General features: G+C 46.1%; 4 protein-coding genes across 7 annotated transcripts in view; 1 reads left to right on the top strand and 3 right to left on the bottom strand.

Annotated features, from left to right (window-relative positions):
• The window catches only part of LOC116822997 (uncharacterized protein C2orf72), a 13,023-nt gene extending 9,433 nt beyond the window's left edge, over nt 1-3,590 (bottom strand). Inside the window, exons 1-2 of the mRNA XM_075068965.1 lie at nt 3,480-3,590; nt 2,481-2,685 (exon numbers count right to left, since the gene is read on the bottom strand). Of these exons, the coding sequence (XP_074925066.1) occupies nt 2,481-2,685; nt 3,480-3,590 (316 nt within the window). The remainder of the gene's footprint in view (nt 1-2,480; nt 2,686-3,479) is intronic.
• Nucleotides 3,591-13,283: 9,693 nt separating this feature from the next.
• On the bottom strand, nt 13,284-22,872 carry LOC116822995 (uncharacterized protein C2orf72 homolog). Its single transcript, XM_032777258.2, has 3 exons — nt 18,256-22,872; nt 17,015-17,130; nt 13,284-13,582 (listed from the first exon to the last, which is right to left on the bottom strand). Exons 1-2 carry the CDS (start codon nt 18,836-18,838, stop codon nt 17,039-17,041), a joined length of 675 nt encoding a protein of 224 aa, XP_032633149.1. The 5' UTR covers nt 18,839-22,872; the 3' UTR covers nt 13,284-13,582; nt 17,015-17,038.
• An 89-nt stretch (nt 22,873-22,961) lies between these two features.
• Nucleotides 22,962-30,878, bottom strand: RPL35A (ribosomal protein L35a). Of its 2 annotated transcripts, none has more exons than XM_032777264.2 (5): nt 30,852-30,878; nt 30,343-30,385; nt 27,890-28,042; nt 25,222-25,366; nt 22,962-23,017 (listed from the first exon to the last, which is right to left on the bottom strand). In XM_032777264.2, the coding sequence occupies exons 2-5, from the start codon at nt 30,351-30,353 to the stop codon at nt 22,994-22,996; spliced, it is 333 nt and encodes a 110-aa protein (XP_032633155.1). In that variant the 5' UTR covers nt 30,354-30,385; nt 30,852-30,878; the 3' UTR covers nt 22,962-22,993. The 2 variants fall into 2 exon arrangements, with proteins under 2 accessions (XP_032633155.1, XP_032633156.1); XM_032777265.2 differs by lacking the exon at nt 30,852-30,878 and adding an exon at nt 30,783-30,850.
• Nucleotides 30,879-30,988: 110 nt separating this feature from the next.
• Nucleotides 30,989-67,456, top strand: DRC9 (dynein regulatory complex subunit 9). Of its 3 annotated transcripts, none has more exons than XM_032777261.1 (10): nt 30,989-31,159; nt 31,856-31,934; nt 48,247-48,494; nt 49,852-49,980; nt 50,544-50,625; nt 60,289-60,450; nt 60,813-60,887; nt 63,252-63,383; nt 65,440-65,541; nt 67,162-67,456. In XM_032777261.1, exons 2-10 carry the CDS (start codon nt 31,890-31,892, stop codon nt 67,297-67,299), a joined length of 1,113 nt encoding a protein of 370 aa, XP_032633152.1. In that variant the 5' UTR covers nt 30,989-31,159; nt 31,856-31,889; the 3' UTR covers nt 67,300-67,456. The 3 variants fall into 3 exon arrangements, with proteins under 3 accessions (XP_032633152.1, XP_032633150.1, XP_032633154.1); XM_032777259.1 differs by lacking the exon at nt 30,989-31,159 and adding an exon at nt 45,384-45,531; XM_032777263.1 differs by lacking the exons at nt 30,989-31,159; nt 49,852-49,980 and adding an exon at nt 45,384-45,531.
• The last annotated feature ends 2,852 nt before the right edge of the window (nt 67,457-70,308 follow it).

The raw sequence follows: 70,308 nt of genomic DNA, 5'->3' as shown, positions 1-70,308 counted from the left end.
GTATACTAATGTAAATGTGGCTACATGTACACTACAGACTTCGGCCAGCATAGCTACTTTGGTCAAGGGTGTGATAAGACATCATTTGTGACTGATGCAGCTGTGCAGGCAACAGTCCCTAGAGTAGATGCAATTATACTGGCAACACCATGCTTCTGGGCATGCTGCTTGTTCCACTCCGGGAGAACCAGTGTGTGAGCAGCGGGAATATGCTGTACCAGGAAAAGCACAGTTACGCCATGTGACATTATGAGTGTAATATAATATCTCACTGAAAGGTGACACAGGGCCAGAAAGAGTTAATTAACTCACAGACTGACATAACCCATGGCCCAACTTTAAAGATTTGTTAGGAAGATCTGTTAAAGACTAGAGCTTTGAAATGCAGCCAGCATTGTTAAAGAGAGAAGGGGGGCTGTTTGCTCAGGTCTTGTGATGTAAGCAAACAAGTCTTGTCTATTGCTATAGCTTTGATTCAAAGATCAAAAAAGGAATATTAACATTTAGGAAGACACTTGAGTGAAACAGTATTATTGTCTATGTGCCTCTTTGAAGGTTGTGGTAACAGTATCTGAACTGTTCAATGGATAAATTACCCTATTGTAATTCCCATGATGTTTGAGAGACAAGTTAATCCTATTGTTTTCTCAGGCCAAGAGGTTGCTTGAAATGTATAAACACCCTGGGTATGAAAAATCCTTCTTCATCTCAGATCTGCTTTGGGTTTCAAGAAGGGGAAACCCTAAGCCATAAGAATTGAGATCCCCAGTTACTGACTGGAGTCACCCTGGATATTGGACTTTTTCTAAAAGGACTTTTGGCAACTACCTGAACCTCAAGAACTGAATTCAAATCTGTCTGTATATTGATCTTTTAACCAACACACTTTCTCTTTTCTTTTTAAACACATTTTAGTTTAGTTAATAAGAATTGGTTATAAGCGTGTATTTTGGGTAAGATCTAAGTTGTCATTTGACCTGGGTCTGGGGCTAGATCCTTTGGGATCAGGAGAACCTTTTTTTCTTTTATTGGGGTATTGATTTTCATAACCAGTCATCCCCATAAGGAGCAATGCTGGTGGCAATACTGGGAAACTGGAGTGGCCAAGGCAGGAGTGGCCAACCTAAGCCTGACAAAGGATCCAGAATTTACCAACGTACATTGCCAAAGAGCCCCAGTAATATGTCAGCAGCCCCCCATCCCCTCCCCAGCGCCTCCCACCAGCCTCCAACAATCAGCACTTCCTCCTGCAACCCCCATCCAGCTATTTCATGAGCACAGGAAGCTATGGGGGGGAGGAACGAGGGCATGGCCGGCTCAGGGGAAGGGGCAGGGGCCTTGGGGGATGGGGTGGAGTGGAGGCAGGGCTTGGGGTAGAACAGGGGGTGGAGCAGTGAGCACCCCCCCCCCCGCACATTGGAAAGTTAGCATCTATAGCTCCAGCCCCAGAATCAGTGCCTAGTAAGGAGCCACATATTAACCTCTGAACGGCTCCGGAGCCACAGGTTGACCACCCCGATCTAAGGGAATTGCTTGTGAGACTTATGGTGAGCCAGTGGGGTAAAACCAAAGTCTCTCCGGCTGGATTGGTGCCTTAATAATAAAGGACCTCCAGCTTGGGGCTGTAACTGCCCTGGTCTAAGCAATTAGTCCTGAACTGATACTCTCTGTTGCGTCCTACCGAAGGCAGCATGGTTACATGCCAGTATAAACCACATCCAGACTAGGAGCGCCCTGCTGGCATAAGCTAGCAGCACACCTACCCTGGGAAGGTTCCCTTTGTAGACACGGCCGGCATCCACACTTCTACTGGCTTTAATGATACCAGTCTAAAAGCCAGTACGACTTGTGCCAAGCCCCAAGATAGTGCCGCTGAGACAGAAGTGGGGTCAAGACTATAGCACCAATCAGCTGTCACCAGCGGTGTTCCTCACAGCCGTGAATTATTATAGTACATTTATACCCACGGTCCTGTCTTGTGCTGTGATCCCATCACACCTAAGAACTGAGCAGTCAGGATGGGTCAGCACTGGGCTGAGAAACCCTCTGGGATACGGCAGAACAGGGACACCTGGGACTATGCAGGTGGCACCGTTTCTTCTGAAACGATGCCCCAGCAAGGAAAGCTGTGCTAGGGCCGGGACCGTTCCCAAGGCGTTTTCTGAAGGACCGTGGGGTTGGCTCTGGGGCGCTTGCCCAATTCCAACTCAGGGAGCCACGTTCCCCTTGCACGTCCTAGGGCCTTTTGCTTCCCTTACCCCACCCAAGTACTGTTGTGAGTCCAGGGAGACCCACCGCCTCCCAGCCATGGGTGGCTGCCTGCCCCACTGTGTCATCTGCAAGAGACTGGGGGGCCCAGGCAGGATCAGCGCTGCTGGATGCCCCCGGTGCTGACACAGACAGGGGAATGGGGCAGCGGGGAGGGGAAGCAAATGCACGAAAGACACCGAGGCCCCAGGCCTGCTCTCCCCGCCCCGTACCTGCTCGGTGCTGCAGGGCCGCTCGCAGGGCTCGGCAGGCGGCTCTCCGGACCTCCAGCGTCCCGTCCAGGCGGCCGGGACTGTAGGCGGCCGCTTGCACCGTGTCCTGCCGCCCGGCCCGCTGCCCCTGGAAGACCTCGCAGAGCAGCGTCTCCAGCAGCGCCGCCGCCGCCGCCTCCTGGCCGGGGCCGGGCTGCACGATCACCTGAAATCCCCCGACTCAGGGCGGGCGGCGGGCCCCTGGGCAGCCGGCTTCCGCAGAGGTTCCCGCGCGATCTCCCGCAGGCGGGGTCCGGGCCAGGCCCGCAGCGCTGCAGGGCACCAGCCCGCACACGCAGGAAGATGAGCGGGGAGCGGAGGGATTCTCCCCGGACCGGCCGCCGCCGGGGTCTAGAACACACCCCGGACCTGGGGAGGGGTGGCCTTCGCCTTCCCGTACCGCCCGCCTGGTCCCGGGCCAGCTCCTCGCCCACCGCTTAGTGGCGACTCGGCTCGATCACCGGGCTTCGCCCGGGACGCGGTCGAACATCAGCGTCCGTGAGTACGTTTGAGGCGCGCGTGTCGACGTGGTGTGCTCGAATCTGCGCCCCCGCCGGCTCGACCTCGCTCAGTCCCCCGGGTCCCGGCGCTCTCCCCCCCCCCCCTGCCACCCGCGTGGCCACCGCGGCCCACCCCCCCGGCTGCCCCTCGCGCCCCGCCTGGTACGGCCGGCCGCGCCCCTCGCCGCTTGCCCCTCGCCGCCCGCTGGTGCCCGGCGCCTCGCGTCCACCCCGCCGCCCGCCTGGTCCCCGGGCGCCCCCACAAGCGCGCCCCCTGCAGCCCCCTTCCCGCTGCCCCCGTCGCTGCCGTTCCGCGATCCGGACGCCTCGCCATCCCCCGCCTGGTCCGGGCCGCTCCGCCCGGCTGCCCCCTGCCGCTCCCCGCGGGCCGGGCTGCTCCCCGAAGAGCTCCTGGCAAAAGTCCCCAGGAGCGTCCGGGTCTCCCCGGCTTTCGACGCACCTCCCCGACCAGCAGCACTTCTGGCTTCCCTCCGACAGCTCCACCAGACCTGGAACTCCTGCAGCGCCTGCCTCCCGGGGCCCGGGGGTCCCCCTCATGCCTCCGGCGCATCCGCCCGTCTGCCTCTGCAGGCGCTGCCCCGCCCCTCGCCACCGCAGGTGTTCCCCTGGCTGCTTCTTCCCCCACGGCTCCTGCTCCTACTCCACGTGGGGTGCAGGGTGGGGAACAGGGGCCCAGAACGTTTAAGACCACCCCCTTTTGTGGGCAAATAATCCTCCACCAGCCAAGGCTTCTAGGATAGCTGGAACCAAGGGGTGCTCCGGGGGGCGGGGTCACCTGCCCTGTTGCAAGTCTCCAATCCGGAGCAAGAGCCTGGGTTAATAAGGCTTTTTAAGAAAATCCAGAGAACAAAAAAATAGAGGGGGGGGGTCAGAGTAATGGTCCATCTAGCCCCTCTGCTGTTCTCCAGCAGTGTCCAGTACCAAGAAGCTCACGGGGTAGTGGCACAACTGGTACTTGAAGGTTTCAGTGTAGCACCTCTAGTCTGTATCTGAAAAGAACAGGACTAGCTGCGTGCCTTCTAGAGACTAACATTTATTTAACATAGCTTTCATGGGCTACAGCCCACTTCGTGGGATGCATGCAGTGGAAACACAGTAGGAAAGTATATGTGTATAAACCACTCAGAGAAATGAACAAGGGGTGTTCCTACACACTCTCTAGTAGAGTGATGCAGTAAGGTGAGCTGTTACCAGCAGAAAGAAAAATCTTTTTAGCAGCCGTAATCATGGCTTGTTCAGCGTTGACAAGAAGGTGTGGGACGCGGTGGGGGTGGGAAACGTAATATGAGAAAATAGTTTTATTTTGTTAATGACCCATCCATTCCCAGTCTTTATTCAAAGCCTAATTTAATGGTGTCGCAGTTTGCAAATTAATTCCATTCATCAGTCTCCTACTGGAGTCTGTTTTTGAAGTTTTTTTGTTGTAATATTGCAACTTTTAGGTCTGTAATCAAGTGACCAGGGAGATTGAAGTGCTCTCCGACTGGTTTTTGAATGTTATAATTCTTGACATCTGATTTGTGTCCATTTATTCTTTTACGTAGAGACTGTCTGGTCTGGCCAATGTACATAGCAGAGGGGCATTGCTGGCACATGATGCGGTATATTACATTGGTAGATGTGCAGGTAAACAAGCTTCTGATAGTGTGGCTGATGTGATTAGGTCCTATGATGGTGTGCCCTGAATAGATATGAGGACAGAGTTGGCAACGGGCTTTGTTGCAAGGATAGGTTCCTGGGTTAGTGTTTTTGTTGTGTGGTCTGCACAGACACATCCCTAGAATCCCAAACAGGGGTATTCTATCTGCTCCCCAAGATCCATAAACCTTGAAATCCTGGACACCCCATCATCTCAGGCATTGGCTTTGCCCCCCTGAGTTAGGCCAGAAAGAGCTGGCTTAGCCCAGGTGAGTCATAGGCAAGTGACTGGTGAAAGTAACTTAGTAACTGACAAGCACCGATAAAGAGAGGAGAATCTTACCTAGGGATCACATTCTGCTGCCATAAGACCATATGTTGACCTACCTCACTGACAGCAAGGTCACCCACTTCTGAAAAGAATGGGACATGTACTAAAGCTATAAAATAAGATACAATCTAATAGACAGGAATGGCCTTTAGTTCGAGCTTGTATAAGGATTTGTTTTCATTTATTTCAAGTCTTGCCAATCATCCTTTATCTAATCTGGTGTAGATACATTCTGTCTCTAATACTACAGACTTTGAAAACAACAAGGAAGGGTCACAGGCAACAGCCACATAGCTGGGCCCCTGGCTTTCACTTCTCATTGCTAGATTCTAGGAACCCCATACCCAATACCTAATTTATTATAGTTTTCCTTTGGCTGAAGCACGTAATGGGTTGGGAAGGAGATTGACTCTATTTAGACATGGAGCTACGGGAAATTTATTCTTTCCGTACACCCCCCCCCCCCCCACACACACACTTCATAGCACCGAGGGAGGTGCTGTGGGAAGCTGGGAACTTATTCCAGCAGTGAGTCAGGAAGGAAAGCTCTCTAGAAAGAGTCTTGTTGCTGAGAAGAGAACCAGAGGGGAGGTCGTCTTCTTTGCTCCCCAGCCCTGGCAGGAGTGAGCCATGCTTTACAAGTTTGCTTTGGACTTTGACTGATGAAAGCCCTTCTCTATTTATGTTTGCGCCTTAAAGGGGCAGGACATTATTTATGCTTACTGATGACAAAGTCCCCCACCACACAAAGGTGTTTAAATTGTACCTTAGTGTGCAAAATAGTGTCCTGTGCCATTGGAGTCCTATCACCTGAAGCTAAAAGAATAATCCTTAACTGGAGTATGAGCAATATCTAGCTCCTATATAGCTTTTCAATGAGTAGCATCCAAACCCTGACCTGTTCTGGGACAATAGCCCCTCCAGTTGGAAGCCCTGTGGTTAATGTAGGTACATCCTAGACATAAAAGGCAAATGAATCCATACTTAAATTGGATGAGCATCATGGATTATTTTTGCTTGGCAGCAGATACCTGGCTTATTTGAATAAAAAAACAACCACTTTCCAAATGAAAGTGTCTGTAAAGATCCAGTTCTTTTTTTATGCTCAGCTTGTTTAGATGTTCCTTTGTCACTATGTTCATGGGGAATGTGAACATAATCCACCATATCCAAACAACGGTGTTTACATTTCTCTATCCATTAACGAAGGTAAGCTCTAATTGCCAATGCAGCTTTCTCTTCCTGCTCACTGTTTTTCAAGAGACAGAACTAGCACCTTACAAACAGAGTTTAAAACAGCTACCAGTTTAGTGGTACATTGCATCTGACTTTCACGTAGCCAAACTAAATCTCTTCAGTGGTAGGACCCAAGCAATTGTATCAAGGGTGCTTATGAGGCCTGGAAGTTGTAGACAATACTGGTCTTTTCCACACCGCACTGGTTGCAGGCCCAACTTGTTAGAAACTGGAAGTGAGGTCCTGACTAAAGCTAGTCACCGAACTAAAGAGAGATGATCTGCAGTGTTGCCAGTTATTCCCATCCTGGATCTCTCCTGAGCAGGGAAATTTAATCTGACCAAGAGGTCCTTGGTTCCAGTTCAGGTTTATGGACCATCTCTTAGCTCTCCTTCTAAGCCCTGCTATATTAAGTTAGATGGAATATATGGGCTAAATATTAAACTGTTAAAAAAGGCCCCACGGTTTGGTATGCAGAGCACTCAGCCTGCTTAGTGCCATGGCAAGTACATAATTCAATTCATGCCACAGAGCAGAAGTTTATTGATTGAAACACACAAAAGGAAAATAATCCACAGGAAGTAAAGAGCCCTGCCACTGAAATTGACTGTTTATGCACAACAAACAATCAAAACCCAGCAAAGTCCCTTTTTGGAGTCAGTGGAGATTGGCTGAAGTCTCTTATTCAGTCAGTCACACAGCGCTTCTCAGTAGGGAAGAAAGGGTTAGTGCGGTTGTTCAATTCCGAATAGGGAATAATCATCACTTTCCTGCTTTAGACAAATCGGGGACACACACAGGGAGAGGAGATAGAGTAAAGCTGAGGGAAATTCAGCTTTTGTTGATGTTCTTGGGATACAGAGTGGCTGGTCAGGCACAGATGGATGCTGGCAGGTTGGCCATGACAGCTGTTGCTGTGGACCTTGACTCACCTTCTGGGTCAGGGGCATCATCTGGTTGGTCTGCTCAGCCCCTCTCAATCAACTGGTCCTTCTCAGACTGGGAAATGCTGGATGGGCTGTCTCATCTCACCAGCCTGGTGCTGGGCAGTACACCTGATTTCAGGATCAGGTGAAAAGCTGAGAGAGATAACACAGGAGGAAGATAGGGGGGCAAAAAGAAGTACACACGGGAGGGTTAGACAAAGCAGGATCTCACATGTATCAGTTTGAGGTCCTCGCTTTTGCAGCATTTGATGGTCAAGCATCCCTGCTGGAGTATCAGTGTGTGGTATCAGGCAACAATCCTTCCCCTCCAGCTGCGGTGATGTCAGTAAGGTTTAGTCTCCCCTCTGAAATCTCGTTAATAGTCCCCAAAGAGGCGATGGGTGGAGTAATCCAGCCACTCATTATTTTGTCCACCAAGCAGGCTTAATTTCCAACACACCGATTTTGGTTCATTGATTTCCAAACCTCTGCTCCTCTTGTTCCCCAGTCATAACCTTAACGCAGTCCTTCCGTGGGATCAGACAACTATTTCTGTTTAAATTAAGTCAGTTGGTCTAGCTCCTTCTCATATCTTTTTTAAACAGACCTTTATATCACAGGTCATTGTAACAATTCACAAACCTTTACCTTTCATCAGTTAGGCTAACAATTAACAAAGGCATATTCTTAGCATATCTGGCTGTGGGCTTGATTCAAGCCCATTGATCTCAATGTACAGGCTTCCCACGAACATCACTGGACACAGAATCTGGTCCTAATGACTCTGCTATTATTCCTGCTCCTTCACAAACAAGCTAACACGCATGTTCAAAGAAAATCACAGCGATTGCATGACTCTCAATTTGTACAACAGGATTCTGAAAGCTGAACAGAGCCCATGTGTGACATCGCACTCCATTTGATTTTATGAAAATATGCTAAGTGTGACTATAATGTAACTGGAATATGCTTCATGCAAAAGGTCTCTTGTAAGGTATCATTATAAAGCTTATAGTATCATTACAAAGCTTATAATCTACTGAGTGTGGTCATCCTATTTATATTACTGTATCGTTCTTGTATCTGAAGCTAGAAATATGAAATATAACTCTGAGGTCCTATTGTAATTATGCAAAGTGTGAGCCATTAATGGTGGTTTGGAATCTTGATGGCTCCCATCAACTAGGACAATTGACTGTAGATGGCTCTGTTTACTTGCAAGCCTTCCTGTGAGTGAGGCTGGGAAGAATGAAGGCTTGGGGGTCTCACAGGACATGTGACCATGTCACCTGGTACTGGAATCCATCTTAAACCTGGTGCTTTTCCATTTAGGAGGGATGGGAACCCAGAGAGACAAAAGATTCTTACCTTGTGCCAAAGCTATAAAAGGGAGCGAAACAGAACAAAGGGGGCTAGTTACCACCTGAGCTGGAACTAATAAGGACTGTGCCAGGGGAAAGGATCAGGCCCAGACTAAGAAAGAGTCTAGTCTGTGAAAGAAGTTTATTGGAACATCTCTGAGGGTGAAATTTACCTGCATTTAGTTTCCTACTGTATTAGGTTTAGACTTGTGTGTTTTCATTTTATTTTGCTTGGTAATTTACTTTGTTCTGTCTGTTATTACCTGGAACCACTAAAATCCTACTTTTTATATTTAATAAAATCACTTTTTACTTATTAATTAACCCAGAGCAAGTAATTAATATCTGGAGGAGCAAACAGCTGTGCATCTCTCTCTATCAGTGTTATGGAGGGTGAACAATTTATGAGTTTACCCTGTATAAGCTTTATATAGAGTAAAATGGATTTATTTAGAGTTTGAATCCCATTCAGAACTGGGTATCTAGGTGCTCGAGACAGGAGCACTTTCTAAGCCATTTTCAGTTAAGTCTGCAGCTTTTGGGATACATGGTTCAGACCTGGGTCTGTGTTTGCAGCAGGCTAGTGTGTCTGGCTCAACAAGACAGGGTACTAAAGTCCCAAGCTGCCAGGGAAAATGGGCTCAGAGGTACTCTTAGCACATCAGGTGGCAGTTCACAAGGGGTCTCTGTGACCCAACCCATCACAGGTTCAAAGAAAATCACAGTGACTGTGTGACTTTCCATTTGTACAGTAGGATTCCAAAAGCTGAACAGAACCTGTGACATTCCACATGGAGCCGACTGAAAGTCTGATATTCCTTGTCACCTTTGTGTTGCTACTGAAGAGCAGTAAAGTCTTGATCAAGGTGAAAATTCGATCAAGAGGAATGAGCTGGGACCGTGCCCTATGTCTGCAAGCATAGAGAAAGAGGAGAACACGTAGTCACATAAATGGAACAAACAATTCTTAAAATAAAAAGGATCCTGTCATTAATCAGATCCTGGTGTTATGTTGTCAGATTCCACAGCTGTTTATTGTGTCCAAACTCACTTTGTATATCACTGCACACACAGTGCAAAATCCCCTAATCCACAGTCTCGTAGGCTGCAAAAACTCATTGAGTCGTGGAGTTTGTCCCCTTGGAGAACACAGGAAATTCATGTGGCTGTTGCAGGCATGCTGAGCATGAATGAGGAAATCTAACATCAAAATATGAACCAGAAAGAGAGAAACCCATGTGAGATCGAGGGAGGCACACGGGCTCAGATCCAGAAGGAGCCCACATGAAGAATCCCTACACTAGGCAGAGCATTATAAAGAGGACTTTGATGTCAGTTTTACTCCAGGGATGGAATTCTGCAAGGATCGATTTTATTTTATACTGCAGAGGTTCCTACTGTAAAATCTAAAAACACAACACCACAGATATCCCTCATCAGCTGGTGGCAGCAAGGGCCCATCACCCTGCTACAGAAATGGAAACCAACCCACTGTCACCAGCTTAGACTGTGCACCTTGTATGTAATTTAATGCAAACACAGCAGAAAGGATTCTGATGTTTTCTCCCTGTTTACCCAAGGACTGAATTGTTATAGAGCTCTCCATACCAGTCTGTACTCCCAGCTCATGTTGTACCTACCCAGCACAGAATGTCCTTCGGGGGCCACAGATGGGATCCAGACAGATTAGGGTTTGCCAGGGGTTAGCTATCAGAAACTAGTGGCTATTCTGAAAGTCACCAGGCATCAATGATTTTAGCCCCAATGAGCTCTTCTCCTTCCCACTAGATGTCAGCCACATAGCCCATACCATCTGCGCTCACTGGACGCAATCACACTCAACATAGGAAATCCATTTCAGATTGAGCATTACAAGGCCCTGGAAAAAATCATGCTAAACTCCTAGTCTTAGTCCATATCAGAGGTTCTGGACCAGCCAGGCTGCTTCCAAAAGGGCTGGTCATTTCTCCACAGCAGCCAGACCCCACAGCCTAGAGCTCTCCCCGTGAGGGGTTTATTTGTAACACAGCAACATGCTGTAGAACGGCTTCTCTTTTGTTGTGTTTGGGGCCATGATTCTTCACCCATGACCATATCTTCCCTCAGAATCCTGGTACTGCTGCTACTGCCCCAAAAAGCAGGCCACAACCCAAATTGTGAGGGAATTTATCTTATAGCTGCACAGTTGGGTAATAAAGTTGGGTGTCCTCAGAAGGCAAAGTCTTACCTTTATTAGGATCATGCAGTGGTTTCAGAATATGGGCTCCTTTCACTTAACACAGGCCTTTCACCTCATGGGTGCTGCTGACAGAGTTGTCAACACTTGATTTTATGGTGAGACTCATGATACTGTGAATTAAAGACTTTAACCAATATCCTTGACAGCAAGGTTTGAAGCCCAGCGTATCAGACCCCTAGCTTAGGCTTCGTGAGTTCAGCAACTAAGGGAGGACTTGACACACTCCTTCAGAGGGGGACACAACTGTGTTAGACATCAGGAATCCTGGGTTCCAGCCTCGGTCTGGGGAGAAGAGGGTAGCTGATTGGTTAGCGGCAGAATGTGCTTTTGTTATCCTACCTGAAAGGCAGTGCGATGGAGCAGCTAAGAATTGGCTCTCTTATGGTACCATGAGTCTGGGTTCTTATTCCCGTCTGTGCATGCAGTGACCTGGTGTAATCACCGTGTTAACTGTGAAATGGAACCGTAGCTCATACTTGGATGCCTGGCCTTGATCAATAAGTGTGGAAGAGAAACACAACCAGTCAGCAGAGGTGACATCTGAATTCATGGCTAGTGCCTCCCCAGTTCAGGGAACTTCCTCATAGCTTACCAGGGTATTGGATGGAAGAGACTAGTGTCTCTCTCCCTTTCCCTCCTCCAACAGAGGCTTTATACCAGTGGATGCGTTACATTGTCAGTGCTAAATGCAACTTCTCCCATCCCCCAAGCACCTACACAGAGCCTTCTGCTTTCTTCCTGGAGAGTCTGATTGGTCTGCAGTCTCCATCACTGCCTCTGTCCCTGGTGAAAGGGATAAGCTGAGATGGAGACAGCCAACCAGTGCCCGGCCCACTTGTATTTCATTGCCTCTGGCCTGTGGCGAAAGCTGGAACAGGAAGCTGTTCACCTTGAAGAATGCAGACTCCTTAGCCATACAGGACGAGGGAGCAGCCCAGAACTGGCCTGCGATAAGGAGCCGAAAACAGGACCAAGGCTGAGACAATTCCCTGGGAATGTTCTGGGCGCTGGATGAAAAGGCGAGGGGACAACTGGACCTTGCCGTGTTGTGTCAGTAAACAGTGCTGGATCGATGGGGGGAGGGATTTGGCAAGGTTTTGTCTGGAGGCAGATAAAGCTGGGGCTGCTTAGAGTCCTGGGCACGTGCCCCTTTTTGATCCAAGCCTGGAGGTTAACAGGGCAGCGAAAGGAAGGCTCCAGCCCTCTGGCAGTGCTCCCAGCCTGTGATTGTGCCTGAGCGGAGCAGCAAGCCCTCCTGTTCCCATGGGCCGGTGCAGCCTTCACCAGGGCACGTTGGAGAGGGTGGAGCAGCCTGATCCCAGCGTTCTGGAAACTGTGCTCTGCAGGATCCTAAAAGTTAGAGGGTAAAGCCCTACTAGCTCTCCTCTAGTCTATCACCAGCTGCACCCCCTTTCTCTCCAGCCTCCCAGCCATCCACATGCCTGCCCCCGGTCCACACAAAATGCTGCTGCTGAATTTACTGTTTGAACCCCTCTCCTTGCTCCCCCTTCTGCTACCACATCATACTCAAACTTCCCCTCAGTGCCTCTAAAGCTCAATAGAACTTCGCCCCACTCTGCTTACCCAGCCTGTCACCATTGCCACCTTTGCTCTGGTAGCGACGCCAGCGTCATCCGCCCACATGTCAGTTTTTCTCAAACATCTCCATGCCTTCTTCCACACTGCCCCCTCCGCATGGTCCAGCCTCTGTGACCTCTTCCTCTCTGGATTTAAATCCCTCTTGTAAAGCCACTTCTGCTGTGCTACTCAAGGGACTGAACTGAACTTACACCATGAAGCCCAAGACACTGCAAAGCATCACCTTTCTCTGCCACTGGCCTGCAGGGTGACCTTGGACAGCAGCTACTGTTTTTTAAAGACTTGAAAGTTTTAAGCCAATCTCATGATTTTTTGGAGCTTGACTTGTGAGTTATAAATGCTTGGAGTTGGTGATATTAGCGGGCACTCAACACCCTCCCATATCCACAGATGCTGATTCAATTCCTTTAAAATGCAAACCAACTATAGAAAAATGAAACCTGGGAAGCAAATTACAAGATATGCCACTTCAGGCCAGGCAGTTTCCTTCAGAATAATCAGGGTTGCTTTTGTGTGACTCCCAGAACTGTGCTAGGTGCATTACAAAACATACAAGGGTACGTCCACATTGAAAAAAAACTCCACAGCAGCATGTCTCAGAGCCTAGATCAGCTGACTCAGGCTTGTGCTTTGGGGCTAAAAATGACAGTGTGGATGCTCCGCTTGAGCTGGGATTTGCAACCCGGAAAGCGGGGACGGTCTCAGAGCCTGGGCTCCAGCCCGAGCAGAAACATCTACACTGCTATTCTTAGCTCTGTAGCTCAAACCTGAGTCAGCTGACCCAGGCTCTCAGACTTGCTGCCATTGCTTTGGTTTTGCTGTGTAGACGTAGATTACAGACTGAAGCGTTCATGAGCTTAAAAGAGAGAGAGAATGATACAACTAAACAAGAAATCATTTCTTTTGGCTGTGAAATATTTAAAAAAATATTTAATTTTTGATGTCAAGGGTTTAAAATAAATATTTAAGCAGCTATAAATATAAAGACGAGCCCAGTGTCATTACAGAATTCCTCACATGAAAACTGTCCCAGGGCGTTTTGTTTGTCCTGCTCTAAGTGATAAATGGTTTGAAGTTTATACATACACACAGGCATGCAAACAGAGAATAAACTCCAAATTTTAATGTGTGGAGTTTCTTTCTTGTGTAGGGTTTGTTTTGGTTTTGGTTTTTTATTTTGGTGGCAGTTCAGATCTTAGCTGGATACAGGACCTGTAAAAAAAAACAAAACAATACACAAACATTAAGTCTCTAATGCAAAAATGCATAAGTTGTAATAAAATTTGTATAACTGCAGCACCTAGGAACCCAGGGAATGGGCCCAGATCCCATTGTGCTAGGTGATGTACAAACACTGAACAAACAGACTCTCTCTGCCCCCAAAGGGATCACAATCTAAGTATAAAACAAGAGAGGACAGATAGATACAGACAGAAAGGGGGGGGGGACAAGGAAACAAGACACTATTAGTCAGCATGATAGGTGGTGGTATCAGCCCACCAGCAGTCCAACTGTTGTCAAGTTAATCAATTCATCAACATTAGAACTGGTTGGGAATTTTGTCAATACATTTTTTAAAAATTTTCACATAAAAACCCCACCCTAAGATCACGGAACAGCCAATAAGCTGGGGGTTGGGGGCACTCAGCAGAGATTGGGGAAGCCAAATACAGGTCCTTGTTCTATCTGATTCAGAGCAAAGACTGGAACATGAGTTCCCCTTCCCAGGTGAGTGCCCCAAACCTCAGACTACTGGATATTTTGAGATGGGGAGGGGTGTTTGTGTAGGTTTTTCCCTCCCTCTTTTTTTGGGTGAAAACTTTCAAAAGGTCTCAGTTTTGTCCCAGTGCAGAATGGAAAATTGTCTGGAATCTCAACATTTTCAGGGAAAAGTTTCCCAGCCAGCATTAATCATAACCTCTACACTATATCAGTGAGGATGCAGCTATTCAATGGAGTTATTTGATATTAGATTCAAATCACCTGCCTTCCACATTGCCTCTTCCCTCCCCCCACAAAAAAATCTCTAAATATCTCCCGGGGCCATTCTCCATCAGATTGTACCAAACTGTAGGCGGGTTGTGTCACTCCTACTGTCTATTTAACAAGGTCATTGTACACGTGGTGAAATCAGTTTATTTCTATGAAGATAAACTGCACAGAGGGGGTAGAGTAATCTTGAAAGTGCTAAACACCATTCATTTTACTTGGAACAGGGAGTTCATATGCCTGCACCATAGGTACTCTCTGTTACACAGGAACCTAGTGAAACTGATTGACACAAAGCCACATATCAAGATGCAAGATCTCTCTAGACCAGCTAGAACACCCAGTCACCATATATAGAGGCAAATACCAAATTCAGGTCCATTTTAGTCAATTTCACGGTCAGGGGATTTTTAAAATAGTAATTTTCATGGTTTCTGATATTTAAATCTGAAATTTCACTGTGTTGTAACCATGGGGCGGGGGGGACGGGGGACAAGGAGAGTGTCCTAAGGCTATTGTAGGAGGGCTGCAGTCTTGCCCCCCTTACTCCTGTGCTGCTGCCTGCAGAGCTGGGCGCCTGGCCAATATCCATGGAACTTCCTGAAGCCAGGGAAGGATCCTGGAGGTGGGTCTGACCTGGCCCTGGGAGCGGCCTGTGCAGAAGAGACAGTCCTGTCCCTCCCCCACCTGTCTGAGACTAACAGTTGGTGCTTAGCACACAGTCACAGCCCCGCCTCCAGGCCCAGTGCTCAGGAATTAAAGGGGCCTCAGGCAGGCTGGCTGGCTCCAGAGGGGGGTGGGTGTGAGTGTCTCTCTCTCTCCCCACCATGCCCCCTTAACCATGGGGCCCTGGGCGGTCACCCACTTGTAAGGCCAGCCCGCCCTCCTCTCCCCCATATCATGCCACCTTAACTTCCACGCTGCCGCTGGCAGTGATACTGCCTTCACAGGTGGGCTCCTGGCTGGCAGCCACTGCTGTCCGGCTGAGCAGCTCTGTGATATCTAGTCTCCTCTACAATAGCCAGATTTCATGGGGGAGATCATATTTCACGATCCCTACTGAGTTTTTCATGGCTGTGAATTTGGTAGGACCCTAACCATATATGCTTCTACTTTGCCATAGCTTTTCAGAGCTCTACTTCCCACATGACTCTTCTCACAGCAGCTGCACCATGCAAATCAAAATTCTGCTGATGCATAGGGACGGAGGGCACCTAGGAAGCTGATGCAAAGTCCTCTGAAGGACTAGCCATTGACTTCAGAGGGGTTCGAATCAGGCCCCTAGCATGCAGTGTAACAAACAGGGTGAGGCTTGTTGTCTACCAGCAGACTGAGCATTGGTGTGGAAGAGAGCTTGGCAAATGCCACCCTGCCAAGGGTTAATGGCCACAGAAATACTGTAAGGCAGTGGTTCCCAAACTGGAGTTCACGAAATGTTACAGGGGGTTCTCGGGGAAAAAATTCCCTAATGGCGGACAGAGCTGTCGCTAGGGACCCCAGGCAGCACGGGGCCAGCAGCCTGGAGCCCCTGGACTTCCAAGAGCTAAGCAGATCAAAGCAAGCCTATCTACTGAAGAGTTTTAAACTTCAAGACTCCTTATAAGAAATGGAAAGTGAGGGGGATATTTTTTGCTGTTTTTAAAATTAAATAGGCTGCTAGAATTGATTTTAAATTATCATGAAGAACAAGTTTAAGCTTTGTTGTAACGTGCATTGTTTGCCTGGACTGCTCAAGACCTGAATGCTTGTGTAGGAGGAGCTCTTTGAGTTGGCTTCTTAAATCCCTTCCTGCTGTTTCACATCTGATACTCCTTGATGAAACATAGGAGCCTTGTCTTATAACAGGCTTATTCAAAGTGATACAAGCTACAAAAGTGAGATCTTGGGAGAGTGTTGCCATTTTCATAACGTAATAAAAATACTGTAACGATAAATCCTTTATTAATAAATAGTGTGTAATAAGCACGCCATAAAACAAATTTTATATTTCCAAGATCACGGCTTTTATCATTTATACTCAGGTAAAGCAGAAAATCCCTGGAAATATTCATTTTTAAGATGGGGTTCGTGAGACTTGACTTGCTAGTGAAAGGGGTTCACAGGCTGTTAAAGTTTGGGACCCACTGCTGTTAGGTGACTAAAGGGAAGAAAGGGACTGTAGCTGAGTTGCTGTAGCAGTAGCTCTCCCTGCTGACGACAGGCGGTTCATGCATGCTCCAAAGCTAGCTCCCCTTGCGAGATCTGCTCTCCCATTGAGAGGAGCGTATATGGCACCACAAGGATTTGCGCAGCATTGCAGGAAGGTGTGCATGGTGGGGGGGAGGAAGGGGTATCCTATAAAGATCTGTCTGGTTTAGGGTTTTCTATAGCACCATTAGCACAGTATCTAAGCCCCCTCCCACTGCTCTCCCCCTCCTCCTTCCCCCAGCACAGCACAGCCTAGCCTGCTTCCAGTCCCAGGCAGGGAGGAAGGGGAATTGCCAAACTCCTGCCAGGGGAGAGAGTTAAGGAAGTGGGGAGGGCATCTCAGGCAGAGATATTTGCAGGGGTTGGCCTGCCTGGGAGCGCTTCTCCAACAAGCTGGCTAAACAGGTTTGCTAGCGCAGTAGCAGCGGGTGAATGTTGCTATGAAGGGACGGGATGAGATGCACCCACCTTCCAGGCACATTGCAATGCGTCCTAAGGGAGCCTGTCCTCATACCGTCTTTCGTATCCTGTGTTGCACACCCCCAAGCCGAGCCGGATGGTAACTGGATCCTGGGGAGTCATTTCTGTGGGGAGCGGAGGAACAGTGTAAATACACCCAGCTTGGGGAAGCATCAGCCGCACGGTGGAGGCTGTGCAGAGGCTGAACCACTGAGTGGAGGAGCCTGTGACATTCCTTGGCAAAAGAGCCACACCACAGCGCAGCCCCTCCCACCTGTTCTTCCTCCCAGAGCATGCTGAGTTCTGCCTTGCTCCTGTCCTCTAGCCTCGATCCAGATCCCTGCTGCTTCACCCCCCATCCCTTTGCTTGATTCTTGACTCTAGTTCTGACCCTTGGCTTGACTCCCCATTCTGTCTCTGACCTCAGCTTTCTCGCTCATGACTCCAGCTCTGACCGCCTACATCCCAGTTTATGTCAGCAACCAGCTCTCTCCGACCTGCTGGGCAATGACCGAATATCACCCCAAACCCTGCTCAAACAAACAGAGCCCAACCTACAATCCTCCTTGTGACTGATTTAAAGTGCCCCCTGCCCTTACACCAAGTAGGGTTGGTGGACTGAGGTGACTGGGGCAGGTTGCCCCTATGATAAAAGGCCCAAACATTTACTGACACCACCACATAATTCCCCAAAGACCCATACTGGATGGCCCCTGAACCAAGACTTTCTCCTCAGAGCTCTCACGCACATGCGAGATGCTTCCACTCCCATCTCTGGCTCAAACTCCAGGACATGAGCTCAGCTTCCCAGAGCTGCTTCCTCCTATCAGTTAGCAATAGGGAGCAGCAAATCTCTGGGGCTCTGAGCCACGCAGCTTGAAAGGTGGGTAAAGAGCAGCTCCTGAGGCCCTTTCTTGAAGGCCCTCCTCAGGCCCTGCAGTGCTATGGCTTGCTGAAAGGGACATGGCTGTTCCCCCTTCCCCATTCTAATTTCCACCTCATGTGCCCCCCATGCCCATCCCAGCCTCCCAAACACCCCTTTGCTCAGCTCCACCCTGTGTGCCCACATCCGATTTTCATGTCTCTCTGGTGTGTCCCACCCCTGACTCTGCTTTGAGCTCTGCACCTGCTCAGGCTTCCACATTTCCTTCCACCTACCTAGCTAGCTCTTCATCTCCCGTCCCATGAAAGATCAGCTCTCAAGTTCCCCTTCACATGTCTAGCCCTGTGACCTCTGACCCCTCCAGTACCTTCTTGGCCCTTCAGAACTTCTCTCAGGGCTCTGCAGGCAGCTCTCTTGACCTCCAGGGTCCCATCTGGCTGGCCTGGGCTGTAAACAGCTGCTTCTACCACCAGTTCCTGGAAGCCACCATCCAGCAAGCACTGCATTCTCCTTAGTGCCCCTGCTGCCGGTTCTGGTTCCACCTGCTGGTGCTGCAGGTCTGGCTGGATCATCACCAATACCAGAACAGCTGGCATGCAGGGAAAGAGATTCCGTAAGTTCCAGAGTGTTTCATCCAGGTGTTCCCACTGCATCAGCTGCCTCAGCGTGGCAGCTTGCCAGAGCATGAAGACCAGCTGTGGATGCACCTCCTGCTCTTCCTCCTTGATTTCCTTCTTCCGGTGGAGTTTGGTCTTTAGGTCGATGCCTCTGAAGAGCTCCTGGGCGAAGTCCATCTGCACAAGCGGGGCTGCCTCATGTACATCATCCATCTCCATCACTAGCACCTGTCCATTCCGCCTGCCCACAGTGTCCAGCAGAGTCAGGAACTGCCAGTGCACTGGCTCTGCCGGGGAGCACACAGGCATCTCCCCTAGCAGCTCCGACTCCATATCTTCCTACCAGATTACAGCGTCACTAGAATGGCAAGGGGCTTGATTACAGGGTGTGTAAGGGAAGCCTATGCCAATATTTCTGTGGGAGTGGAAAGGGTGTGCAGAGAACAGCTAAGAGTCTGTGAGTCCCAGCCCAGCTAAACAGACTCACACTAGTTCAGAGCGAGCACATAAAACCAGCAGTGTGAACATTACAGCATAGGTTAGCTACTCAAATCCAAGCCTCCCCAGCTAGCCTGAGCCTCCACCCATGCCACAACATCTACAGTGATTTTTAGCATGCTAGCTCTGTTTGAAGTAGCGAGTCTCTTTACCTGGCTTGGGAGGCTTGCTTTCAGCTGCAGTGTAAACATGAACTGCTTCTTTGTGAGTTCAAATATTGTGGGTTTATTCAACAAGGGATCAGAAATCTTGCAAAGCGAAGAGGAAAAATGAGGACAAACGGGACCTTTCACCACTGAAGGATCCAAACATCCGTGTCATTGGCCATTTTTGCTGTGAGCTACCCAAGCCATTGGAGGTGTGGTGCATGGATTTTCTATCGTCTACACCCCCTCTCTGGGAGGCAGAGCAATGAGGAATTGCCAGTCCAATTCAGACAGGAGCTCATCCAGCACAATATGTGATTACCAACAGCGTACAGGAACAAATGCTGCAGCAAAATGGGTTAGAATCCAGGTGATATGAAAATATGGAATAACTCAGCCACTGGGAAGTTTCTTACTAACTTCTTCACGTGGAGGTTGGCTTATGGCTGGAAGCATAACAATACCTCTCTGTCATCCCCCCCAGCCCCTCTTTAAAAAAATCCTATCTAATGGAGCCTGCTCATGTCAAATCCTGGTAAGCTCTTGGACTCGGATATCTTATGGGAGAGAATTGCACAGGTTTGTGTTTTGCTTAAAAGAAAAACTATTGGTTTTAAAATTGTTGTCTTTCAGCTTCCTCGAGTGTCCCCCTGTTCTCAGAGTAAGAAGCCCACCAAGGAAAGCAGATTTAATATTCTCTGCATCTCTCTATCCTCTCCTCTTTGTTGCCTCTATAAACAACTTAAACTTCTCACTCTCCCCTCACAGGCCACATATCTAATCATCTGATTTATCATCTCTGACCAGTGTTTAATTTCTCCTATATCTTTCAAAAGAGATGACATTTAAATAGCATGAGAGACAAGGAAGAGCCCAGAAGTTCTCGCTTCAGGATCTCAGACAAAGTGAAAATTGGCTATTGCATACACTCTGCTACCCTGCCTCCACAGGCAGAGGGGCAATAACATGAAAGACTCTCTCCTAACAAGGGAGGTTGGGAAACAAACTCATACTTCTCACACCAGAAAGACCAGAAGGTGAATTATACACATTTCACTACGTGTCTGACGAAGTGGGTATTCACCCATGAAAGCTTATGCTCCAATACATCTGTTAGTCTATAAGGTGCCACAGAACTCTGTCACTTTATACACATTGTGTCACTCACCAGGAAAAAGACAATAGATTAGCAGCAGTTCCACTGCCAGGTTAAAGTCTCTGATTCCACAAGCATGGACAGAGGGCTACATTTCACTAACACAATGTGACTGTCGATTTTCAGCATCTTAAACAGGGTTAGTGTACCTGCAACCTAAGGCCAGTTCTAAGGTAATTTACCTGTGTTACCATCTAGAGAAGAAAGCTGTTTCTAGTGGTCTCGCAATCAACCTGTTTGCGGTAGGCAAATTTGCTGGTCAACTGTATGTTGATTGGCCAGGTTATCTCTGATGTCACAATCCCACCCTTTCCCAAAATGACCTGTCTTGAAACCAAAACTTAACATTACTTAACATTTGTATTATGGTTAATGCCTAGTGGTCCTGACTCAGGGCCCTAGTGTGCTAGGTACCTTACAGCAACAGCTTCTACCCCAAAGAGCTTACAATCTGTTTTCTTCCCTGCATGTTTAACAAACCCAGTCTTGAACATACATGAAGAAATAAAGCAAATGCAGTATATTGATTTTAAGTCAGTTTTGAGAATGGAGAGAGATCACTAGTGGTGGTTTCAGTAAAGGGAAATCATGCCTCGCCAATCTATTAGAATTCTGAGGAGGTCAAGCAGCATGTGGACCAAGGGGATCTAGTGTTCTTAGATTTTCAGGAAGACTTTGACAAGGTCCCTCACCAAAGCCTCTTATACAAAAGTAAGCTGTCATGGGATAAGAGGGAAGGTTCTCTCATGGATTGGTAACTAGTTAAAAGATAGGAAGCAAAGAGTAGGTGAATGGTGTTTTCAGAATGGAGAGAGGTAAATAGTGGTGTCACCGAAGGGTCTGTTTGTACGGGGCCCAGTCCTATTCAACGTATTCATAAATGATCTGGAAAAAAGGGGTAAACAGTGAGGTAGCAAAATTTGCATTTGATATAAAACTACTCAAGATAGATAAGACCCAGGCAGACTGCAAAAAGCTACAAAAGAATCTCTCAAAATTGGGTGACTGGGCAACAAAATGGCAGATGAAATCTAATGTTGATGAATGCCAAGTAATGCACATTGGAAAGTATAATCCCAACTATACATATAAAATGAGGGGTCTAAATTAGCTGTTACCACTCAAGAGAGAGATCTTGGAGTCATTGTGGATAGTTCTCTGAAAACATCCACTCAATGTGCAGCGGCAGGCAAAAAAGCAGAATGCTGGGAATAATTAAGAAAGGGATAGATAATAGGACAGAAAATATGTTGCCTCTATATAAATCCATGGTACGCCCATATCTTGAATACTGTGTGCAGATGTGGTCACCCCATCTCAAAAAAGATATATTGGAATAGGTTCAGAAAAGGGCAACAAAAATGATTAGGGCTATGGAACAGCTTCTGTATGAGGAGAGATTAATAAGACTGGGACTTTTCAGCTTGGAAAAGAGACTAAGGGGAGATATGATTGAGGTTTATAAAATCATGACTTGTATAGAGAAAATAGATAAGGAAGTGTTGTTTACTACTTCTCATAACACAAGAACTAGGGATCACCAAATGAAGTTAACAGGCAGCAGGTTTCAAAAAAAAGGGTTTCTTCACAAAATGAAGTCAACCTGTGGAACTCCTTGCTAGAGGATGCTGTGAAAGCCAAGACTATAACAGGGCTCAAAGAAGAACTAGATAAATCCATCAGTGGCTATTAGTCAGGATGGGCAGGGATGGTGTCCCTAGCCTCGCTTTTGCCAGAAGCTGGGAATGGGAGGACGAATCACTTGATTGCCTGTTCTGTTCATTCCCTCTGAGGCACCTGACATTGGTCACTGTTGGAAGACAGGATACTGGGCTAGATGGACCATTGGTATGACCCAGTATGGCCCTTATGTCTTTAAATGAGAATTTTTTTCTTGTTAAAAGTCTAGCGGATAACCAATATCTAACAGTCCAGGAAAACAGCAAGTCAAGACTTGTGCAGAGGAAACATGCACTGTGGTGATGGAGAAGGAAGGGTGTCAAACAGGAGGCAGGTGTGGAACTAAACTACATAAAGTGGAAGTGACTTAAGCAGTAGGTGAGAGCCACAGAGGACTGTTCAGGGAGGCTGAAGTCCTGTTGTTTGTGAATATCTCAAGAAGCCGCAACACCTTTAAATGTGAGCTGAATGAATTTGAATCTTTAATTAAAGTTCTGTATTACACCTGAAATTACAAACTGTAACTGTACAGAACTGTACTATCTACATCGATTTGTCAGAAGAATCAACTAGTGCAAGAGAAACAAAACTTTGAGCTTTCATTTTAGTAAGCCAACAAAGTGTTTTTCAAATCCTGTATGCAAGCTGCGTTTGTTTTCAGTTTACATGCACAATTTTGGGATGTGAAATTTTTATTGAAGAGCACTCTTAGATGCCATGATGGCAGTTACAGGAAAAAAGCCACAGGTAGATAACTAACAGCCATAGAAATGAAAATAGATCACAATGAAAGGTAATTTTCACTTTTGATTCTTTGGTTAGTAACAAATCCAATTCCTCCCTTTATCATCTGCTATTACTAGATCATTGTCCTGTTTTGTGGATTATGTAACACTTGTTGTAGAAACAACTGAAAGTGAACTAGCTATGCCCCACAACAACTGAAGGTCATAAGAAAGCATTAAAAACAAAACCAAACAATTTCTGAATTTTATTTTTAGTAAAAATTTAGATCCTAGATGGATACAGCATCTGTAAAACAAAAAACAACAAAACAATCAAGTTAGAGATTTTGTTACTAAACTAAAACATTAACACACATTTTAACAGGAGTACTTGTGGCACCTCCTGTTATTTTTGCGGATACAGACTAACACGGCTGCTACTCTGAAACACATTTCTAATTAATCCTCTAAATACCCACGCAGATAGCTAGTAGTTTGCACAGAGCATTCTTTGACAGATTACTGGTCTAGTGGATGGAGGGAAGCAGTAGGTGTGATAGATCTTGATTTTAGTAAGGTTTTTGATAGAGCACTACCTGACATTCTCATTAGCAAATGAGGTCTATACAAAATTACTGCAAGGTAGGGTGCACCACCATACTCAAAGAGTAGTTACCAATGGTTGACTATCAAACAGGGAGGGAGTATTTGGGGGTAGGGTCACGTAGGGGTCAATCCAGGTCTGGTACCAGTCAATATTTTCATTCATGATTTGGATAATGGACTACTCAAATAAATATGCTTACATAATTTACAGGTGACTCCAATTTCTAGCAGTAATGGTAGATAAGCTCCAGAATAGGCTTACAAGGCAGGATGTGGAATCCTTAGCATTTGGAGGTTTTTATGGAGAGGTTAGGCAAACATCTGTTAGAAACGGTCTAGATTCTCTTGGCCCTGCCAGAGCAGGGGGCTGGACTAGATGACCTCTCAAGAGTCTTTCCAGCCTAACATTGCCATGAAGTGATGATGATTCTACATCAGCAGTGGGCAAACTTTTTGGCCCAAGGGCCACATCGAGGAATAGAAATTGTATGGCAGGCCATGAATGCTCACAAAATTGGGGTTGGGGTGCAGGAGGGGGTGAGGGCTCTGGTTGGGGGTGCAAGCTCCAGAGTGGGGCCAGAAATCAGGTGTTCAGGGTGTGGGAGGGGGCTCTGGGCTGGGGTGTGGGAAGGGGTGCAGGCTCTGGATGAGGGTGTGGGTTCAGAGGGCGGAGATGAGGGGTTTGGGATCAATGGGTTTGGAGGGCAAGATGGGAATCAGAGCTGGGGCAGGGGATTGGGGTGTGGGGAGAGGCTCAGGGGTGCAGGCTCTGGGCAGAACTTACCTCAAGCTACTCCCGGAAGCAGCGACATGTCCCGTCTCCTAGGCAGCTCTGCGCACTGCCCCATCTGCAGGCGCCACCCCTGCAGCTCCCATTCACTGTGGTTCCCAGCCAATGGGAGCTGCGGGGGCAGCGTGCAGAACAAAGCCTCCTGGCTGCCCCCACGTGTAGGAGCTAGAGGGGGGCCATGCTGCTGCCTCCAGGAGTCGCATGAAGCGTCCCCCAACCCTGCTCCATGGGGAGAGCATCAGAGTAGGGAAAGCCCCAGACCCGACTCCCCAGTGGGAGTTCGAGGGCCGAGCTAAAACGGCCGGTGGGCCATATCTGGCCCATGGGCCGTAGTCTGCCCACCCCTGTTCTACACAGAAGAATGGAAGAGGACAGAACTTGGTTCAGTCTTTGGGAAGTGCTCTTTGCGGGGGTAGCCCATCTTCCATCCTAGCTGGGGGAATGAGAGTATAGCTGCTCTCTTTTGCCCAGCTGCAATGAAGGATAGTACCTGTACTCCTCCAACAGTGGTTTTTCTATAGGATAATGAAAGCCGAGCAGGGTCACATCTCACTCTGATACTGTTCTTGAGAATATCAATAAGATGACAGTGTGTACAGGAGCAACAGTTTGAGTGGTGACACACAGACAGCCAAGGAGGAGGTTCTCCAGGAGGTGCATGGATAACAGCACATGGGAGTTTTGGGTCCATGATCAGACTTGGGAGAGATTGATTTAGTCCCCAGCCAGAAGCAGGGCTGATATGGTGAGTACATTTGGGGAAGATGAGGGAAAGAAAAATAAAGACCTCAGAACACCCTGCCCCCCAAAAAAGGGGGAGGGGACCAGGAGACAGAAAATAAGACTGGGGGAGAGAGGAGAAGAAAGAATTAGATGTACAAAGTTTGAGGGAGAGGGAAAGGAAAGCAAGAGTAAATAATCTTTGAGGGGTGATAACAGTGAAATTAAACCTTTCCCATTGCCAGAGTACAGGTCCCAACATGCACCTATCACAGGCCCTGTGAAAGATGCACACTTGAAACAGGGGAAAGGGAATTTTTGTATATTTCCCCATACCAGTCTAACATTTTCTCAGCTGTTAGGAAAACAATTCCCTACTAGAGTACTGTACTCACCACTCTGATTCTGTGTCCAATGGCCTTAGCAGGAAGGTTGGACCGGAACTTGGCACGAACCATGCCACTATTTCCATGGGCACGCGTTACCTTCCCCCAGATCACTCGTGTTCTGTTGGGCTTCCCACCGGGAGTCACGGTGTTGCTAACAAACAGAAGACTGTTAAATCCTGGGCATTCCCACTCCTAATCAAGTGCCGGTCTACTTAAAGCAACAGCGGCAGGGTAAAAACACCATCTTTTAAGTTTATTTCCCTCTATTATCATGGCTCCCTTGGAATAGTCAAACTGAAAGTTTAGAAACATTTATTTGGTCACCCCTAACGCAGATTTGCTTTCATCCAAGCTAACAGAAATGCACGTTGTGAAGAGAGTTCTTTTAGTGATCTCATTAGCATGAGGTTGTGATGTTTGGATTGCAAATTCAACAGGGGAACAGGTTTAAACCCAAATATAAAAGCACGAAAACATGTCTGTAAGTTTGTTCCAACAAGCTATGGGTGGACCTAACAGCGTCACTTTACAAAACACCCTTCAAGCAACAGTCTTCTACCTGTCTTATATTAATTCAGTCATTTACAGAATTAAATCAAACTAAAATAGATATAAGCCAGTTGGCAAACTTGTTGAATTGTGTCCCCAGAGATCTGTACCAGTTTAACTAATTCAATTAGTTAAACCAGTGCAAGTTGTATGTGTAGATCCTCCTCCTATCTTAGCACTAGTCTACACTGGCAAATATGCCTTGTGTGGTCGCAGCAGAGCGCTGGTAGACAGCTCTCCCAGCGCTCTAAAAAACAAAAAAAAACAAAAAAAAAAAACCAACCCCCACAAGGAGCGTGGCTCCCAGTGCTGGAGCACTGTTTACACCGGCGCTTTACTGCACTGCAACTTGCTACACTCAGGAGGGTGTTTTTTCACATCCCTGAGTGAGAAAGTTACAGCGCTGTTAAGTGCCAGTGTAGACAAGCCCTTAGATTTACCTTTCAGAGCTGATATGTCTGGGATTTGCAGGCTTCAATCACTCCCCTCTGATCCATTCCAAACACTGTATCTATTTCAAGTACTGGTACTAACTGGGAAAAGTATTCTGCCTAGCGATTTGCTGGATGATTTGCAAATAATGATATAATATACATTCAAGCAAACAATATTAGACATTAGAATTCTATTTCTACATGCATGTGGGTCAAACTGCTAAATGTAAACCTAACAGCATAATTTTGTTTTTATAATTTCAAAACACAGTATTCTCATATGCCTCAGCAGCTTGCGAACGAGAACTAACAGCTGTTTATAACTCAAAACACACAGCTTCTGAGGTGTCAACAGTACAATATGAAGTATGCCAGTTTCACATTTGACAGCATTGTGAAACACAGATTATTTCCCCTCAATACGCAATAACTTTAGTGTTCACTATCTTTAGGTGCAATCTAAACCAATGGGAGCACAGCACAGTTTAAAGCCATATGCAACAGTAGTTACAATTCATATCATGTAAGAAGTCACTAACCCATCCCCAGACCACCTGTAAGAAAAATCAAAACCCTCACACAGCCCAACCCACTTCTATTAAAACACGAAAAGAGAAACACTTTGCTGTGTGTGTCTGGCAAACTATCAAAGGGAAGAAGAGGGCTTCCCACTAAGCATGCCCTGATTCCCCCAACCCTTGTAGATGTATTAATCTAGAGGTTATCAGTTTGAGTGACTCCAGTGACTAACTGTAGAGGAAAAGGAGAGGTTTCTAAGATATCCAGGTCCAAACCAGAACCTTGAATTCCACCCAGAAACATAATGAAAGCCAGAATGGTCTCTGGAGCACAGGGAAAAAGCACTCGCTGTACGAAACATTCTAAATGGGAAACCACATTCTGGACAAGTTGTGCCCTAAAGCAGTAGTTTTCAACCTTTTTTCATTGTGGACCCCCTAAAAAATTGCAAATGGAGGTGCACACCTCCTCGGAAATCTCAGACAATCTGTGGGCCCTCAGGGGTCCAACCACAGTTTGAAAGTCACTGCCTTAATCTAATCAGGAGGCAACAAAGGCACAGATATCTGCACCAAGATCCACGTCAATAGAAAAAGTCAACCTGCTATGCAAGCAAAGAAGGGAATAATCCCAGACTTACAAACCTACAGTACTTCTGGGGCATCCATCAGCAGCAGCAATGATGGTGATCAGATATATGCACACGCAGAAGCAGATGAGAATTTATTAAATCCCTTCACGTTACAAAGCAAAACCTCACTAAAGGGGATTATATTAATTCTGCCACTTAAAGCACTGAAGTATCCCAGTGAAGGACACTTCAGTCCAGTCCAAATACTGACTTGACTTCAGTTCACACCAGGTGAGAAGACTCATGCACAATGCATCACTCTTACCAGAACCATTAGTCTTCTAACTCAGCATTTCTACAAGACCAATCATAGTGATGTTTACACATTATTATTTAATACTTGAATTAATTTGGTACCAAGAACTGTGAAAGTGAAAATGAAATCCCAAAACGGAACTCAGTCTTGCACAATTCTACTTGGCCATTTTGTTTCACCATTATCATGGCAATAGGTATGCAAATAAATGTTCATGAAAATAAATATATCACGCCACAATTTTTACAAGGCCTATTTAGCATAACAAGAAATTCAGTTACTTACTTTTTAGCTTTGTATACATAGGCGCATCTCTTGCCCAAGTAGAATTCAGTCTCATCACGGGCATAAACTCCGTCAATTTTCAGAAGGGCAGTGTGCTCCCTCTGGTTTCGGAGGCCACGCTTATAGCCAGCAAAAATGGCTTTGGACCACAGTCTAGGAAATATAGAGCATATTAATGAATCGCCAACCACCAAAGCGTATTGCATGTGAATAAGTTTTCTGAAAAAAACTTTCTGAAATAATTAGATACCATACTAGTAGAAAACATATAGGGGAAAAAGGAACAGTGTTTCACATGAGCAAATACCCCCACGTTCACAAAGTGCAGCTTCTTAGCACAAGTCATCAGTTATAAAAATCCTGTATAGCCTTTTCCTTCCTTCCTTTTTTGTACTAGAACGATTTCTAAAAAAAAGTTTTTGAACACACAAACACTTGTCACAATATCCAAAAGGGATAGATAGTATATTCCATATCCAAGATTAAGGAACTTGGGGTCTGCTGTGCCACAAAAGTCACCATGTCAAACAACCTAGTTAAAATGTTCTCTCTCAGAGAGAACATAACCATGTCCACTGTGACCACTCCAAGTCTTTGGCACAATTCAGGACACTTAAAACATGTTTGAGGTCCTCAGTGTTGATAAATGCAAAATAATACACATTGGAAAACATACACATATAACAGTTGGAGTCAAATTAGCTATTACCACTCAAGAAATATATTTTGGAGTCATTGTGGATAGTTCTCTGAAAACATCCACTCTATGTGCAGCAGCAGTCAAAAAAGCTAACAGGATGTTGGGAATCATTAGGAAAGGGATAGATAATAAGACAGAAAATATCATATTGCCTCTATATAAATCCATGGTAAGCCCGCATATTGAATACTGTGTGCAAATCTGGTCACTCCATCTCAAACGATATAACATATATTGGAATTTGAAAATGTACAGAAAAGGGCAATCAAATTGATTAGGGGATGGAACATCTTCCATATGAGGAGCGATTAATAAAAACAGGAATCTTTCAGCTTGCAAAAGAGACAACTAAAGGGGGATATGATAGAAGTAAAATTGTGACTGTGTGGAAAAAGTAAATAAGGAAGTGTTATTTAGTCCTCCTCATAACACAAGAGCTGGGGTCACCAAATGAAAATTAATAGGTAGCAGGTTTAAAACAAACAAAAGGAAGTATTTCTTCACACAAACTGTGGAACTCTTTGCCAGAGGATGTCGTAAAGGCCAATATTTTTAACAGTGTTCAAAAAAGAACTACCTAAGTTCATGGAGAATAGGTCCATCAGTGGCTATTAGCCAGGATGATCAGGGATGCAAAACCATGCTCTCAAGTGTCCAGCCCAGGGGTAGGCAACCTTTCAGAAGTGCTGTGCCAAGACTTCATTTATTCACTCTAATTTAAGGTTTTGCATGCCAGTACAATATTTTAACGGTTTTAGAAGGTCTCTTTCTATAAGTCTAATATATATATAACTAAACTAGTGTTGCATATAAAGTAAATAAGGTTTTTAAAATGTTTAAGAAACTTCATTTAAAATTAAATTAAAATGCAGAGTCCCCCGGACCAGTGGCCAGGACCCGAGCAGCGTGAGTGCCATGGAAAATCAGCTCGCATGCCGCCTTTGGCACACGTGCCATAGGTTGCCTACCCCTGGTCTAGCCTGTGTTTGCCACAAGCTGGGAATGGGGGAGACAGGATTTATCATTTGATGATTACCTGTTCTGTTCATTCCCTCTGAAGCACCTGGAACTGCCCACTGTCGAAAGACAGAATACTGGGCTAGATAGACCACTGGTCTGACCCAGTATGGCTGTTTTTATGTTCTGAGAAACTATGTTTAAGCAATTATGCTATAAAAGGAGTTTCTTAACATGGTTACTTTTACAGTAGAAATCTGTCCAGATTGCACTTAAATCCATAACCAAACTGTAACATGGGTAATTGTATATGCAGTTTGCACCCATGAAAAAGACAAGCCGCTTCCAATTGTAACACAATCAATAGGTTGCAATCACATTGTAACAACTGTTGACAGACAGGGCCAGTTACTATGTCTGTGACCTAATTATCCAGTCCTACTTCCTGTCTGTGCATAGCACTCTGCAAAGCCTGGTGCGCTGGGCGAAAAGCTGTGCAGCAGCATGGGATAGGAGTCTAGAGGTCCAAGAACATACTGATCCAAACACAAATGTGCAGTGTAACAGGTTTTGGAAGATTTTATAGCTGACAGATATTTGGGATGGGAAGAAGAATATTGGTTATGGCAACCACATCACAACAGAGGGTCACAGCTTAGATATGTTTAACACAGCACATTCTACAACTGAGATGGTGATACAGAGAGGAAACGTGAGAGATTTATGAAGCCCCCCAGCCAGTGTAACGTGTCCAGCGACAGTAAAGGATAAAGGAAGTTCAGAGCCCATCGCTCACCTCCCAGACATGGTGTCGTCCTGAAGTCCTGCTCCCAGCAGGCCTGAGAAGCACAAAAAGCCTTTAGACTCCCCACTAGGGAATTCAGCACCGAACGGTATCAGCCGCGCGCAGCGGCCGGCAAGTCCCAAGGGCTCCCGGGGAACCCCAGACTAGGCGGCTGGAGAGAGGAGCAGAACCAGGGGCTCCCAGCTGGACCCCGGCCGATGGAGACAGAACTCAGCTTTGCACGGGCCGGCTACCTTAGCCGGGCCAGGCCCCCGCCTTATCAGAGCAGCAGCCCCGCGATGTCCAGGCAAGAGGCCTCCCCCAGCGGCCCCTCTCGGGCGAGTCAGAGCCGGCTCAGCCCGCGGCCTAACACCATCCGCCCCGCATCGGCTTCATCCCGCCGCCGGCCCGCTCCACACAGCCCCCCCTCCACAGCCCGGCCCCCGCCGCACCTGCCCCCGCCCCATGGGGGAGGGCGAAGCCCGCTTCACCGGCCTCGAGACCTCCGCTGCCGGACTCACCCCCGCGCCTCCGACCAAGATGGCGGCGAAAGAGGGAGCGGCTGCAAAGCACGCCGGGATGTGACACCGCAAGGTCCCTTTGGGCGACTTTAATTACTGCCTGACTAGAAAACGGCCCGTGGAAAGATGAATAAAATCCAGCGACGGCCCCTCCATCCCTCTATGTTCCTTTCTCCATGGGCAAAAACCTTGCGAGGGAGTGGGTCAGTGGCTACGGCTGACAGGCACCTGCTAAACCAATCTGGATGATAGGCCCCCGGAGTTTGGTGGTTGCTATGGCGACAAGCTCTGTCCAGCCTGAGGTCTCTGTGTGAGTCTCTCCTCATTGTCGCTGATACTAGACCCCCAGTGGGGGGAGGGGAGAGAGCATCCCAGTGCAGGCCCCCCAGGGTGGATGGCAGTGGGGCCCCTGGAGCTAGGGAGCGGGCAGCCCACCCACTGGGAGCATGAGGAAGCCCCTTGTGGGGGGCAAGGGGTTCCCCATTGGGTCCCTGGCTGCTGATCTTGGCCCCAGGGAGCACAAAGGCCTGCAGAGCTGATGCGCAGACCAGCCAAGCCAACCCCTCCTGTTTCTCCCCACCTAGGGGCTGCCCATGCCAAGATCATGGTGGGTGCAACAGGGGCCCGGAAACTCGCACCCCTGCCGCTAAACACAGCCTGGAAAATAGGGGCTGGGTTAAAAACATACATAAACCAGGCACAAGTAATGGAATTAACTGGAAAGGGGGCAAAGTGCAGCGGAGCCGAAGCAATCCCAGCTGCAGGAAAGCCACGGTTACGATGAACAACCAGGCAACGGTGGAGGATTAAACCCCAACTAGTATTTTTCTTAAAAGGGGCCTTTAACCCAGCAAAGAGAAACAGTTAATGATGGCTGGGGTGAGGGGCAGCTGGGGGGTGGAATACAAACAAGTGCGATAACAAGCTGTCATAAGCCATCACGCTGAGCACTCTGCTTGTATATTGTACCCACAACCCTTCCTCTGTGTTTGGTCTTCTTTTAGGCAGTGAGCTCTTTGGACAAGAGACTGTCTTCCTATGCACTGGGACAGCCCATGGTGCTTCTTCAGTGCTACTGTAATAGTAAGTAACTTTAACATTTACTTTTAAGCCTTCATTTAGGTCTGGATTGAGGATTTGGGCTTCATGGGGACAAAAGTACATTCTTAAGTGTTTTCCTGTTATATGTTAACTGCTTTCCAGAATCAGGGCCTTGTCTCTGATGTCTGTCATTTCCCCCATGCAGCTAATGCCACTGTAGGTAATTAGGGTAAATTTCTGAAAAGTGCCGTAAGTGACTTAGCAGCCTAAACTCCATTTTCAGAAGTGACTTTTGCTGAAAGTTGGGCTCCTAAGTAACTAAGTCACTTTTGAAAATGTGATTTAGGCCTGGTCTACACTACAAGTTTATATCGAATTTAGCAGCATTAAACTGAATTAACCCTGCACCCGTCCACACAACGAAGCCCTTTACTTCGATATAAAGGGTTCTTAATATCGATATCTGTACTCCTCCCCAACGAGGGGAGTAGCGCTGAAATCAGTATTGCCATTTCGAATTAGGGTTAGTGTGGCCGCAATTCAACGGTATTGGCCTGCAGGAGCTATCCCACAGTGCACCACTGTAACCGCTCTGGACAGCAATCTGAACTTGGATGCACTGGCCAGGTAGACAGGAAAAGCCCCACGAACTTTTGAATTTCATTTCCTGTTTGCTCAGCATGCAGTTCTGATGAGCACAGGTGACCATACAGTCGCAGAATCAAAAAAGATCTCCAGCGTGAACCGTACGGGAGATACTGAATCTGATCTCTGTATGGGGAGATGAATCTGTTCTATCAGAACTCCACTCCAATAGACAAAATGCCAAAACATTTGAAAAAAATCTCCAAGGCTATGATGGACAGAGACCACAACAGGGACTCACCACAGTGCTGAAACTTAAGGAGCTGAGACAAGAGTACCAGAAAGCCAAAGAATGAAATGGACGTTCATGGAGGGAGGGGCGACTGTAGCTATCCCACAGTTCCCACACTCTCCGAAAACCATTTGAATGCTTGGCTGAGCTCCCAAAGTCTGAAGGGTCAAAAACAGTGTCGCGGGTAGGTCAGGGTATATGTCGTCGACCCGCCCCCCCTGTGAAAGCAAAGGGAAAAAAAATCCTCTCGCCTTTTTTCAATGTCACCGTATGTCTATTGGATGCTGCTGACAGATGTGGTCCTGCAGCGCTACACAGCAGCATCCCCTTCCCTTCCTTTGCAGACGGCAGACAGTACAGTATGACTGATATCCATCATCGTTGTCCTATGAGTGCTCCTGGCTGGCCTCGGTGAGGTTGGCCGGGGACGCCTGGGCAAAAATGGGGAGATAACTGCCACGGTAGCCCAGGAGGAGTGGGCGAGGAGGGAAGCAATGGGTGGTGTTGTTGCAGGGGCACCCCCTAGAATGGCATGCAGCTCATCATTTCTGCGGGCTGTCTGGGGCTCTGACCCAAAGCGGCCATTTGCCTCTCTGGTTCTTTAGTAGGCTTGCCTGATATTCTAGGCAGGACTGACTCTCCATTAGACAAAGCTTAAAGAAGAGAACCACCTGGGGAGTCATTCCCATTTTTGTCCATGAGCCCCCGACCGACCTCACCTAGGCCAGCCAGGAGCACCCATGACAGCAGCAGACGGTACAGTGTGACTGGTAACCATCACTGTCAACTTGCAAAGCAACAGACGGTACAGTAGGGCTGATAACCGTCTTTGGTAACTTGCGAAAGGTAAGGGGAAGCTGCTGTGTAGCACTGCAGTACTGCGTCTGTTAGCAACATCCAGTAGACATACGGTGACTGTGAAAAAAGGCTGAATGGGCTCAATGGTTGCTGTGTTATGGCGTCTGCCCGGGCAATCCAGGGAAAAGGGCGCGAAATGATTGTCTGCCGTTGCTTTCACGGAGGGAGGATTGATTGATAACATCTACCCAGAATCACCTGTGACACTGTTTTTGCCCCATCATGCGTTGGGATCTCAACCCAGAATTCCAATGGGCGAGGGAGACTGCGGAGACTATGGGATAGCTATGGGATAGCTACCCACAATGCAACACTCCAGAAATCAACGCTAGCCTCAGTACATGGACGCATGCTTAGTGTGGCCGCGTGCACTTGACTTTATACAATCTGTTTCCAAAAAGCAGTTTCTGTAAAATCGGAATAATCCTGTAGTGTAGACCTACCCTTAGGTTCCCAAGTAGTTCACGTGCTTTGAAAATATTAAACGACTCTGATAGTCCCCTCACCCCTGAAGGCTGAGGGCTCAATCTGTGAAGGTGCAGAGCCCTCTGGCCCTGATGCAGTAAAGTACTTAAACACACTCAGCACCTTGCAAAATCTAGCACTATTAATGGCATTTTTAAATAAAGCATTGGAGGAACTGTTTCAGGCATCTGATAATGTGATGTAGGCACATTTGCCAGGTTTGATTGTGTTCACAGCTGCCCCCACATAGGGAACATGAAAATCAGTTATGTTCCCTTTGCTAAATGCTTCTTATTTTGTCAGCATCAATGGGTTCAGCCCTAGAACCGTTGGATCTTGGAGAGAATCCAGCGTGGTGAGGTCCAGCTATGCTGAGAATGCTTGCCTTTACGCTAGCGTGCCCTGATGATACGATTCCTGTAAGAGTTCACAGCCACTGAACTCTGGGTCAGCTACTGTTCCTGGATTCCCCTCACAGGGTTCTACATTGGAGATGGAGCAAGGAAGTTAATGCTGAAGGAATCTTTATATTAATTGTTCTTCTTATTTTAACAGCACCAAAAAGCATGCTAGATTCCTCTCTGTACAGCCAAAGTATGTGATCCCTGCCTTGACAAACTTAACTTACCTGAAAAATCCCACAGGTTCCAAAGGAGTTGCTGCCACAGAGAGTGAGCGTCCCCGAAATCCTTTCTTCATGCATGCTATGCAGGCTAAACTCTATGTAGTAGCTTCTGGAAAGGGGGCTCTTCCGTGCTCCCCCCACTCAATTCCACTAGATTCTCATCCCCTCCAGCCACATATCAATATTTATTTTTTAAAATCAGCAACTTGCTTTCTGACATTTGTAGCGCTAATCAGGGTTCTGTACAGCCATTGTCCAATAAAAGCCAGGGCATTTCTTATTTAAGGCTCAGCTGCTATGTGAACTCAGCAGTCTGACTCTGCCAATATGCTGGCAAAACACAGTGAGTTAGGGGTCAAATGGCAGCCTCTGCTTTGAATTTCCTCACTGGTACCCATGATTATTATCAGTTCTTAATTGGTCACAGGGGGCATTTCAGAGTGATGCAAGGTGTTTCCTGAGTTTCCCACCCCCGCAGCTGTTTCAGTCTACCAGGTGGCAGGATGGAGAAAGACATGACTACAAGGCTCTCAGCTAGCAGTGTGTGGGCGGTAATCCCCAAAGGGGATTTATACTGTTTTTAAAATTATTTCCAATTTCCTTTCCCTTTAGGACAGAAGGGAGAGCATAGGATAGTTTGCTCATCACCCCACAGTCTGGGGGGAAGCTCTGAGTCTCTTCACATACCTTGTCTTGTCTTGTAATGAAGATTTGATCAAGGAGTTTGGTTGAGTACAATAATTAGTGTTGATGCTAGTGTTGCATGCAGATAGACTGCTGAGGTAAACAACAGTGGTAGTCCGTGCCCAGCGTGCTTAGCACCAATAAACACACCGAGATGGAGAAGCAAAACACAAGTTTATTTGGGATCCCAAAGCAGAGCTGGGAGACTTAGTACTCGTCAGATCCAGCCCCCCTAAAACAAGCAGTCTGTTCCTTTATATCCATGAGAACTTTTCTTGCTGACTAGCAAGCCCCCGTTTCCCCTCCCTCTTCTGTCCGGCTGCAGCATTCTTTTCTCACACACTTCTTTGTCTTCCCCCTCCCTCTTCTCCTTCCTCCCCCTGTAGCAGTTACGTAAGCGCAGGTGCATTAAGTAATCTTGGCCGCAGCAACTCATTAGTAAGTTTTCCTTCTGCAAGTTATCTTGTCCTTCTGCTAAAGGTGCACAGGCCTCATTACTTCTGCTTTAGACCAGTTTGAGCTGTATGGCAACTGATAAGGGACATTGAACCTGGCCTTTTCTATATATTGGCCTGTTAGGTCACTTAGAGTTTAAACATGGAAGAACTTCTGCTCATCTGAGGCCTAAACAGGGAGACTGTGTATCCTTATTGCCTTTTACCTTTTAAGTTACTTAGGATTATCCTTAGTGACACCAACACTAGGATTGTCTTTTCTGTGTGTATAGCTTTAAAAGTAGAATTCAACTAGAGGAGCTCCTTATTTGTAATATTTCTCAATACACCAGAGAATGGTTTTATCTACATCTATAATAGAACATAAACCCTGACAAAGCTTACTGGCTTGGCACCAGCATCTGCTGAGTATATGGATATAAGAGGAAGCATACAGGAGGAACTAAGACAACATTAGGCTTTAGAGAAACATTACATTCCAGCTTCAAGTTTTCTTAAAAGGCATTAATATCTTGAATTAATTCTCTCCTGGATAAAAATTGCTGATGGGGAGGAGGTGATGCTGTTAAATTCTACCTTTGTATCAAAATAAGTCAGTTTTTTCTACAAGAACCTTCAACTATTTTAATTCTTCTTTTAAAAGTGCTGGTATAATAATCTGTCACAGCTCTTTCAGAGAATCTTTTGAAATATATTGTCATCCTTGTGGCTGCATACTTTATATAAACCAGATGCAAAGGGACTTGTCACATGTAGTTTAGACCCAAAATTTCAGTTGTGTTTAGAAAATGTCTCTATGAATAAAACATTTTTAATCTGAAACATATCTCTGCCACAACATTGTACTAGTGCATGTTACCCCAAAGGGCAACTATCAAAGGCATTTATAACAAGCAAAATTCAGTCAGAGGGACTTGTATTTTCCACTTCCTGCTGGGATTATTAGTTTCTGAGTATAAGAAAAAATGAAGTTTTTTTTTTTTTTTTACTAACTTTATTTACTAGACTAATTTCACTGTCAGAGTTAAGTGAAAAGAATAAACACATAATGAATGGTGACAAGTAGGAGGTATTTTTACATTCTTTGTTTTAACAATCCAAGTCATATCAGTAACAGCAGTAAAGGCATTTTTTGAAATGTGATTTCTTGTGACAGTGTTCATTTAAGAGACATAGCTGAAACAGTCTTGGAACCGTTAGTGATTATCTTTAAGATCTCCTGGAGAATGGATGAGGTCCAGAGAACGGGAGAAGGGGAAACATAGTGCCTATCTTTAAAAAGGGGAACAAAGAGGACCTGGGGAATTATATATTAGTCAGCCTAACTTTGATACCTGGAAAGATGCTGCAATAAATTATTAAACAATCCATTTGTAAGCAGCTAGAGAATAACAGGATAACAAATAATAGCCAAATGCCAAACCAACCTAATTTCCTTCTTGGATAGGGTTATTGGCCTAGTGGATGGGGGTAAACAGTAGACATGACAGATCTTGATTTTAGTAAGGCTGTTGACACATCCCACATGATATTCTCATAAGCATACTAGAGGAATATGGTCTAGAGGAAATTACTATAAGGTGAGTGCACAACTGATTGAGAGGCCGTAATCAGTGGGGTTCACTGTCAAACTCGGAGGGCGTATCTAGTGGAGTCCAAAAGGGGTCAGCCCTGGGTCTCTTACTACTCAATGTTTTCATTAACAATGTGGATAATGGAGTGGAGAATGTGCTTATATAATCTGCAGATGACACCAAACTGTGAGGGGTTGCAAGTACTTTGGAAGCCAGGATTAGAATTTAAAACTACCTTGACAAACTGGTGAATTGGTTTGAATCCAACAAGCTGAAATTCAGTAAAGACAAATGCAAAGGACTTCACTTTGGAAGGAAATATCAAATGCACAGATACAAAATGGGAAATTACTAGCTAGGCAGTAGTTCTACAGAAAAGACTCTGTGGGTTATAGTGGATCACTAGTTGAATATGAGCCAACAATGTGTTGCACTTGCAAAAAAGGTTAATATAATTCTGGGATGTTGTGATGAGACAGATCCCCACCCTCATCAGGAAATAATTAAAGAGCTTCTCAGGGCACAATCAGCTTCAACCAAGTACATTTGTGAGGCTTGCAAAGCCTATGTATGGGCGGGTTCTTAAAAAGAAAGGTGCCTGGTCAGTGTAGGGTGGATAATGATATATGGGGAAAACGACTGCTGACAGAACAGAAACAAGCATTGGTGATGCCAGTTAGGAAACAAGGCAAGGTACATACAAGACCTCTTGTTTATAGACCCATTGCTCGCACATCCCATGTGGGGTAAAATTGTGGGGAAAAGTATAAATGTAAGACTAGTGGACTACTTGGAGAAAAATGATATATTATTGTCTAACTGAGGTACAAAGGGGTTCCAGAAAAGGAAGATGCAGAGTTGACCATATCATGAGACTTGAAACAGAGGTCAAAAAAGCATAAGGACTAAGGATAGAAGTCAAAAAAGCATAAGAACTTTGTGATACCAGTCTTCCTGGACATTGAATAAGCATATGACATGCTGTAGAGGGAAGACCTCTTATATAATTATCCAAAATTGGAATAAAAGCGGAAATGGTTTGGTGGATAAGGGACTTTTTTAGTAAAAATGGGAACAGCTGTATCAAAAACCTACAAGCTTACAAATGGAACTCCACAAAGCAATATTTACAGCCTTGTTTTGTTTTCCCTTACGATAAATGACTTCCCAGAAAGTGTGCAGATGTCAGTGCTATATAGACTAAGCATAATACACTTACATTAGACGGGAAAAGACAAATGAGGTACTCTGAGAATTTCTAAGTGGGGAAATGATTGGGGATTTAAATTCTTACTTGCAAAAAAATAAGAGAATGCCTTTAACCAGAAAGAAAATTAGGAAGTTTGGAACTTATTTCTTTAGAATGGAAAAAATTCAGATAGTTCAAAAGGTTGTGGTCCTAGAAGTAGTGTTTGATAATAAATTGGCTTGTACAAGTCACAGACAATATCACACAAAAGTGTAAAAGTAGGATGAACTTACTCAAAAGCGTAGCTGGAAACAAATGGGGTGCAGATAAGAAGGTATTGATGATGTACAGAGCACTGATCAGATCAGTTTTAGACTATGGATGCCAAGCTTTAGGTTCGGTGTCAAAAACAATTCTTAGGTCAGATCTACACTAAAAAGTTAAGTTGATCCAGCTACATTGCTCAGGGGTGTGAAAAATCCACAAAGTAGTTAACACTCAACCTAACCCTTGGTGTAGACAGTGCTAGGTTGATGGAAGAATTCTTCTGTCAACCTAGCTATAGCCTCTCGGGGAGGTGGATTAACTATTACAGTGATGGGAAAACTTCTCCTGTCTCTATAATAAGTGGCTACACTGAAGCACTACAGCTGAACAGCTGTTCTCCCATTTATGGATTTGGAACTGCATGAAAAAACGAGGGAAGGAGAAACCCACTCATTATGACCAATGAAATTTCTGAATTTATTTATGAAAAATGGGACCAGCTTTGCAAAAAGTCTATACAGACAGCTCAGAAGATGACAGCATGAGTAGAGTGGGAACAGCTTTCTGTGTTCCTAGTTTTGGAATCCAGAAACCTAAAACACCGTCGAGTTGTGTGACCATACTGATGTCTGAACTGCTAGGGATGATGTTGGCACTAACTTGGTAAAACATGTGCGACTAACCTGTACTTGCACCTGTCAGGCATTATGACAATCAGAATTGGAAAAGCCGAAATGACAAAAGTGAAATAATGTTCCTAACTACAGAACTAATGCAAGCAGGTATCTGTATAACAATAGCATGGATTCTGGTATATATCGGAATATCTGGACATGAGAGGGCTGACAAAGCAGCAAAACAAGCTCTGGAAAAAATGAGGAGATGGATATTAAGATACCTTTAAATAGACAAGAATTCAGAAGTAGGTAGCAAAGGAGCTTGCGAAGGAAAGGCAAGGACTATGGACTAAGGGGGAAAAAAAGGACCTAAGGTTTTAGGATGTATGCTCAAGAGTTGAAGATAATACCATGCTCCACAGTCATGTTAGAAAAAATGAAGTAGTCATTTTAAAAGGGTTAACAGGTCCCTGTGCCTTAAATAATAAGTTAACCGTATTAAGAAAGAAAGAAAGATGGGCTGTGTAATGTGTGCAAAGCCAAAGAAATTGTTGGTGATGTTCTATGGCAGTGGTCTCCAACCTTTTTACACACAAGATCACTTTTTGAATTTAAGTGCAACCCAGGATCTACTCTGCCCCTTTCCTGAAGCCCTGCCCTGCTCACTCCATCTCCCCCTCCCTCTGTCATTCACTCTCTCCCCGCTGCACCGGGTTGGGGCAGGGAGTTAGGGTTCGGGAAGGGGTGCAGGATCTGGGCCGGCGCTGAGGAATTCGGAGTGTGAGAGGGGGCTCTGGGCTGAGCCTGGGGGTTGGGATACAGGACGGGGTATGGGGTGCTGGTTCTGGGAGGGGGCTTAGGGATGGAGGTTAGAGTGGGGGCTCCCACCGGCCAGCACTTATCTCAAGTGACTCCTAGTCAGTGGCACAGCGGGGCTAAGGCAGGCTCCCTGCCTTCCCCGGCCCCACGCCACACCTGGAAGCGACCAACATGCATGCCTCTGCAGCCCCTGGGGGTGGGGGGCACATGGCTGCATGTGCTGCTCCTGCCTGCAACTCAAGCACAGGGCTGACGAGAGGGTGGGTGGGGGAGCCAGTACAAATTACCGGGGCCCTGCGGTCCAAAAGGGGGCCCAGGGTCTGGCTTCGTCGGCCCTGTTTAGCCAGTCTGCCATTGTGGGGGAGAGAGTGGGGCAAAAATCTTTTTTCACCGAGGTCCAAACCCGCTCTTGGTGGCCCTGCTCAAGCACCACCCCCACAACTCCCATTGACCACAGTTCCCTGTTCCCAGCAATAGGAGCTGCTGGGGGCAGTGCATGGAGACCACTGCCCCACCCCTTCAGGACCTCAGGAGCATGCTGGCCGCTTCCGGGGGCGGCACATGGCCAGGGCAGGCAGGGACCCTGCCTCAGCCCCACTACGCTGCTGGACTTTTGGTGGCCGGAGATCGTGACCGACCGACCAGACGATTGCGATCTATGGGATGGGGATCACTGTTTGATGGCATTGTGGAAAATATTCTATGGAAAGAAAGTTTCTGGATGAAAAATTGAGTCAGCTCAGAATCAAAAGATTTTTCCCTACAGGGCCTAGTGAGAATATCAGGGAAATGCAATAGTGCAAAAAAGCCTTGCTGTAGAAGGATATTTAAAAAACCAAAACTTGGCTAAAAATGAATGAAGAAGGTGGTAGTCAGAGCATTGTATGAGGAGGCTGCTGTGTCCAAAACACTGACAAAGACAAAGTGCAGGGTGGTACTCTGTAGGAGCAGGCAGGTCCGGCTTTAGGCCTATTCCACCAATTCCCCCGAATTGGGCCCCGCGCCTAAGAAGGCCCCGTGCCCAGTGAGAGTCCCTTCCCTGGCTAGAGGCGCTTTTTAATTTTTGCTCACCTGGCGGTGCTTTGGGTCTTCAGTGGCAATTCAGTGGCAGGTCCTTCACTGTCTTCGAGTCTTCGACGGCACTTCAGCGACGGGTCCTTCGCTTACTCTGGGTTTTCGGCGACACTTCGGCAGCGGGTCCTTTAGTGCCGCTGAAGACCTGGAGCGAGTGAAGGACCTGCCGCCGAAGTGCCGCCAAAGACTTAGAGTACCGCCTGGTGAATACAGGCCCCACGTATTTTTTTACATGTGTTTTCTTTGTTAAGTCATCCCTGCCAGAGCTCTGTCGAAACTGTTTTAATTGGGCCCCGCACTTCCTAAATCCGGCCCTGGGAGCAGGACTGCAAGTAATTGCTTCCTGGCAGCAGGGGTTACTGACTGGGGAAATGGGTTGGCTTCCCAGGTCCTCTCAGAAAGGAGAAGGGCTGGTACTTCTCTTTGACTTCCCAAAAGCCTAGGACTCTGGTTATTGTGGACTGTGGAAGCAAACTGACTTTTTGTTTGGATTTCTTTAGCTCCCTTCTCCCCTGCAATGTGCCTGGAACAGCACAGCTGGAGGCTTGTGCCCTGGTGTGAGAGACCCGGGCAGTGCCCACCCCTCTCCCCGAGGGGGTGCTAGAAAGGTATTGCCTACTACAAGTGTATTAACAGGAGCATGATAAGATATGAGAGAGAATTGTTGTTTCACTCTTCTCGGCATTGGTAAGGATTCAGCTAGAGTAGCATGTCCAGTTCTGGGCACCACACTTTAGGAAAGATGTGGACAAACTGGAGAGAGCCAGAGGAGAGCAGCAAAAATGCTTAAAAGTTTAGAAAACCTGACCTGTGCAGAAAGGTTAAAAACCTGGACGTTTAGCCTTAAGAAAAGATGACCAAAGCGGGACCTGATAACAATCTTCAGTTAAGTTAGGAGCTGTTATAAAGAGAACTGTGAACAATTGTTCTCCATGTCCACTGAAGGTAAGACAAGAAGTAATCTGCTTAATGAGCAGCAAGGATATTTAGGTTAGATATTAGGAACAACTTTCTAACTCTAAGGGAATTTAAGCTCTGGAATAGGCTTCCAAGGAAGGTCATGGAATCCCCATCATTGAAGGTTTTTAAGAACGTGTTGGACAAACACCTGTCAAGGATGGTCTAGATATAGTTGGTCCTGTGTCAATACAGGGAGATGGACTAGATCAGTGGTCCCCAACCTTTTTCGTCTGGCGGGCGCCAGGCAAAGGACCATGGTAGCAGAGGAGCATCCACCAAAATGTCACTGAAATTCGGCGACATTTCGGCGGTGACACCTCTGGATGACACTGCTTGTCTGCAGCAAGCGGCGTCATCGCCGAAATGCCACCGAATTTCAGTAGCATTTCAGTGGATGCCCATCCGCCGGCCAGTACGCGGACGCATTTAGATGTTGGGGACCCCTGGACTAGATGACCTCTTGAGGTCCTTTCTAGCCCTGCATTTCTAGGATTCTGTAGCGGGGTGGCAAACTTTTTGGCCCAAGGGCCACATCTGGGGTGGAAATTGTATAGTGGGCTGTGAATGCTCATGAAATTGGGGTTTGGAGTGCGGGAGGGGGTGAGGGCTCTGGCTGGGAGTGCGGGCTCTCAGTTGGGGCCAGAAATGAGGAATTCAGAGTGCAGGAGGTAGCTCTGGGCTGGGGCAGAGGGTTGGGGTGTGGGGGGGGGGTGAGTGCTCCGGCTGGGGGTGCAGGCTCTGGGGTGTAGGAAGGTGGGACCGAGGGATTCGGAGAGTGGGAGGGGGATCAGGGTTGGGGCAGGGGGTTGGGATACTGGAGTGGGTCAGGAGTACTGGCCAATGGAATCTGCAGGGATGGCGCTAAGGGAGGGGGCAGCGTGTGGAGCCCCCTGGCTGCCCCTGTGCATGGGAGCTGGAGAAGGGACATGCTGCTGCTTCCATGAGCCGTGCAGAGCCACGGCACATGGGGAGTGGGGCAAGCCCCAGATCCTGCTCCCCGGCTGGAGCTCAAGGGCCGGATTTAAACGTTTGAAGGGCGAGATGCAGCCCCCGGGCCGTAGTTTGTCCACCCCCATTCTATAGAGTCAAACTGAAGATGCCATCATTGGCTAGTTAATCTTCTTGGAAAGGATTAATATCTTCAAGGAACATACTCCATGAAACAGAATGTCAAGAAACAGATAAATTAAAAATAGAGGGTCCTTTTACTGCACCCCACCTCTTGTGAAGCTAGAAACCTGGTAGACCTGAGCTAACAAATTATATTAATCTTCTGCCTATTTGAAACTAATTTCACATTCTAATATTAAATGATTACAGTTTCTTCAAGTCAGGAAGTTGCTGAAGAAAGTAACTCACTCTAACTCCAGTGCCGATACAGAGTATGGCTTAATCTAAACCTCTTTAGTATTCATAGAGCATAACAATGCCTCAACCCTGATAATCATGGGTCTGATCCATTTCCAGAGTGTGCTTGCAGACTGGGACTGTAATGTTTTGCAGACCTCAAGTGTTTGTTCAAGAGATTTTAAACATGGCCCAAGTCCAACAGTAGACAGATAAGGACCAGTGGAGACTTCTATTATTAGACTTTACTGTAAGACCCAGAAGGCCCAATCAGAATCAGGGTCCTATTGTGCTAGATTGCTGTACAAACACAATCTCTTTTGTGTGTGTGCGTGCATGGGTGTATGCACATGTGGTGGGGGTTTTGTTTGTGAGGGGTGGGAAGGAGGGTTGTAACATGGACCAGAAGCTGCTATTCAAATACCAAAAGCAGCAAAGAGTCCCATGGCACCTTGTAGACTAACAGATGTATTGGAGCATGAGCTTTCGTGGGTGAATATCCACTTCGTCACCCACGAAAGCTCATGCTCCAATACGTCTGTTAGTGTATAAGGTGCCACAGGACTCTTTGCTGCTTTTACAGATCCAGACTAACACGGCTCCCCCTCTGATATTCAAATACCAAATAATTCTGGAAACCTACTAAGCAAAAATTTAAAAATTGCATAAGATCTTAACTGGCATTTGTTCCTTTTTCTTTAAAAATAACCTGCACAAATTGATAGTTTAAATTGTATGAGGATCTCAGCACAATCATGTTTATTTTGCCTTTAAAAAAACCTACAGGCTACAAAAAGCTAAATCTAAGACACATTCCTTCTAAGTTTTGTTGTTAAAAGGGATAGTATGATTAAAAATCCCATGTATATACAATAAAAATGTCTTTAACTATGTTACAGTTTAGATGACAAATTGAAAAACTCTGACACACTTTTCCCACTATTTATGGTGATGTTTACTTATGCATTTTGCTCAGCTTGGACAAAGAAAATAGACTGGTCAATTTCCATTTAGCTTCAGCATGGTCTAATGCTATGGTGTTTGATTTGCAAAGGTAGCATGGGAATGCTTATTTGTATATAAACGTACTTTTTCCATTTGAATTGAAATAAACTTGTTCAAGATTTCAAAAATAGGAAGTGAAGGTTAATTTCCTCAGTCCCTACGTAGGCTCTTGCCTGATTTTCAAAAAGTGCTGAGCTCTCAGCAGCTTGTATTGAGGTCAATGGGATGATCAACAATATTCAAGGTAATCATGAGGAACAGTTTAAAGCATAAGTTGGCAAAAGTGCAACCTCTGGAGTTCAACATAGCTAGCAAGCACCTTCATTTTCAATATGGATGGGGAGTCTACAAATCTCAGCCCTGGATGCTCTAATTTGAGCTGGAAGGGCCAGGCCACTTGACCCAATTTGGAGCATTGTGCCCTAGGATTCAGGCTGCCCAGACATATCTAAGATGAGCGGGGCTGTGTGAGTTAAGGCTCCCACTATGTTCAAATGCAGCCATTAGGGGAGCATGATTTCTGGGGTAATGGGTGCACGACAGGTTATACAAAAAATTAGAAAAGAGATGAAAGGCTGCAGATGTAAGGCTATTTCAGTATCTAGTGTTACTTAAACTGTTATTACTAACTCCACGCTGTCTCTCATTTTTGCATGCTGTGCTTGTTCCTCTTAGGAAGAACATGGCAAATAAAAAGATGGAAATATTCTCCCCTCTGGAAGCTGTGCAGATCTGTGCTGTGCTGGAGGACTGTCTTGATCAGCTTGCTATTCTTGGATATATTATGCCAGTTTCCTATGAGGGCAGGACAGACATCAGCAATGTAGGTGCCTCAATTTTTAAAATTCTCTTATTTTCCTTCCTGTCTTTATACTACACCTTCTTTTGACTCCTCTTAAAAATAAATGTTGATATTTTTCATTGTAAAGCACCCGACAGCCCGTGAGAGGAGGAACATTCTGTTTTCCAGAAGCTGGGAACGGGGGACAGGAAATGGATCACTTGATGATTGCCTGTTCTGTTCATTCCCTCTGGGGCACCTGGCATTGGCCACTGTCAGAAGACAGGATACTGGGCTAGATGGGCCTTTGGTCTGACCTGGTATGGCCATTCTTATTATAAATGCATCATCTTGCTGTTCAGCTGGAGACTGATTTTAATACTTATACTGCAGTAGCATCCAGAGGCCCTAATAAGGATTTGAGTCCCATTCAGGTAGGCACTGCACAAACATAGACAAAGACATGATTCCTATGGCAAAGAACTTACAGTCTAAGGTAACAGTCAAAATGCAAAGGAGTAGGGAGAGGAAAACGATCAAACATAGCTATGTGGTATATACATATATGCATTCTCTTTTTAAAAAGTACATAATAGGATTTTCAAAAACACTCAGTACTGATGTAATTCTGCTCCCATAGGAAGTCAGTCATGAAACTCCCATTGACTTCAGGGGAAACAGAGTTGGGCCAACACTGAACATTTTTGAAAATTCCTCCCTAAATCTATAACTAACCAACTAGACTGACTAACCTCAGCCTAGAGTCATTACCTGGCTGATTTCATATTAGGCATCACACCATAAGTGGGTCTTGAGGGGAGATTTGAAGGAGAGGGCAGCTTGGAGGGATGTTCCATTTATTAAAGGCAGCCTACTGGAAGTGCGGAGATGTTTTTGGAGAGGAAGCAGTTGCAGGTGATGGTAGAGTGGCAAATGAGGTGATAGGAGCCAAGAGTGGGCCTAACCATCTTGAGAGGCACATAGTTTTGATCTCTGCTATCACCTCAAGAATCTTAACTTTTACCTAAGGCAGCAGCCAATTTCCAGGCTGAGCAGTTATGAAACTTTTCCTTATGAGTAAGGAACGGGAAATAATTGAAGCATCATGATTGAGGTGACATAAACTACTGGAACTTAGCTTATCTGGTCTAATGCTGCTTCATTTTATTCTACTCACCATGCCTAAAGTATCAGCAGAGAAAGGAAGAGGAAGAGTAAAGTAAAAGTTAATTTTGTGCCAATCCTTTGTCTCTTATCTGTTTTCAAGAACAAGTCTATTATACGGTGACCGAGAATACTCAGAATCTGAAGTGTGTACTGGATTCAGAGCCTGACTAATGCTTAAGCCATACAGTAGAGGGCACTCCTTCCCTGAAATGAGATCTATTAACTAGTTCCACCTATTCCCAGATATGAATTATCATTCACTGAATAGCATGTGGAAAGCTTCTGATGTATTAGCATTGAACACCCACAGAGAAAACACATTCCTAAGGATTCTAGGGGGTGTTCTTGTCATGACACACACGTTCAGTTTGTGACAGTGTCAATGAAAGTCATGTCCAATATAGAGAACAGCTATGTGCTAACTCCATTGCTCTGTCATTTTGCCACTGCATGCCATCCCCTATTTTTCAATTGCAAATTGTCAGTTTCATTTCAAAGCATCCTATCTTCTGCCTAGCATTTAGCATGCTGTTGGAGCTGTAGAAGTCAGTCATAGTTATGACATTTTATATAACATTAATCACAGTGTCATCTGAGAATTCATTAACTTTCTCAATGACTAGGGCGCACTGCCCCATTTCATGTGCCCCCCCCAGAGTAATGGAGTGTTTCCATTTGCTGAATTAAATGCAATTGCCTCCTACACTGTGCCCCAAAAAATAAATTGCTAGCTGACTGAACAAAGGCACCTCATGCAATTTACAAACTCTCCAACCTTTGGTAATTGACCTATCCTAGGGATTTTAAGGTATGTATCAAAGTGCCTGTAGATACTACATTACATTAAAGCAGTTTCTTTGCCAAGCTCAGGTTTTTCTGAAGTTCAGTCATTTAAGAGATTGAGATTCAAGCTATTTTAATATTGTTCATTTAAAGTAGTTTTTTCATTTGCACCTGTCTGGATACATTTAGTGTATTCAATGTATATACTTATTCACACAATTACACATACACACAGTACATCTGGGGCAGATCCTCAGCTGGTTAACTATCCTAACTCAATGGAGCTATAATAATTTACGTCAGCGGAGGATGTCTATCTTTTGTTTTCCAACTCACACCTTAGACTGCCCTAAAATATCCAAAATGTTTCCATATAGCTTGTTACGAAGGGAGCAGCCAATATTCTGAATTTCCCCTCCTGATTCCTGTTGTATTTCCTCCACCATACGAAACAGCAGAACAAACACATTCACCCAGCACTTACACTTCTGTTGAGAAGGCAGCACAATACACAGTGATTGCTATGGAACTAAGGCAGGCAGGCAAGCTCTAGGTGATGCTGGTGGCAATTAAATGAGAACTAGCCGATAGCGTGACCCTTCCTCTCTCCTCAGTCTTCACCTTGGTCCTTGTCCTGCACAAGTCTTTGCACATGCCTAATTTTACACACTTTGAATAGTCCCATTGACCTCAATGGGCCTATGCCCATGTGTATAAAACTTTTTCTTCTTCTGTTACATAACATTGCAGAGTTTTTCATTTCTCTTCTGTCCCTTATTCACGTAAATCTCTTTTGTTCCCTTGTAGATTGATGCCCAAGAAATTAGTGAAATCGTCAAGAGCCAGAAGGACTTGGGGGTTAAGTTTGAACAGCTCATGTCAGCAAGGTCAGAGAACAGGCCAACAGTTCCCTCCGAGTCACTGAAGTTCACAGAACTGGAGCAGCAGCTGCAGGAGACAAGTGGAGATCTAAAAAGGGCCAATCATCTTTTTAGTAGGGCTGCAAAACAGAGTGCTGTGTCCTCCGATAACCTCAGAAAAGTTCAAGCTGATAGGTGAGTGTTCAGAGAGGACTGTGGCTTTTAGTGGTGCCAGATAACAGATCTGAGGACTATGAAGCCCTTCATTTATCTCCAGAACAGATAGCGGCAGTATACGTTTCCCTCCTCCTTGCTAATGTACTTCAACCCTGACCTGGCGGGAATATGGAGTTTAGTCTTCAAGATCCATTCAAGACCCTGGCTTCTGCTTAGACTGACAACAAGGAGGCCATTTACTGTAGTTTGGGAACTAGGATACCTATCCATTAGGAAATGGACTGACACTACCAACTAATTTCTCAAAGGTTTGCAAAGTATGGCCTAGTGTTAATGACTTTTGGTCACTAATAGAATCCAAACTGATGACCTCTCAATAATTCATCCCTGGAGCCATCCAGTACCGGTGTGTTAATGTTTGGGATCAAGATTTCTCTAGCAAATATTAGTTTATTAGTGAAATTAGTTAAACAGGCTGAGCATTGTCTCTTGAGCTCAGTAAATTAGTGTTTCATACAATGCCACTGTAGCACTGTTACTGCTGTGCACTCCATCCTGCTTTACAGAACAACGAATGAACACCATGGCCGAGATTTTTTTTAAAATAGAGAACATGATGTTAGCCCATATTTAGACTCCTAATTAGATGGCATGATTTGAAAGAGTGCTGAGCACATAGCAGCTCATTGATTTAAGACTATTTGTGTGTCTAACATTAGGCACATATATTAGAAAATCTTGGCCTGTATAATTAAGCAGCAAAATCAGAGGAAGGAATTCAAGGAAATTCAGTGCAAAAAAAATTCCCACATGAATGCAGAATTGCCACTGAGAATGTAATTACATATGCACCAGGAAATTCTGCACGCTGGTAAATTGTGAGCTCATCAGGGCAGGAACCACGTTTGTGTAAGTGCCTGTACAGCACCTAGCACAATGGGTTTCCATCTTGAGTGGGGCCTCTTGGTGCTACTGTAATATAAATGTTAAATGATAACTCAGCCACACTGGATGGTCTTAAGGCATAAACATTACCCCTCCACCATACTACAAAATATTCCAGATGCAGGAGTGGGAGTTATAGTGGGAAACATAACTGTCTACACCAGAGGTTTTGACGGCGTGGGTAAGGGGAGTGATTTTTTCCACACCCCTAGTTGTTATAGCTATGCCAGCAAAACTGTGTAATATAGACGAAAAGCCTTTGGTTTGGTGTAAGAACCTGAACAGAAGAAAAGCAGGACATTACATTACTGTAACTTTTTTTAGCAGTGGACAATAACGGGGCCTGTATGTTTGAGCCAGACATTGAATTGCCAGAAAATAACATCTTTGTCTAAGTTGCTGTTGTGTTCCTCCTTGTTCGTGTTGGCAGGCAGCATGCGAGCGATGTGATTGCAGAAACTTTGCAGGAAATGCAGACTTCAGGAACGTTTCAGAGCCTGCTGCAAGCTGTGCAGAGAGAGGAGGAAAGGAAGTCTAACTTCCACACCACCATCATCAGGTTAGGGTTGTGTTAGGCATTTTCCCAGGTTCAATCACCACTGCTCCTGAGTAGTACAGAAGCTGTCCCCAAATAGTAGGATTCCTTCCTCTACTCTCTCAACCAAATAAATCAAGTCTTTGTGGAGTCTATACAGGCTTCTGTTGGAATAATTCTGCATTTTTTTGCTTCATTCTCCCAGTCAGTCCCACCTGTCTGGCTCAGCAGTTGTACATGAACCATACATCACTGCACTGTGGCTTTATTTACCATGTCATCAGCACTACGATCACATTCCAGTTTATGACTTTCAGATACATAGCCTCCCTGAAGCTTAAAGTGGACAAAAAATTGCGTGTTTGCCAACCAGCCAAGGAAAGGTGGCTCACCCTGTGATACTGCAGAGTCCTGGGGAGCTTTCCAACCTACAAGCTCTCAGCGAAAGCAGGAGGAGTAGGGCTGTGTTTTGTAAGGTGTAACACTGCTTCAGAAGGGAGGAAGTCCCCTTCCTGCAGAAAGTTAACCCTACTCTCTCATGCTGTATTCAAGGAATGTAGGTTTTTGCATTTTGCTTTTTCCTTTAGGGAGGAGGAAGGAAGGAAGGAGATAAAGTCCCTCCAGAAACGGCTGCAAGATGTCAAGAAAGAAAAGGAATTAGAACTTCAGGTGAGAATATTTGAGATGAGCAGCATGCTAGAGAGGAAATGTGTTACTGAGCATGCCCAGACTGGGACCTCTCCTTCCTAGGGTGGTTCACAGTCTCCGATGACAGGGTGTGAGGATACAAGTAACACACTCTCATTTTGGGGCAGGCAGGGAAAAATATAAACAAAACAAGAGCAAGTGTAGCTACATCACCAGTGTTCTGGGTGGTGAATGATTGTTAAAGCACCGATCAGTGCTGTACAGCTATAATAGTCTTTTCATCAGGGAGCTTCCAGTCTAAAAGAGACGCAGATCAGATCTGAATGCAGTGGGAAACCCAGAGGATGGTGTTAATTGGGGTGGGGATAGCGTAATACCGACAGGGATTAGCATTTGAAGGCCTAGTGGAATAAATAGGTTCTAAGGAAGGCGTTAATGGAGATGGTGGGGACATAATGTTCTGTGATAAAGGGTTGATCCAGGCATAAGGGAGAAAGCATGAAGAGGAGAGAGTGAGAGGAAATGAAGGGAGTGATGCTGCTGCATACTGATGGAGTGAGAGGTGTGCGAAAAGAAACCAGCAGAGATAGAGGCAGAGCCATGCAGGGCCTTGAAGGCAAGAACGAGAATCGGACACTTGATTCAGTAGGTGAGAAGGAGGCAGGAGAAGATCTGTATCAAGGAGTGATCTGGTTGAGTGGCAAATGAGGGTCATTTTATCTACAGTATCTTGATGGACTAGAGGTGAGCGAGATGGAAAACAGGGAGCCCAGAGGGGAGGATTTAGCAGTAGTTGAGCCAGGAGATTACTTGGGTATGGAAAAACATTTCAAGTTGAAGGCACATTGAGGAAGGGCTACTTTTTATAAAAGCTGAAGAGGAAGCAGCAGCAGGACTTGGTGGGAGCCTAGATGCACCTGGAAGAGCAAGAGCCACTGAACAATCTCCCTGTGATTGGCAGTCTGACAAGGATGGTATTGGCATTGGAGAAGAGAAGGTTCAGGAAGAAAGATGAGGAGCTCAGATATAGCTGTGTACAGTCTGAGGAAACAGCAGAATCTCCAAACGTGATATCAACGAGACAGGAAGAAACATTGAAGTGGAAAGTAGATTTGAAAGTCATCAGCATAGAGATGCTAGAAGAGACGAATAGGGGTAGACGAAATAAATTGGGGTAAGTGTAGGAGGAAGAAAAGGAGGAGACAAAAAGAATCCAGGTGAACTTTGCAGAAAGGAGGAACCACCGAAGGCAATATTGAAGGAACAAATGGTTACAAGATAGGTAGTGAACCAAGGAAGGACAGACACAGGAGCTCAAAGGTTTTCCAGGAGAAATGGAGAGTGCGGATTACTCTTCTAGAGGATTTCAGTGTCTTCAGTTTGGCACTGCGTCTAAAGGAATCTGAGGTCAGAGACTGGTCTGCAAAAGGGAGATGTGTGACTCAATAGATATTTCTTTTCTGCTGCTGAAACTGGACTCAAGCCTATATCCAGGCCCTAAGGGGGAAAATGGAACAGTTTAAAAGTCTGTGACCTCTGTTTGGCAGTTAGAAGAAATAAATTAGTTGTTTCGTTTGGCCTCAAGTAGTGTGGCAGTTACTTGAGGATTATATTTTGTCCATTTCTTAGTGCACGTTGTCTCTGCCAGTTCAGATTCAGGTCACGCACAGGGTAATGCTGGGAAGCTCTTCGTGCACTGTACCAACATAAGGAGCAGAGCTGGTGCCAAAGTTAGTGCTGTAGAAGCCCAACAGTGTTTGTATGCCCAATTTACACATGCTGTTCTGTTTTAATGTAGTTTCCACAACTCTTTCCAATACTAGGAAACATGCCTTACGCTGGAGCTTTCTTTGGCCTCAGCCTTAAACTTTTTTGCATTTGCTGTAGGTGATGATCTTCTGTTTTAGCCTTTACCTTCTGATCTTTGAGTACCTTTCTTCCGTCTTTGCGATCAGCCTCACAAAGTGTGGCCTGCAGTCGTTTTCTTTCCAGCTTAAAGTCCTCTTCCTGGGTTTCCTTATAGCTTGATCTTTGATGATAAATCAAGATGAAGTTACTTTCAAATCCTGTTTTCCTCCCATTGCTAAAAAATAACCTGCTCCGATGAGGTCTCCCTGGGAGAATGATTCCATTCCATTGAGGAATTTCTGGTAGGCAGCTTTACCGAGACTTTCATGATTTGGCACATACACAACTAATTTACAAAAGGAAAAAAAGCATGTTGATTATGGAGCCTTTTGAGCAGCAACAATAGAGGGAGGGAGGGAGGGAGGGACTAAAGCCTCCATGGCAGTCTCCAGTCTTTGGACTGAGTGTGAAAGAGAAAACAAAACCAAGCAGGTATAGTAATAGATTCAGAAAACAAAATTCTTTGTTCTGGGTGTGTTCCTTGTATGTTCTTGTTCTGAGCTGTGTTTGTTCTTAACAAGACATTAACTAATAACTCACAGGGCTATTCCGCTGTTTTTCTCTTCTTATTCTCTATAATGAGTCTCAAATATTCTTCCCTCCTGATTCTGTCCTTTTGGCAAACGTTGATTCCTCATTCACCTGTATTTCTAATAGAGCTGAAATTAACAAGGCTTGTTTTGTTCTTTCCCTTCTCTTTGTGCACCAGCAGAATTAATCACTTTAGTTCAGCTCTAGGAGTAAGATTTATTCATTTAGCTGTAGCTGCTGCAGTGGTCACTTATTTTGTAGCATTTTCCTTTTACTTTGTCATTGATGAAGTGGTGACATTCTATACAGATAATGATTATTAATTATTGAATGCCAAAACCTGTGCTAATGTAACCTTAAGGTCGCACTGTCAGCATCAACAAGTCAGGCAATGAAAACATTTAAGGCCCAGCAGCACTCTTTACACATCCTGTAGCAATAAATAATATCGCAGCCTACATACCTTTAGCAGAAAACCAAGACTATAACATGGTGTGTGCAGGAGAGTAGGTTGTATGCACACCAAGTTAACATTTAGTTTGGATACTGAGCTTTTATTCATTCTTTTCTGTAGAGGTTCTTATACCATGCTCATCACCATAATATTAATGCACTACTAGAAGGTGCTCAAAGTAGCATGGCCAACATTTGTCACGTTTGTTCTCTCATCCTCTTGCAGGGAAGAGGAATGTGTGCCATGTAGTATTTTGTTTTTGATATTTTTACAACCCCCACCCCCATGCATTTACCGTAGAGCAGCCAGGTCACAGAAACTTGCCTTGAACTTGGAGTGGAAGGTGGTGAGGTTTGTGATGGTCCTTAGTTCTTATGGGAGTTCATGCCACAATCTTGGTCTGTCCCCTGAGAAAGCTGTTCTGCAACTCCTCATTGCTTGCAGTTATAGCCTTAGTGTTACATTAACTGTTCCTTGGATTTAATTTCCTAATGCTTTTTAAAAAGGGAAAGAAACAATCCAGACTGATGTGTCTTACAGACTTCACAAGCTCTGCTGGCTTTGCTTTAGGAGTTTACAGTCTCCTTAAAACAAATATGCATTTAAATAATGGCACACACAAGCACATTCTTTCCCTACTTAAGTATACACCTGTATAGAGTTAAGGACATTTCCTACTATGCATGCTCAGCATGGGCCCGATCCAGAGCTCATTTAAGTCAATGGACAGGCTATTATTGACTTCGTTGGGCTTTGGATGAACCCCGAGGCCATTTTCACAGGGCTGTCTCTTTGGCAAATCAAAAAAAGTCTCTTTCAAGCCATAGAATGGGCCTAATCTTCAAGGAAAGCTGGAGCCATGGCACGTTTCAAACTTCAGCCCTTTTTGGTGTAGTCCTGTTCTATAAAAGGGTAGTTAGAATGTGTCTGTAATTACAGTTGGGCAAGTATATGCTTTGTACGAGCCACCCTGGAGATCCTGGGGCTGGGAGAGCAGGGGATTGCAGGCTGGGATAGAGGGGTATTGGCAGAGCTCTGTATGTGTGGAGCCCAGGACTGGGATAGCACAGGGCTGTGGATCAGGACTAAGAGAAGCGTGGTTGTGGCTTAATTGTTTATTAGGAGCCTTTGCGGTGCTAGAAGCTGGGAATGGGCAACAGGAGATGATCATTTGATTCCCTGTTCTGTTCATTCCCTCCGGGGCACCTGGCACTGGCCACTGTCGGAAGTCAAGACACTGGGCTAGATGGACCTTTGGTCTGGCCCCGTATGGCCACTCATGTCTTATGTTAATTCCAGGTGTCGGTTTTAACTCATAAGGCCTTAAAATGGTTTGGGGCTTGCTTACCATAGTGACCCCCCCTCTGTGTGTGACCCTGCTGCAGTTGCTATCAGTGGAAGCGTGTGAGCTTGACCTCCATTCAAAATTTTTTGGGGTCTGCAAAAGGAAACAAGGTTGAAAACCACTGATAATGCAGCCATGTGACAAGCTCCCCCTTCTGTCTGCTGGAAGCACAACAACCCCCCACCTCCTGCATTGTTTCACGGACGAAAATACAAGCCATTACCAGATAACCTTGGTATATTATGGAGCATAAACAGGTCATGTCTCTGCTTGTTATAAAGTCACTTGTCTCAAGTCATATGACAATTTGGGCAGTAAAATGATCTTCAGGCTGAGAAACCATAAAACAATTGTGACTGCATGAATTTAACACACATGCAAACCTCATCCAAGGGCCCTAATGGTCCTGAGTGTTATAACATAGTTTGCTTTCCCTGACTATATCTGATGGGATAGTGAGTGTGTGTGTGCATGTGGGCGGAGGAAGGATTTTCCCTTTGAGTGTTCCAAACTCTTCTGAAAAGGAACTCTTTTAAAATGACTCATGGCCTTTAAACACAGTGCAATGGAGCAGGGTTTTTCCTGTGGGATCCTTCCATGTTTACGCAGTAAAGGAATATGATGGTGCATGAGTGACAAGATGTGAGCCTTTCTGTGGGATTCAAATCACTTAAATAACACCAGCACTTCTGTGTTTCATCTTCAGCCACAAGCTTCAGGAGATAAATGTTGAACCCATTGTAACATGATAGCAAGCAAACAGGAAGAATCTGATTGAGTAATCAAAGGCACGGGGCACAAGAAGTAAAACCAGATGCATTAAGCTCAGTCTTACGTAACTGCAAACTAGTCTACTATGACCTTTAGATTCTTAGCACGTCTTGTGCTTTTCATATTAAAGAGAATTCTCCTTTAGTTACAATCCTGCATTTCTAATCTTCATCTGTTACCCCGGGAAACCAAGTAAAACTAAAAAGCCCAATGCTAAACTGAATCATTCTTCAATTCCCCAGTGCATTCAAACATCTTGAAACACACTCAGCCACAGACATCAGCTCAATACCTTTCAACTCCGGAGTCCCTTCTGCCAGGGGAGCATGCCCAGACCCAACTTGCGTCTGGAAATCTCAGCTCTCCATTGTAGTGAGAGTGAGCAGGGAAGGGGTGACAGCACATAGCCAGCTACTTTCCCTCAGCACTCCTTACTCACCCAGAGCATATGCTTTTGCAACAAAATGTATACTGTCCACCCTGACAAGCTTTCCAAGAAGTAGTGGCAGATATGAACAGAGCAAGGGTCAATTTTCACCTGTTCTTAAATTTGCTTTGCAATTGTTTAGTTTTTCTGGTTACACAAAAACTTCCAAGCAAGGAGCCCAACATGCTATCACAACCAAGAGGTCATTTTTTTTATATGTAACCTTCTGCCCCTCTGAGTTGGCAGCAACAAGGGCCAGGTTCAGTATCCAGGGGTTCCGTTTCAATAACACAATGCAAAACCAGCTTGAGCCCCCACCCAGTGACCTGGGACAATTACATACCACCCCCCCGGGCGTCTCTAGGAAGCAATACTTCCCCACTCGCAAGCATGGAGTCTGAATGTAGCAAAATCCTTTTAATAAAGGAAGGAAACAATGTGGCATCATGTTGGATAAACACCACACATACAGGATTATAACACAAACCATAAGCCAAAACCCACCTCCAAGTATGTTTGGCAATATCCTTTTCCCCCTTAGGGTCTTAAGTCCAACCACCCCAAAGTCCAACAACCCGAAAGTCTCTGGTCAGTGCTACCCCAGAGTTCAAAAGTTTATCTGCAGAAGATTTTTACCCCCCCCAGGCTGGGTGGATGGGAGGGGCACACACGGTGTTAAGGGCACCTTACATGGGCCAGGGCCAACTGCTCTGCCTCTCTTGTGGAGTTCTTGCTGCAGCCTTCACCCCGACCAGCTCCACTACACCAGCTGTGCCGCTCCTCAGCCGCCGCGTGAGCCGCTCCAGTCGCCCCCACAAAACTGCTCCACTGCCGCCCTACTGTTCCATGGGCTGCTCCAACATGCTTGGCAACTGCATCCGTCTGCCAGGCGCTTACGATAGATTCTTGGCTCCCACTAGTTAACACGCACTCAGTGATCTTCAGCATCAGTATGCTTAGCTCTTTTAATGATTTCAGCTCTTAGTGATTTCAGCTTGTAGTGAGGGAGCCCCAGTGCTGGTGCACCATTGGACACGTGATTCAGCTCAGCAGCTAGATTGGACTCCTAATGGATCAAATTAGTCTACTCTTCAACCAAGTGCGGGGGAGGATGTGGCAATGGTTTCGCAAGGCCCTCAAACGGGGGCTCCTTACCATCAGGTTAGACACCAGTCCCACACCTTCTCATTTCTTGGGTTTTGGCACCCCATGTCCCTTGTCTAGGCAGCTGTACTTAATTGATAGAGCATCTTTGTCATAAAGCCAGTCTCTAGTTCCTCTTCACATAATTCAGGTTGACCACTCTTTTCTCTCTCTGCCCATAACAAAGAATTGACGGTCCAGGCTGTCATATAACATCGGTGGACCGTGGGCTGTGCTGGTGAGTGTGTGGCTTTGTGCATGGCGAATTGACTACCTAAAGATTCACTTTCCACGGTGGTGGTGCCAATGCATACCTCAATTCCTTTCCACTACCCCCATAATTCCCAACGCAGTTCGGGTAGAGCTCATTGCTGGACTGCTTTGGCTCTCGATGTGGAAACTAGGCACAGAGGTTCATGACGTTGTCCTAGCTCACACAGGGGGTCTGTGGCAGAACCCAGCTCAGACCGTTCAGAACTACTTCAAGTTTGCTGTGTGCAGCCATTGAATCAATGGAACTACTGACGTATCAGTGCTTAATATCCATCCTGAATCAGGCTCTAGTGGCCAGTGTTTGTCCTAGACTAGTCTGTCACTCAGACTTCTAGCTAGATAATCACACCTTCCTCTTTTGTTGCTGCTTCTGTAGTTGTTTAACAATAGTTTCTTTGAGCTCATGTTGATTGGTACAACACTCTGGGGGATCTCTCTCCTTTTTTTTTTTAAAAAAAAAAAGGAGAGAGATCCCCCAGAGCTGTGTACCAATCAACATGAAGCGTCAAAGAAACGTATTTAACACAACTACAGAAGGAGCAAGCTAAACGAGGAAGGTGTGATTATCTAGCTAGAAGTCTGCAGTACAGACGTAGTCTAGGACACCATGGCCCAGAGCCTGATTCAGATAGGATATGAAGCACTTGATAACTGTCAGTAGTTCCAATGATCTTCAATGGCGCACACAGCATATCTTAAGTAGTTTCTGAACTGGTCTGCAGCTGGTTCTGCCACAGACCCCTGCGTGAGCTAGGAACAACGTCATGAACCTCTGTGCCATAGTTTCCCACAATCAGATGCCAGAAGCAGTCGCGCATGAGCACTAACCCGAACTGGTGGTGAATTATGGGGTGTGGAAAGGAAGTTAAGGATATTGCCATGGCACCACCACACCGGGAAAAGGCAACTTTAGGTAGATGCAATTGCCTCCAGCCGACACCCTCACCTAGCACGCCCACGTCATCCGGAAGTTATTTGACACTCTGGACCTCGAAGATCTTTGTTATCGGGCATGAGAGAATAACAGTGTGTCACCTCGATTATGTGAAGAGGAACTAGAGACGGCTTTAGACAAAGATCTCTATCAATGAAGTAGCACTGCCTAGACAAGGGACATGGGGTGCAAAACCCAATGAAATGAGAGAGGTTGGGACTGGCTATACCTGATGGAAGGGCCCCCTTTTGAGGCCTTGGAAACCATACGCCACATCCTCCCCCGCACTTGTTGAAGAGTAACTAACTTTGACCATTAGGAGTCCAATCTAGCTGCGAGCTGAATCACGTGCCAATGGTGCACCAGCACTGGGGCTCCCTCACTACAAGCTGAAATCACTAAGAGCTGAAATCATTAAAAGAGCTAAGCATACTGATGCTGAAGATCACTGAGTGCGTGTTAACTAGTGGGAGCCAAGAATCTATCGTAAGCGCCTGGCAGACGGATGCAGTTGCCAAGCATGTTGGAGCAGCCCATGGAACAGTAGGGCGGCAGTGGAGCAGTTTTGTGGGGGCGACTGGAGCGGCTCACGGGCGGCTGAGGAGCGGCACAGCTGGTGTAGTGGAGCTGGTCGGGGTGAAGGCTGCAGCAAGAACTCCACAAGAGAGGCAGAGCAGTTGGCCCTGGCCCATGTAAGGTGCCCTTAACACCGTGTGTGCCCCTCCCATCCACCCAGCCCTGGGGGGGGTAAAAATCTGCATCTGTTATAGTCCTGGCCTTCACAACCTCCTCAGGTAAGGAGTTCCACAAGTTGACTGTGCACTGTGTGAAGAAGAACTTCCTTTTATTTGTTTTAAACCCGCTGCCCATTAATTTCATTTGGTGGTCCCTAGTTCTTATATTATGAGAACAAATATGGTGTCACTACAGGGCAGAATTAAGGTTGGGTACCTTAGGTGTGAATTTCCTTCCCCTAGCATATTCTGATTGCTGTTCAGTGGGTTTGGCAAAACTCATTTTGTCTTTCTTTTTTTTTTAATTTCAATAGATATTGATATTTATTTTTAAGCCCTTTTTTAATGTTTACAATTTCAGTGTTCAGAGCTGTGGGCAATTATGGGGATGGTCAGACAACAATTATTTAATTACAGTAAATGTTGAGATTCCAAAAGCCAAATCATATAACCATTCAAAAACAAATTGTCAATGTCACATGCAAAATATACAGTGTAAATATCTTTATTTCAAACTCGACTTTCTCCAGAAGCATTTCTGTATTTTACCCTATACACATACTTTTTCATCTGTGTTTGTGTACAGTGAAATCAACATTTACTGCAATTTATTCATAAAAATCCAGCCCTTTCAAGCGTACTTTTAAGTAATGAAGTACTTTAATTCTTTCACTTCCTAGACTGTAACGCTTGCTTGGAGGATAATTACACCCTCACTGTGATGTATTTTACTCTCAGTGCCGTAACCCTATCATGATGTATCTCCTGTCTGGGAGCTCTGCTGAGGCCAGTGGCATTATGATCAGAAGGTGACACTCTGACACATGAGCAGAGACACATGGGGGAGAGGGGAGGATGAAGTAACATGGAGGCTACCAGGGTTGAACATGGCCCTACAGAGTGTGGGGAGCAAACTCCCTCTCAGCCTCTCCTCTCTCTCATCTCCCAGAGTTAGTAACTCTGACCCAGACAGAGTCAATAACTCAGCGCCAGCCCCTTGCCTTGATGAGGGCGAGAAGCCTTCAGCCCTATGATTTTTAAACGTGAGGTGGGACACAGGTGAGTTTGCCTGGAGTAGTGGGCACAAGAAATTCAGAGGTGACTTGCATTTTGAAGCTCGCTTTTATGCCTCCCATATGCCCCTCCCTCCTGCCTATTCCTCAGAACCGGAATGAGATGATTGCATACCTCAAAGACCAGCTTCAAGAGATGAAGGCCAAGACAGACATGGAGAGCCGCTATGTGAAGAAAGACACAGAGCTCCAGGTCTACCAGACCCAGAAAAAGTGCAGCAACGCAGAGAGTGACCTGTTCAATGAAATTGAGGTAAGCACCGTCTTTAGGCCTGTTTGTAAAGTATCTCCAGCAAGTAAGGTGAGAGCTGGCTGACTGCAGATTGCATTGCCACCAAACAGCCAACATGTAACCCACCATGCAAAGAGTGGTTTGTTTTACACACAGGTGGCACAAGCTCCTCCGTCTCACCCACCACCTTTCGTTCCTAGATTTCACTCTCTTACATAGAACAACTGGCTTTTTATTGACACTGCAGAGCAAGAACCTGTCACTTTCAGTCGTGCTGTCCATTCATCACTACGAGCAGTCACACGCCGGCGCGCCTCGTCGCAGTGTATGCATATGTGCGTGCCAAGATAGCCTCTGACCTGTTCTGTCTTTATTGATCACAGAAGCTGAGGATCAAAACTGATGAGGAGATTAGAGTGCACGTGGAGATTGAAAATTTCCTCAGGCAACAACAGATGGTGGGTGACTCAAATGTTTTCAATTAGCACTTAAGACAGCAACCTATAAAAAATCACATCAGCTTATTCCTAGGGTGGCAGTTAGTGTCTTAAGGAAAACAGTTAATGCCCATCTATCCCTCAACCAGCTTCAGGACTGTTGTTGGAATTACCATTTGCTCCCAAAGCATAACACTGGTTACCTGAATTTTGGATTATTTTAAATCTGGATATATTTCTTCTAAATCAAAATTGAGATTGGACAGATTTGTTCAGCTGATTAACTTAAAGCCCAAAGTACATTCATTGCAAATGGGTCAGACTTCCAGCAGCATCGGGAGCTGGCATTAATACATGCAGGATAACTACAGCTTCACAGGCCCAGGAGCTGCACCTGTAAACTAGGACACCAGCGGCAACGAAAGACATTATAGAGCCACCAATCGTTTTTTGCTTTATCCTAGCCTGTTTGCTCAGGAGGAAACCCAGCAGGGTAGGATAAATACCGATTCACAACTCTTTTGATAGACTCAGGTTCCAATCAATCCATAATGTCTGTTATATATATTCAGGTTGCCCATGATCCATAAAGTCTGTTGTATTACTTTGTATGGAAGAAAGGACCCAAAGAGTCAAAGGGGTTAACATGACCCTGAAACAGTTCAACATTAAACAGCATTGGACAAGGTTCAGCGTTTGCTCTATAGAGACTTCAGCCTGCTTAGTACCATGGCAAACATACCATAAAAAATCCTTTATAACCTTTTATTAAAGATACAGAAAAAGGAGGCAAAGCAGTTAAAGCTTTTGAACTGTAAGGTATTAAATAAGGTTGTAATTTTAACATCCCTTGTTCCCTTCCCTTAAGCCACAGAGAATCTTTAGAAGAAGAAAACCCATGTCTGACGGTCTCTAAGACGGCATTAAAGATGGTAATAATTGTCCTTTTTGGGGGAGAGAGAGAGACATTAGTTGAGATGAGCTGGAGCTGTCCCTGCTGTTGTTAAAGTCCGATCCCATTGCCTTGAAGGCAAAACAAGAAACACAAGCTAAAGGGAAAAGAGACAATGCAGTGTCTGTCTCTGGAGTTGACTTTCACTTGCAACCTCACAGCTGGACAAACACAGGCCCAGCACATGGTCGTATCAGCCATTCTGAGAGCTGGAAAACTTGTACCAGCATCAGCCTGTTGAGGGCATTGCTTTTAGCTGCCTTTCTGGTCACAGGATTACAGCAGTGTTGCAAAATATGCAGTCTTGGCAAACTAAGTTAGACTCTTATTCGGCAAAAGGAGAGGAACAAGAAAGAAGGTAGATAAGGAAGGAAAAAAAGAGAGAGAGAGAATGTGTATGTGAGAGACCGTCTCACATCCCAGCTTGTGTTCTGGGATTTAGCCAGAGCCAGTGAACGTGATGGTGTCATCAGGGTTCCTGTCTCTGGCTCAGTCTGGTCAGGACATCTCTCAGGATTAGGACAAAGAAGGTCCAAAATTGAAGCTCACTCCTTCCCCTTCTCTTGTCCTTCTGTCAGCCAGTGTTCACTTCCTTTATTGCCTTCTTTGATAGGCTTAGTAGCCTGGTGGATTAGGGGGAACAGTAGATGTGATATATCTTGATTTCAGTGAGGCTTTTGACACAGTCCCATGTGACATGAGCAAACCAGGGACACGTGGTCTAGATGAAATTATTATAAGGTGGGTGCACAACCTGTTGAAAGACTGTACTCAAAGAGTAGTTATCAATGGTCTGCTGTCAAATTGAGAGGGCATATCTAGTGGGGTCCTGCAAGGGTCAATCCTGGGTCTGGTATAAGGCAATATTTTCCTTAATGACTTGGATAATGGAGTAGAGAGTATGCTTATAAAATCTGCAATGACACCAGTCTGGGAGGTCTGTAGCACTTTGAAGGACACATTTAAAATTCAAAATGATCTTGAAAACCGGAGAATTGGTCTGAATTCAACAAGATGAAATTTAATGAAGTGCAGAGTACTTCACTTAGGAAGGAAAAATCAAATGCACCACTACAAAATGGTGAATACCTGTCTAGGTGGTAGTGCTGCTGAAAAGGATCTGGGGGTTATAGTGGGCCACAAACTGAATGGGTCATCAATGTGATGCAGCTGCAAAAAGGGCTAATATGCTTCTGGGGTGTGTTAACAAGAGTGTTTGTAAGACACAGGAGGTAACTGTCCCACTGTACTCGGCACTGGTGAGGTCCCAGCTAGAGGACTGTGACCAATTCTGGGCACCGCACTTTGGGAAAGATGTGGACAGACTAGAAAGAGTCCAGAGGAGAGCAATAAAAATGAATCAGTAGCATTACTACCCCTTCTCGGTGCATTCTGTCTGCTGTGCTAAGTGTCACAGTATGTCTCCTACACAGAAGTTGGAAGAGAAGCTAGAATACTGGATGGAGAAGTATGAAAAGGACATGGAATCTAAACAGCAAGAACTGAACACTCTAAAAGCATCCAAGGCAAATGATTTAGCAGCACTGCAGGAACTAGCCAAGCAGGTATGAGATCAGCAGTGGACTGAAGGATTCAGTGACCCAGCATTTTATTGCCCAGGCAGCATCCCAAAAGCTAGGCCCTGGGCATTTCCCCACTCTCACTCTTTTCATTCACCCAGAACAAGGGAAGAGAACTACGGGAAAGAAAAGATTGAGTAACCATGGAGCTGTTCAATAGAATAGGCAGGAACAACACAGCAAGTGGTGTCAGGAGGGAGCCACGGGGGCATGAATCCTCTGTTCTCTGCATGTGACTCTGGTCAAGAAATGCCATTGTTTGTTGTTTTTCCTATGGCCATTTTGGGTGTACGAGTGGCAAGTAATTGAAGGTTTTTTGTGAGGGGCAAAGGAGGACAAAATCCCTTCTCAATGTGTGTCTCACCTTGGTGCACACAAGCTATTGCTAGTCCAGGGGAGAGGGACTCCGTGGAATGTTAACACGCTTGCTTTCATTGCCAGTGACACTGGCTGCTGCAGACTAAGGGCTATCTCTGAGGGCTTGTTGGCTGCCCTGCAGTTCGGACTGTGGGGGCATGAATAGCAGCTGCGTGTAATTCCCCCCATGAGCATTAATTGAAAGGCTCCTAGTTCTAATCAGATCACTAGAAATGACATATTGGAGGTGTGGTAATGATGCTCACTCTGAACCCTGGTAACTCCTTGTTAAACAAAGCTCTGATGACAATATTCCTGGAGAATCTCTCAACCAAAGCTCACTGTTGTAATGATTGTTCTGTTTCCGATATTTACATGGCAAGGATTTGTAAACATGTAAAAACCTTCCTAGAGAAGCAGTTAAAAAAAAAAAAAAAAGGTTTCTAGTTCACATTAACATAGTCCTGTTGAAGAGGGTTACACTAATGCACACTATTTGTCCCCACTCTGGTAGTCAGAACTGCTGGGCAGTGTAGACATAACTTAAGTTTACTGAGTTCTAAATGCCTGCTTGTGGAGTTAGAGGACACTCAACTCCTTGTCCCATCAAGCATCTCATCTTCCATTCTGCCTGTAAAACTTGGGCCAGTTATGTCATCCCTGTGTCCCAATCATTCTACCTGTCCCCATGTGTTTGGGGTGACTTTCTAGCAACACCTGTTCCACCAGAAGCTAGAGAAGACACGCTTTCTGCAGTATAACATCAGCGGGTTCAATATGTTCAAGCAGTGAAAGGTTTCAGTTACTGGAGCAACTTACTGCTTTATAATGGGGAACACAGTTATATGCAGCATTTGCACTGCAGAGCTGGGACAGTCCAGAGAAAGGAACCGAGGGAGAAGGGCTTGCACATCAGCCTCCATGGAGTAGCTATGAGGGACAAGCCTTGTTCAGGGAGCTCCAGAATTCAAAGACATCATGATGCCCTAAGTCCATTTCTAAGCAAAGCATGTTCTAGAGCAGGGCTGGGCAAACTTTTTGGACCGAGGGCCACATCTGAGTGGGGAAATTATATGCAGGGCAGGGGGTTGGGGTATGGGAGGGGGTGCGGTGTGCAGGAAGGGACTCAGAGCAAGGGATTGGGGCAGTGGAGGGGTGCTGGGTGCATGAGGGGGCTTAGGGAAGGGGGTTGGGGTGCAGGAGTGTGGAGTGCAGAAGGAGGCTCAGGGCAGTGGCTTGGCGTGCACAGGAGTTCAGGGTACAGCAGGGAGCTCAGGGTAGGGGGTTGGGGTGCAGGGTGTACGAGGGGGCTCAGGGCAGGGAGTTGGGGTGCAGGAGGGGTGCAAGGTGCAGGCAGGGAGTTGGGGGGGCGGGGTGCAGGCAGGGTTCAGGCTCCAGCCTGGCGCTGCTTACCTAAAGTGGCTCTGGGTGGCAGTGGCACGCACTGGGGCCAGGGCAGGCTCCCTGCATGCCTGCCCTGGCCCCATGCCACATCGCTCCAGTAAGCGTTGCGGCCCCTGGGGTGGGGGGATCGGGGGTGGACGGCTCCACATGTGCGGCCCTTGCCGTGCCTCTAGGTACCTCCCCCAAAGCTCCCATTGGCCGCGGTTCCCCATTCCCTGGATCCAGCCCGCAGGCTGTAGTTTACCCACCCCGTTCTAGAGCATCTCTTGCATTTCTGCAGTGCCGGTTATTTGAACAAGCCATCATGGAGGATCGGGTGGAAAAGGAGGCAGCGAGAAGAAAGGTGGAGCAGGATGCGCTGGAATTAAAGAGCGTCAAGAAGGTAAAAGGGAAAATGCTACCAGTGCTATGGCTCATGAATGATCCATATGCAAGGGGGCTCCTTTCAGTCAGCAAGACGCACTGAAGGGTTTGGCCAGCAGGGCCTGGGACTGGTAAGCGCTGCCATTGGGCTGGGAGAGGAGAGGTGTCTGCCGCATGTCCAAGCTGCTGCTTGTTCTTCACACCCTCTAATCCCTCCCTGAGGAGAGCAGCCACAAAGTTAACAGCCACCTACTGAATCAGAAAGGAAATAAAGGGCAAGTCTTGGCTCCCAGAGTGAAGATTTGGGGGCCTTTTGTCCCTCACACCATCTGTGCAGCGAGGATGACGCCACAGAGGGAGGGTTGCAGTGTAATCCCTGCCATCAGTACAAGAACTGCTCCCCACCCCATCCCACAGACGCTCAGCACAGACATCCCACAAGCCAGGAAGTGCAGGGGAGGAGCCCAATCTGCTACAGCTTAGGACATTGGTCCTTTACAGCAGGTGCCACAGTCTACACTGTACCTGGCGGCCTTCTTGCTTTCAAGCTGCCTCCCACTGGCCTTTCACAGGGCCACCAGTGCTGAGTTTCTTTTTAATGTGGTTAAGAAAAGTATCATTGAAGTACTTGCTGAGAACAAGTACGGGGATGTAGGAAACAGTGGGTGATGGGAGTACTGATTACACGTGCAGGCCCAGCATAGGTGGGCAACTGCGTGTGCAAATTGGACTTTTTGAAAATGCGGCCCCAAGAGCTAAGGAGAGAAGAAGATTTAATGACCTGTAAAAGGAAGGCAAGTGGCGTTGGGCCCGTTGTTTGCTTCTTTGTGACAGTTTGGGGTTTAAGGGGGCCATTTAGGGAACTGGGGGAAAAATCTGGCTGGGGATTGGTCCTGCTTTGAGCAGGGGGTTGGACTAGATACCTCCTGAGGTCCCTTCCAACCCTGATAGTCTATGTGAACATATCATATGTTTAATTTAAGGCAGAAAAAAACAGAAACACTGAGTCGGGCCTTTTCTGCTGTTGCTGGAAGGACTCACTGGAGTCTCCTCCACTCTAGGCTTTTACTTGACTAAAACACTGAGCTAGCAATTGAGCAGGGCGCAGCCCGTAAACTCGCGTACAAAGCAGCTGGTCTACAATCTAGACTGCATGGAAATCTGTTGAGGGGTTTTCTGTAGAGCCCATCACCTTAGTATCTAAGCACTTACGTTAGGAATGTTTCCAAGGCACAGGGTTTGTGCGTACGGAGCCAGCACCAGTAGCACTGGCAGCCGACAGCAGGCTGCTGGCCTCGGAGAAGCTGGCAGATAGCAGACTTAGGGCGGGATCCAGGCTCCAGCCAGCCGGTGCCTCGAGTAGGCTGGAGATCAGAACGTGTCACAGAGCCGTATTCCCTGGCACTCTCAGGTTCACAATTTGGATTTATTTGTAATGTTTTTACATAAACGTAATATCAGACAAGCAGAAAGCCTGTCCCTTGTCCCACATCACTGAGCCAGTGGGGCCTACGTGATACCCCCGAGAGGGGGAGGCATGTTGCCATGGCAGCTGACTTCCCCAAGACCAGCCACTCTGAACAGCGAAGAGTCTGACTGTTGCTTTGGAAAACTAACTCTCCTTCTCTCCTGCTTCCAGCTCCAGGCCTGGTGGAGAGGCACAATGGTTCGCCATAACATCGGCCCCTATAAGGCCCTGAAGAAGTCTAAAGAGGACGAGCCAAAGGGCAAAGACAAAGGGAAAAAGGAAAAAGCTGGAGCTAAGAAAAGGAAGTGATGGCCACAGACTCCTGCTCTCATTAGACCCACAGGGCCCTGGAAGTTTGGGCTCTCGCCAGGGAGGAACGCTGGCTTGTGTGCACAGAGTAAGAAATAAAGTCCTCAGCAGAGTTCAGGGCCAGGGCTCTGGGCCAGGCTGGAGTTCATTTTCTTGACAGGAAGGAGTTTAAGATGAAGTTTCTTGCACAGGTCTGACCTCTCCAGCTCAAGGTAACTAGAGCTTAGCAATCAGCTACTGCCATTTTTAACCTGCCTTGTGCTATGCACACACATTATTCCCCTGAGAGCACGACGCTGGAACGATGTGGCCCTCAAGATTTGTCTGCAGCCTTAAACTAATTAGTCATCTGGGTATAATTCACACCCTGTTCACAGGCTTGAAAATGCAGCTGTATTAAAGGCACTGTGCACCAGAATATTCACCACCTCTCCCCGTCACTGCGCTGGCAAGGGCTGAAATGCTGGGGGCACTCGTCCTTCACCACTGTTTTGGCTAATGCTGCTCAGAGCAGGTCTAGACAGCTTGGTGGCAGTCACTCACATCTGGTCTTGGGTGGGGCTTCCATGTTAGTGCCAGTGCTAGATCAATGGTAGGAGAACTCCTAAAGATTCTCAGTGTAGATGGAGCCTTGTTCAGAGTGTTTGTGTTTCCATTCTCACAGTCCTCCTGCCAGAAGTCCCTGTAGCCCTGCAGGAGATAAGAAAAGAATCGTGCCCCAGTGAGGATGTAACCATGGGCAGGTAACGTAATGTCCTTGGTAATGCAAGACATTTTTTGGCATCTGGTACCCGAGAGCTTCTCTCTCAAACCCCAGAGTGCAGTGAAGTGATGACAGCCTGGCTGTTACCTTGAAAGAGAAGTGGGGATGGGGGGAAGGCAGAGTTCTGCTCTGTTATCTGAGGGGGCTCTCCCCACTGTGGGTCCAATCCTTTTAAATGAGATTATACTGCAATCAGAGTACACAGTGGAAACAGCCAGTAGCGCTATCTACACAGTGTAAAACCACAGAGGGGCTGAAGAGACGGATCAGAACATATAGAATCAGAACGAGGCTGTTTTCACTCTGAGACCACGTAAGAGCTGTATCAGGAGCATGTAGCTGTCCAAATTCATTCACATTGAAGAGTCAAACTGTGCCAAAAGTTCTTAAGATCAAGCAAAAGTACTTCAACTGCAAGTGGCAAAGCTGTTAATTCTGAGAGCTCAGTGGTGCTGGAGCCTGTAGTTTATTCTGCGTTAATGTATCATGGAAGTGACAGTGGCTTTCTGAAAACTCACACGTCAGGCAAACTGGAGTTACAATCATTGGCATCATTACTGGAAGTTAATCAGGAAGCACTCCCTTTTCAGTCGCTGATTCCAAATGAGAACACATTGAAACTTTCAGAGTAGCAGCCATGTATCAGCAAAAAGAACAGGAGTACTTATGGCACCTTAGAGACTAACAAATGCTCAAATAAATTTGTTAGTCTCTGAGGTGCCACAAGGACTCCTCCGGTTTTTACATTGTAACTTGTCTTCCTCACTCCACACTGGAGCAAGAACAGGCACTACTGCGTGAGGTTTACGTCGCACATCTACAAGCAGGCGCCTCACAGCAACCACTGCACTTAAGTTTAATTTTAACTCCCTTTTCATGCACTCAGAACGTTTCGAAACATGTCATTTTGAGGCTAAAATTTTCCAGGCTTGGTCTGTGCTGACAGGTGATATTTATTTATTTATTTATATGTGAAGTTTGAGCAAAATCCCTTCAGATATATGAGTTATGAAAAGGAGGGAAAATACACTTTTCCTATGGTGAAAAAAAAAAATCCTAATCACCCCTTTTTAGAGACAGCTACAGCACAAAAAAGCATCTTCTCCTCACACTTTGCTGTTTCTTATCAGACATACCCTGGGAGACTCCATGGTAACTGGAAAACTAATAAAATTAAAGAGTGAAAATGAAGCAAATGAGAGGAGAAAGGGTCTTTAGTCAGACTGCTTAGAAGTGGGTGTTTTACCCTTGTTAGCGTTTATAAATCAAATGCCGAATGAACACTTGATTTTGTTAACAACTCAACACTCCTGCCTCTCAGCTGGTGTCAGAGCTCACAATACACAAGGAGCTGCAAGAGATCCACCAAAAGCAGGGGAGATCAGCCTTTACATTCATATTTTTCTAATGTAAAAAAGGCAGAAAATGTAAAGAAAGTTAAGAGGTCCTCCATACATTGAAGGGTCAAGCATCTCTTCCAGTTAGTGAAATGCTTAGCAGCCCCCCAGGGCAGCTGCCTAGCCATTCTCCACTGTTTCGAAGGGAGAACCGGGACAGACTGTGGCAGAGGGCTGTAGCACTGTCATAGGGCTGTAGCAGGAGGTTACTGTCATCCACGTCTAACAGGAGAGGAACAGAGCTCAAGCTCCAACAGGGCTTCTTACAAATTCCTCAAAGCAGCTGCCTTCCCAGCTTCAGAGATGATAACCTGCTGGGCAGTGCCCTACTCCAAAGTAACTTGAGAGCCGCCAGGGCACCCTCCCTCCATGCCCGATGTCAGTACCTCAGTCACATCCACCCTGTCTCTTTCTGAGAGAAAATCTGGAGGGCGAACTCATTCCTCAGTGCTTGCTGAGTTGTGAACCATCTCCCCCCTGCTTCCCGCTCTGTCCTTTGGTAAGGCAGTGGATCAGGAAACCCACTGAACTTCCCCAGTGTTTGGTGAAACAGACCCAGAGGAAAATCAAATGGGTAAGTGGACAAGTTGAGCTGCCCAGAAAAGTAGCCATTTTGGTGGAGTTTGGCATCGGAACATAGATGTGTGCGCAGCTTGGCAAAAGATAAGATAGTAGCACCAGAGGGCCATCAGGTACCACTAAGATGGGCAGATGTCTTGGTGGCTGCACACTTGCATTACACAGGCCCGGCCTTAGATACTTCCCAGTAATTTGGAGGGAAGGAAGTTCTGGGTCTGAGGGTGAAGATTAGTGGCGCGGGTTTGTGGAATGATTCCCTATAAGTTCCAT

Source organism: Chelonoidis abingdonii, chromosome 8, assembly GCF_003597395.2.
Source record: "Chelonoidis abingdonii isolate Lonesome George chromosome 8, CheloAbing_2.0, whole genome shotgun sequence".
Classification (NCBI taxonomy): Eukaryota; Metazoa; Chordata; order Testudines; family Testudinidae; genus Chelonoidis; species Chelonoidis abingdonii.
This window is presented reverse-complemented; position numbering and strand designations above follow the sequence as displayed.

Excerpts from the sequence above, each read along its gene's own strand:
- RPL35A (XM_032777264.2), bottom strand. Across the intron at positions 25,367-27,889 it reads TATGTATACAAAGCTAAAAA|CAACACCGTGACTCCCGGTG; the intron begins GTAAGTAACTGA and ends TCTGTTTGTTAG. Across the intron at positions 23,018-25,221 it reads TTGGACACAGAATCAGAGTG|ATGCTGTATCCATCTAGGAT; the intron begins GTGAGTACAGTA and ends TTTGTTTTACAG.
- DRC9 (XM_032777259.1), top strand. The coding sequence starts at position 45,391 with ATGGCAAATAAAAAGATGGAAATATTCTCCCCTCTGGAAGCTGTGCAG. Across the intron at positions 48,495-49,851 it reads AGAAAAGTTCAAGCTGATAG|GCAGCATGCGAGCGATGTGA; the intron begins GTGAGTGTTCAG and ends TCGTGTTGGCAG. Across the intron at positions 49,981-50,543 it reads TTCCACACCACCATCATCAG|GGAGGAGGAAGGAAGGAAGG; the intron begins GTTAGGGTTGTG and ends TTTTTCCTTTAG.
- LOC116822995 (XM_032777258.2), bottom strand. The coding sequence starts at position 18,838 with ATGGAGTCGGAGCTGCTAGGGGAGATGCCTGTGTGCTCCCCGGCAGAG. Across the intron at positions 17,131-18,255 it reads AGTTCTGAAGGGCCAAGAAG|AAATGACTCCCCAGGATCCA; the intron begins GTACTGGAGGGG and ends CGCTCCCCACAG.